Source organism: Mirounga leonina, unplaced genomic scaffold, assembly GCF_011800145.1.
Source record: "Mirounga leonina isolate KUSES-001 unplaced genomic scaffold, KU_Mleo_1.0 Mir_376, whole genome shotgun sequence".
NCBI classification, from domain to species: Eukaryota; Metazoa; Chordata; class Mammalia; order Carnivora; family Phocidae; genus Mirounga; species Mirounga leonina.
In genome coordinates, this window is record NW_023270718.1 from 8,660,193 (window position 1) to 8,731,655 (window position 71,463).

A 71,463-nucleotide genomic window follows, 5' to 3' on the forward strand; every position below is an offset into this window, starting at 1 on the left:
TGTAAGAGAAGTGTTTTCCCTCCTGTGTAGGAATCCACTGTGTGACTATGTCACAATTATGTATCTAGTTGTGTTGAGTCTCCCAAATTCTGATGTCTTAATTTCTTGCATTCTTTCATCCTTCTAGAATCATCCAGAGAGATCTACCCATTCCTACTGGAATCTGGGAAGCCTTGCTGGGGCAGGTCCAGACATCCTCAAGTGAGACACCTGGAAGTTCTGGTTGGTTGCCAGAGAGCACCTGGCTGGTGTCCCCAGCATGGGACTGACTCTCTCCCACCACCTTTGCAGCTACCACTTCAGGGCACATTAGGGGGCCCCAGCCACACCATGTCTCAGCTCAGTACAGATGATTGCCCTCAAGGCTCCATCAAGGAGATCCCATAGGAGCAGGTGGATCTATCTGAATGATTCTGGAAAAACAAAACAGTGTAAGAAATTAAGACATCTGAGTTTGGGAGACTCATCAGAACTATAGGTCTAGCAATCTTTTGGATGCAAAATTAGCATCAAAGTTAGTGAACATTATTGTTAGTGAACAACAGTGAAAATGATAGGTGTCTGTGTGGCAATGACAGGAATTCACACCTTTGACCATTTGTTTAACAAAATGTGTTTTACAAATGTTTCCTTGATGAGTCCTTATGTAAAATTTATCAGAACTCATCGTTATCTCCACTTTACAAAGTAGGGAAATTCAAAGAGATTGTCTTGTCAAAGGCCACACAACATGGCATGGTTATTGACCATCATGGGGTCCCAAAGAGAAGACCCTTGAGCCCATCCACTATCTGTTGAACCACCCCCTGTAAACAAATGTCACACCTTGCTTTAGGGGATTGTTCCAGATTTGGACTTTAAGACACACTTGGGTTTGGGAACCAGGTGAGGCCTTGGGCTTGGCTCAAAAAATTTCCAAGAAGTCAGATATTTTTGTTCAGCACACATTGTGGGAAAACCAGAGCTATGATTAAGAATGGAAGTTTTCAGTTTCTTCTCTTGTCATCAGTTTGTAGAGAGACCTGAACAGTGATGACAGGGACTGACAGACTGCACCCAGTGCATGGATCAGTTCTGTGGGGCTCCCGGTTTCTGCACAACAGAGGTATACAATAACCAGGGAAGGTAAACAAGCATATTAGATCTTACTGAGATCTGCAAAAGGAAGCATGGTGGAGTTACCTGGAATTCCCCAGACATCAGGGCGTGGACCCATAGCTATCACATGGACAAATGAGGTTTTCTGCAACCCCAGCCTAGATGTGGCTTTTTGAACACAGGATTTCAGCATGGATGCTAGGGTTAAGGCAACAGTTTGGAAGAGAGGTTAAGTTTCCATGTGGCTTCTCTTAGAGTGTTATGAATGAATATGAGAAGGTGAGTTGTTCCCCCAGACTACAATATCTTCCTTCTTGGTAGACAAGCAAGAGGTTCCTCCAAAGTAGCTGGGAGGAAAAAATAGGGTGTTTAGGATAGAGTTGATTCTGGGAGGAATTTGTTGAGACTTCAGGGAACAGCAGATTAAAAGAACACTTTGAGGATTTGTGCCTGGAAATGTGCTCTAGAGACCTTCCCACTGGACTGATCTATGTCCTGTGACCCTAAGTGGGACCTACATCCTGTAGAACCTAAATGCCTCAAGGAAGGGACATGAGATGCTGTGGGATGCATGAAGCTCAGTCATGTCTCAGAACAAGGTCTAGTTCCTCAGCCTGTATGTGCCAGCAGACAGCACAGGACGCTGGTTCCCAGCTGGGGCAACGTTGCCCACCAGGAGTCATTATGGCAACGTCTGGAGGCATTTTTAGTTGTCATGACTGTGGAGGGGGCTTCTACTGGCATCTACTACGCAGAGGCCAGGAATGTTGCTCAACATCCTTCAGTGTCCAGGATGGACTCCTCCACACACACAGGCAGCAGAGAATCATTATCCAGCCCTAAATGTCAATAGTGCTAAAGTTGAAAAAACCCTTGTCTAGGATACAATGCTGGTCACCATTTCAAAACACTAGCGGCTGGAAAATACGACGTATCCTAAGGTAAGCTCATTTTTTACAATAACAAAGGCATATTTTATTAGTGATATATATTATAGCTATATTAACACTACATATATGTATATCTATCTATATATATATACATGTATATATACATGTATATATATATATTCTCTGACATACAATATAAAATATTCACATATCAGAATATACTAAGAAAAGCAACTTTCACCATTTCTCAAAATAGATCCCTCAGGTCTTTTCAAGTCAACCCTTCCCTCAAGGGTAAGTCACTATGTTACTACAAGCAAATAGACAAATCCACCACCTATCTATCATTGGAATGTAACATATTTGTCATGATCATCTTGTCCCAGGGTGAAGCGATCAAGTAACCATAGCATCTCCCCTGGAGAGTCCAAGTCATGCTTCAGAGGTGGATATTTTTTGGATGTTTAACAATTAGATTTTGTTTTGCTCCTTCTTAGCTGCAGGATCGTTGGCAAAGTCACTTCTCTTGAAGACTCCTTTTCACTATTTTTAAAATCTAGCTGTTGGTGGTGCCTTCCAAAAGATGGGAGAAGCTCAGGACTTTAGGCATTTGGTGTATTGGAAGGCAAGAGTATATGTATTATGGTGGTAAGTATTAGAGAATTTGATTTGGAATATTTGACTTCCCATCCCATCCTACAGCTAAATATCTATCATCTATCCAGTATCTGTATCTAGATATATAGATAGGTATAGGTATAGGTATAGGACTTTCTTACCCTACAGATGATGAGCAGCTCCTGGGAAAATTCCTTGGCATGCTGGCATAAAGAAAATCCCCAGTGTAAGAGTATGTGATCTTCCTGATCAAGACCAAGTGGATATACTTAGTCCCTGAATTCCAGAGAGGATACATGGGTCCATAACAAGCAAGGACACATGGCTTTTGACTAAACGGTCCAGTGAAGACAAATCTCTGCCTGTATGGCACCCTCTTATACTCTGTCCCAGGCCCTTCCACTTGGATGTGGGTTCTGGTTTAAAGAAGGATTTGAACCCCATTAGACATCAGTTGAGGAAAACACTCACTTCTCATAGGAAACATAAGCAGGAAGATTGGTCTCCTCTCAGGCCCAACCCAAAAGCTATCCAGAACTAAGTTCTTGGGAAGGAACCATTACCTGTGGGGCAATAGATGGAGAAATTCTCTGACTAGAGACTCTGACCTCATACTTCCTGCTGATCTAACTGTCTTATGAGGATCTGTCATTCTGCAAATGTGCACCAACAAGAGACTAACTGGGCTGAGGCCATATCAGAATCATGGACCCCAGAGACACCATCCTTCTCTGTCTGGGTGAGTTCTTAAATGCAAGTGGGTAAGGGGGGGAAGGTGGCGGAGCCCCAAAACAGTCAGTGTCCCTCTTACTATGAGGAATCAGGAGATTCTGACCTCCATATTGGAGAGTTGGCCTTTGCCCAGATATCTATAACTGTGTCTTCCCAAATCCAAGTAGCCTGTGGGACATGTTCAACCCATGTCATGCTGTGTAGAGATCCATGATGGGTCCAGAGTTCCTATAGATGAGAGCCTTAGGGCCTGAAATCTAGAAGATAAAACTAAAAGATGAGCCTCAAAGCTATGCTTGCTGTGGAAGAAAAAAGGACACCCTTCATGTCATTAGGCAGGGTGACTTGAAACAAACACTGGAAACTGGAAGACTCATCTCTCATGAATCTCTCTCTTCCAGTGTTCTGTCTGAGCCAGAAGATTCAGGCACAGGAAGGTAAGTGTTCCACTAACTCTCTCCCAGCCACCTTATACCTTGGTACAGAAGGGTTGGAAGAACAGTCAAAAGCCCAAGCAAATTCCAATTTTATTCCCCATTCCAGCCATCTCTGCTGTGTTCTTCTCTCCAAAACCCTCAAACACATTGTACTCAGACCTGGATTTAGTGTTTTCTTCCATTAGGCTGTCTGCCCCTGATATCAAAGACACATATTTTACTGAATGTTCACAACTGCAGGGCTGAGGAAGTTGGGAGCCATTGGTGATTACCCAATATCTGTCCCTATGTCAGACCTATTTGTTTTCACAACCTAATTCTCTCCACACTATCCACTTTGCTACATCTAATGGGATGTTGCCTTAGCCCCACCCTCTCAAGCAGTCTCTGTAATGGAGACCAAGTAGCTCTCAAGTATGAGTGTATATTGTCACCTCCACTCCTGCCTTGTCCGTGTCTTCTCTCCTCCAGCTTCTTCTAAAGACTGTAGCCTGGATTACTTGTGCGTTTAAAACACAGGTATCTTTATCTCCCTCAAACCCCTCAGGGGTCAAACTTCAGATAAACATACTGATGTAACCGGTTCTCCCAAGTGCTGCCTGCCCAGGTTGCATCCGCTCCCCCAACCCATCTTCCACTCTCCCACTGAACCTCTGCTCTTTACCCATGCTGAACTTACTTTAGTTTGTCCCTCACTTCTTTGTACTTCATTAACCCTTCTCCCATCATCCCTTCTATCCACAATGCTCCCAACCTGCCAGTCCACACTGCCTAGGCAATTGCTACTCATCCTCATGTGTCAGCTGAACCCTTACATCTATTATCAGACCTCCAAGATCTACATCTCTATACTGCAGACCATGTGTCATGAACTGCGATTATATACTTGTGTATTTTTAAAAATTAGTATCTGACATTTCCCACATCATCATTCCCTTAAAGGTCTTACCCAGGTTGTGTAGGTCAGGGTTTCTCAACCTTGGACCTATCAACATTTGGGAGCAGATAATCCTTTGTTGGGAGGGAAGTCCTGTGCATTGTAAGATCCCTGGCCTTTACCCAGTAGATGCCAACAGTGCCTCCCGTCCCAACCAAAACTGTCCCCAGGCATTGACAAATTGTCCCCTGGGAGGCAAAATTGCCCCCTGTTGAGAACCACTAGTTTAGGTCATGATATTAAATGAACACTGTGTCTGCATTAATGGAGGCATCTCTCATAGACTTTGGAAGAACAAAAGCATGGATGTATTGGTGAATGAATAATACTGAATAACAGGAAGTCCTGCAATTTTTGGTAAATACGGTCAACATCTTCCATGGCCACAGATAGTAGGTTGGTCTTCCTTGATGGCATTCCTCCTGAGCATGGCAGAGTCCCTTCCATTCTCCCCTCACGGAGCAGCAGTTGAGTACATCACTATCAGATCTAAAATAGATGATACATCTCGATAAAGGAACCAGCAGATTGTTGAGTTGTTGATGAGGATTGCCATGGCAACAAAATACCACGCAGCCTTTATGGCAGACTCTTGGTTGCTAGGGTAGGGGCTGTGGGAAGAAAGAGTGGGAAGTGACCTCTTAGTGTGTACAAAGTCTCCTCTGGGGTGATAAAAATACAACAAGATAGAGGTGATGGAAAATCTTTAAAAAAAAAGGAGCGGGGGGAGGCGCCTGGGTGGCTCAGTCATTAAGCATCTGCCTTCACCTCAGGTCATGATCCCAGGGTCCTGGGATCGAGCCCCACATCGGGCTCCCTGCTCAGCGGGGAGTCTACTTCTCCCTCTCCCACTCCCCCTGCTTGTGTTCCCTCTCTCGCTGTGTCTCTCTCTGTATAATAAATAAATAAAATCTTAAAAAAAAAAAAAAAAGAGGGGAAGGTTACACAACATTGTGAATGCATTAAATACCACCCAATCATACACTTTAAAAATGGTTCATTGTATGCTATGTGAATTTCACCTCAAAAAGAAAATAAACATGGAAAGGAAGGAGTTTGGTTCCTCAAAAGGCTAAACGTAGAATTATCATATGATCCAGCATTTCCATTCCGACGTATATAACCAAAGGAATTGAAAGCAGGGACTTACACAGATACCTGTACACCAATGCTTAGGGCAGCATTATTTACCATAGCCAAAGACGGAAACAGCCCAAATATCCATTGGCCGGAGTGGATAATCAAAATGTGGTTTACACAGACAATGGAATGTTATTTGGCCATTCAAACAAAGGGTGTTCTGACACATGCCACAACATGCGTGAACCTTACTCAGGGTATTATGCTCAGTGAAATACACCAGACACAGAAGGACAAATATTGTATTATTCCACTCATATGGAGTACCTTGAATAGGCAAATTCATAGACAGAAAGTAGATCAGATATTACTGGTGGCTGAGGAAAGAGGGAGTGGGGAGTTATTGCTTAATGATTATAGAGTTTCTGTCTGGAGTCATAAAAAAATTCTGAAAATAGAGGTCATGTTTGCACAATGTAGTGAATGTAATTATTGCCATTGAACTGTTCACTTAAAAAAAATGGTTAAAGGGGCGCCTGGGTGGCTCAGTCGTTAAGCGGCTGCCTTCGGCTCAGGTCACGATCCCAGGGTCCTGGGATCGAGCTCCCTGCTCGGCGGAGAGCCTGCTTCTCCCTCTCACTCTGTCTGCTGCTCTGCCTACTTGTGCTCTCTCTCTCTCTGTGTTAAACAAATAAATAAAAATCTTTAAAAAAAAATGGTTAAAAAGGGGGGAGGGTGCCTGGCTGCCTCAGTCGGTAGAGCATGTGACTATCAATATCAGGGTCATGAGTTCAAGCCCCATGTTGGGTGTGGAGCCTACCTAAAAAAAGAAAGAAAGAAAGAAAGAAAAGAAAAGAAAGTTGAAATGCTAAATTTCACATTTTATATATTTTACTACATTTAGAAAATACCAAAAAAAGATTTTAAAAAGGAAAGAATTGCAGGTCCTTCACACCTTAATTTATTTGTATTCTGTCCAGAGAGAAGGAAAGGACTGTGGTTTCTCCATAGCAGACCACCTGAGTCTGGGCTTTATTTTCTTCTAGGGGATTTTCCTGTTCCTATCATATCTGCCACACCTGGTTCTGTGATTCCCTGGAATGACTCTGTGAAGATCCTGTGTTGGGGGACTCCCGAGTCTTACTTGTACCAACTGGAAATCCTGGGAAACTCCACATTCGAGGTGGTGGAGAAGAAATTGGGATTTCAGAAGAAGGCTGAATTCCTCATTAAACACATGAATCCAAACACTGCAGGACGTTATCAGTGCCAGTATAGGAAACAGGACCACTGGTCAGAGCACAGTAAAGCCTTGGAGCTGGTCGTGACAGGTGAGGACACATCCAAGGTCTCCAGCCCTCTGTGTTCTTTCTTTCTTATTTTTTCATAGACTTTACTTTTTTTTAATTTAATTTTATTTTATTGTGTTATGTTAGTCACCATATAATAAATCATTAGTTTTTGATGTAGTGATCCATGCTTCATTGTTTGCGTATAACACCCAGTGCTCTATGCAGTATGTGCCCTGCTTAATACCCATCACTGGGCTCACCCATCCCCCCACCCCTCTCCCCTCTAAAACCCTCAGTTCATTTCTCAGAGTCCATAGTCTCTCATGGTTCATCTCTCCCTCTGATTTCCCCCCATTTTTCCCTTCCTTCCCCTAATGTCTTCCATGCTATTCCTTTTGTTCCACAAATAAGTGAAACCATATGATAATTGACTTTCTCTGCTTGACTTATTTCACTTAGCATAATCTCCTCCAGTCCCATCCATGCTGATGTAAAAGTTGGGTATTCATTCTTTCTAATGGCTGAGTAATATTCCATTGTATATATGGACCACATCTTCATTATCCATTCATCTGTTGAAGGGCATCTCAGCTCTTTCCACAGTTTGGCTATTGCAGACATTGCTGCTATGAACATTGGGGTGCATATGGCCCTTCTTTTCACTACATCTGTGTCTTTGGGGTAAATACCCAAGAGTGCAATTGTTGGGTCATAGGGCAGCTCTATTTTTCATTTTCTGAGGCACCTCCACACTGTTCTCCAAAGTGGCTGTACCAACTTGCATTCCCACCAACAATGTAAGAGGGTTCCCCTTTCTCCACAACCTCTCCAACATTTATTATTTCTTGCCCTGTCCATTTTTGCCATTCTAACTGGTGTAAGTTGGTATCTCAATGTGGTTTTGATTTGAATTTCCCTGATGGCTAATGATGATGAACATTTTTTCATGTGTCTGTTAGCCATTTGTATGTCTTCTTTAGAGAAGTGTCTGTTCATGTCTTCTGCCTATTTCTTGACTTATTTGTTTTTTGGGTGTTGAGTTTGAGAAGTTCTTTATAGATCTTGGATACCAGCCCTTTATCTGTAGTGCCATTTGCAAATATCTTCTCCCATTCTGTGGGTTGCCTCTTTGTTTTGTGGACTCTTTCCTTTGCTGTGCAGAAGCTTTTTATCTTGACGAAGTCCCAAAAGTTCATTTTTGTTTTTGTTTCACTACCTTTTGGAGATGAATCTTGAAAGAAGTTGCTGTGGCCAATGTCAAAGAGGTTACTGCCTGTGTTTTCCTCTAGGATTTTGATGGATTCCTGTCTCACATTGAGGTCTTTCATCCATTTTGAGTTTATCTTTGTGTGTGGCGTTAGAGAATGGTCAAGTTTCATTCTTCTGCATGTGGCTGTCCAATTTTCCTAGCACCATTTATTGAAGAGACTGTCTTTTCTCCATTGCATATTTTCTCCTGCTTTGTCAAAGATTATTTGACCATAGAGTTGAGGGTCCATATGTGGGCTCTCTATTCTGTTCCATTGGTCTATATGTCTGTTTTTGTGCCAGTACCATGCTGTCTTGGTGTTCACGGCTTTGTAATATAGCTTGAAATCGGGCAATGTGATGCCCCCAGCTTTGTTTTTCTTTTTCAACATTTCCTTGGTGATTCGGGATCTTTTCTGATTCCATACAAATTTTAGGATTGTTTGTTCCAGCACTTTGAAAAATGTCATTGGAATTTTGATCAGGATGGCATTGAAGGTATAGATTGCTCTGAGTAGCATAGACATTTTAACAATGTTTATTCTTCCAATCCATGAGCATGGAATATTTTTCCTTCTTTTTGTGTCTTCTTCAATTTCTTTCATGAGTGTTCTATAGTTCCTAGAGTATAGATCCTTTACCTCTTTGGTTAGGTTTATTCTGAGGTATCTTATGGTTTTGGGATTATTGTAAATGGGATCCATTTACCATAGCATCATTAGTTTTTGATGTAGACTTTACTTCTAGAACAGTTTCATGTTTCCAGAAAAATTGAGAAGAGAGGACAGAACATCCCCATATACCTATCACCCACTCTCCCTTGTTGTTAACATATTCTGTTGGTATGGCACTTTTCTTACCATTAATGAACCAATATGGATAACTTAGCATTTGCCAAAGTGCATAGTTTATTTAGGTCTCCTTAGCTTTTACAACTGTTGATGGGCATGCAGGAGGGCACCTGATGTGATGAGCACTGGGTGTTATAGGCAACTGATGAATTATTGATCACTACATCTGAAACTAATGATGTACTATATGTTGGCTAATTGAATTTAAATAAAAATTTTAAAAAGATTTCCTTAGCTTTTACGCAGCAGTCATTCATCTGCTCTAGGATCCCATCCCACACTGCATGCAGTTGTCACATCTCCTTAGGCTGCTCTTGGCTGTGGCAGTTTTGAGGAGGGCTGGTCAGGTACTTTGTAGGATGCCCCACTATTGGAAGTTGTCTGATGTTTCTCTCATGATAAGACAGGGTTCCTGGGGTAACTGTGAGGAAGACCACAGAAGCACAGTGCCATTTTCACCACATCACATTAAGGGTACACACCATACAAATGAATATGGCTGTTGATGCTAAGCTTGAGCACCCGGCTGAGATAGCATGTGCAGGTTTCTCCTCCTGACCCTTTCTGTATGGATAGAAATCAGTAAATGCAGCCTGTACCTAAGGAGGGGGAAGTTATGCTCCCTGCACAAGCCTGGCCCTAGATTTTAAGCCCTCTGTCCTCAGGGTGGCTTGACCCTGTGTTTCTAGAAGGGTTTGTTTCTGGAAGGGTCCATCCTGAATTTCCAAGTCTTTTCACTTGCTAACATTCTTTTTACATAATGTCGCCTCTCTCAACCTCTGACTTAGCTCCTCAAACTCTGGATACTATTCCCCCTTTTCCCCAAATATGGCTTGTGATACTGTGATTTATAATAAGAACTATATATTTGGTTTTTGTTCCTGTTCCTGGCACAGAGCTCTTAAATCCCTTGGAATTTCCTGAATGACTAAGAATGGTAAAGTGTTTTGATATTCTAACAAACCCCTTCTTCCTACCTTGCCTGAGGTTATGTCAATGAGGTGACTTTTGGACCCCACTTAAGGACCCGGGTTGGTTGCCAGGAGAACCGACCATGTGACTAAAATGTTTGAACTTTCAGTCGCTCCCCATCCCCACCTCCAGGGATGGGTGAGGGGATGGAGGTTGAATCAATGGCTAATGGCCAAAGATTTAATCAACCATGCCTAGGTAATGAAGCCTCCATAAGAACCCAAAAGGACAGGGTTCAGAGCTTCCAGGTTGGTGAACACGTGGAGGTAGTGGTAGAGAGGCGCACCTGGAGAGGGCACCTGGCCTTACACATCCCTACCATCTGGCTGTCCCTGATTGTATCCTTTATAATAAACCAGTGATCTAGTAAGTAAACTGATCTCCTGAGCCTGTAAATTGCTCTGGCAAATTAAATGAACCAAGGAAGGGGTTGTGGGAACTTCTGATTTACAGCCATTCTGTCAGAAGCACCGGTGACATGAGAGGCTTGTGATTGGCATCTGAAGTGGGAGCGTTCTCAAGACTGAGCCCTTAATCTTTGGGATCTGATGTTATCTCCAGGTAGATAGTGTCAGAATTAAGTTGAATTGTGGGATGCCCAGTGGGTGTCTCAGGACTGCTTGGTGGTGTGGGGGGGAACCCCACATGTTGTAATTGGGAACAGAATCATTTGGGTCTTATGGCTCTAGAAACAAGATCTCCAGCTCTTGAAGATGGCATCTCATCCAAGCCCCACAGGCTGCTTGCTTGCTCAGACTTGTCTGAATAGTTTGGGACAGAGTATGGGTCTTGGAGTAGGGAAATGAGAAGTTCCCAGCTCCCATTCCTTTGGATCCGGGTCTTACCATGGACCCAATAGGAGTGGTGGGGATAACAGGGAAAGGAAGAAAAATCTTGCTATTAGCTTACTCTCTTCTCTTTTAGGCTTCTACAACAAACCCTTCTTCTCTGCTGACCAGGGCATTGTGGTGATGCTAGGGAAGAATATCTCCCTGCAGTGCAGTTCAGCACACATCCCATTTGATAGATTTTCACTGATCAAGGAAGGAGGAGCCACCCTGTCACAGAACCAAAATGGCAGACACCAAGGCAACTTCATTCTAGGTCCTGTGAACCAAAGCTTCTCAGGGAACTACAGGTGCTATGGTTGGTACAGCAGCAGCCCTTATGTGTGGTCAGCCCCCAGTGATGCCCTGGGGCTTGTGGTCACAGGTAGGTGCACCCCAGCCCAGCCCTGTGTCCTCCCCTTGGGGCCTTGGCCTCCGGCAGGAATACAAAGAGGGGCACTGAGAAAGAACAGTGGGGCAGTAGAGGCTGTGAAGAAAGACTTTCATCCACACCCCATTTGATTTTCACATCCTCTCCTAGAGTTCTCCAGACAGTGCCCTTTAAAAACATGTGGTCTGTTGAGAATGGAGCAGCCAAAGTTCAGAGTCACGTCAAGGGGCAGTGTTGAGACAATAGATCCCAGACACCACCTCAGACTAACCCACCTCTCTTCTTCACATCCTTGGTTGCATCTGGAAACCCTTAAACTAACCTTCAGTACTATAGTCTGCTCTGAGTGATTGGCTGGAAATTTATGGCTCGTGGAAAGAACTCTAAAAACTCTAACATGAGCCCCATTATCACAGTGTTTGCATCTCTCTACTCGGCAGAAGAAGACAAGTTACAGCAAAGGAAAGCAACTGCTGACTCTGCTGCACAGGGCAACCACATTCATCTCTCGTGCCCACCTTGTCCAATCACTCTACAAGCTGAGCACTTAGAGTAGTCATGGCACTGTAAGATCAGAGAGGCTAGAGTGCTTTTTCATTTAACAGTGCATAGATAATTGGGCACGGATGGAGGAGGAGTGAATTTATTAGTCTTTTTCTTTAAAGCAGATAGCCACAGTATCTTGTCTTAGAAATCATCTATCCCAGTGTTGGGATAATACTATCCTGTATTATCCTCTCAAACTCAAAATATTGTGCATTTTGTAATTAGGAACTAATTTGAAATTCCAAATCCATTTGAAATTATTTCTGTATTTTAACAAGAGAGTTACTATGATTTCTGAGCATTGTCATTTCACACTATTTTATTACATCCTTGAAATGAACATGGGCCCAGAAAGTCCATATAACAAATGAAGAATTTTTTTTTTTAAAGATTCAGAGAACAGCAATGTCCAGTGAACAGTCACACAATAGTGGAGATACAATTTACCTAAGATTATCTGAAACTTTTCTCTGGCTACTTCCCATATACCAACACTGCTGTATCCTTTGTCACGTATGAAAAAGGAACACAAGTTGTTACGTGGGGTGAAGAAAGTGTAGAGGAGAAAATTTAGGATTTCAAACATATGAAGGTGTTGCAAGGAAGGATATGACTAGACTTTGAGGGAAATGAAGAGGGAATGAAAAGCAAACACAACATCCCCATAGTCACCTCCTTTCCTGTTCACAAGACTCCCCTTTGACCCAGGCTCAAGGATTAAGTATGGCGCTTGTGAGTGCATGAGTTCATTGAGGAGGGGTTCTGACACAAATAGGGAAATGAGCTCCTTTTCAGGGCTCTGGGGTTGGGATGAAATGGAACATGACCAATGATTGCTCATCTCCTTTTAATTATGTCTGCAGATATAATGAAACAAGATTACACAGTGGGGAATTTGATCCGAATGGGTGTGGCAGGGCTGGTCCTTGTGGCTCTCTTGGCCATACTGGTTAAAAATTGGCACAATCATCAGGCTCCAAACAAGGAAGACTGTCCAGATTTTCCTGAGCTGAGCTGGAGTAAACAGAAATGTCAGACATAATGGACCTTTGGACAAACTCCTAACAGCCAGAAGGTAGACACCTGTTGCTGAAGTAGTAATGAGTCAGCACTTGCCGAGTTCTGCAGAGCTACTGGGAGAACAAAAGAGAGAAAGAGGCACTAACAATTTTGGATACATTTTCAAACCAATGGTATTTTCTTATACATATCTGATACAGTTGTATACCACCTTTCTATATGTTGGTGACAAAATTCTTGGTATAGTCTTGGTTTAGCCCATTCCTGTGATAAAAATCACGCAAAGCATTCTCAGTTCTCGTTGCTGACTGTTTTTCTCCCAGCCTCTACAGAAGGTCTGGCTCAAAATTTCAATCTGTCTTGAATTTATCAGCAAAACCAGATAAGCTCACATCCTTCTAGGTAAGCTCTTAACACTTAGAATTCCATAAATTATTAATACTACTAATTATTAATGTTGTCCATTCAACATACCATATACTCCATGACATGTATCCTTCTAGTTTTCCCTACACTGACATTTGTGTATTAACACAGGCTTTCCCCACTGCTAAGAAGACTCTCCTGTTCTTATGAAACTAACATTTCTTTTTTTCTTTTTATTTATTTGTTTAAAATCAATTAATTAACATATAGTGTATTATTAGTTTCAGAGGTAGAGTTTAGTGATTCATCAGTTGCATATAACACCCAGTGCTGATTATATCAAGTGCCCTCTTTAATGCCCATCACCCAGTTACCCCATCCCCCTATCTCCCCTCCAGCAACCTTCAGTTTGTTTCCTATAGTTAAAAGTCTCTATGGTTTGTCTCCCTCTCTGATTTTGTCTTATTTTATTTTTCCTTCCCTTCCCCTATGTTCATCTGTTTTGTTTCTTAAATTCCACATATGAGTGAAATCATATGATACTTGTCTTTCTCTGACTAACTTATTTTGTTTAGTATAATACCCTCTAGTTCCATCCACGTCATTTCAAATGGCAAGATTTCATTCTTTTTAATGGCTGAGTAATATTCCATTGTATATTTGTAACATTTCAAAATATCTCATGCCTCCAATGCAAATTCAATAGACTTGTGAAAACAACCCCAACAAGCATTTCCTCTGGGAATTTTCGATAGATTGCTTAGTCTATTGATCCATCTCTTTGTAGTATTTGGCATAAAATACTATAAATATTTATTGAGATTATGAATAAATAAGTTGATGAAGGAAATGTTAGTGATTGGACCAGATAAAACTACAAGGAAGTGCCATAGTTTCGGACGAGGGCTAATCAGAGACTTTACATCAAAGCCAGGATTTGGACCCAAGAATGCAATGGGGTTTGATCCTGACAGAGGGATAAGATTAGTTTCACACACTTGGTTTTGTCCACACCAGGGTCTTGTTTGGAAAAGCAGACTGTAACCCTGGGAATAAAAAGATCTTCCCCTCCTAGGAAAAGACTATATTGTCCTGTAGCCATGATGACAAGGTGCCACCAGAACCGCTTTTTCACCCATCATCAGTGACCACTCACCTTAGTGAAAATGCTTTGGCGATTCAACCAGCCAGCTCCTTGTTTCTAAATGTCAGCCAATCAGAAACAGGTTTACTCCAGTAAGCACATCTGTGAGTGATAGCCAATCAAAAGTCCCCCTCAAATAAACATCTTTTACAAATAATGCCAAACCACAAGAGGCCCTGAGAATCCCAAAAATCCTGTCTAGGATCATCTGTAGGCTTTGCTCGGAGACTCAGAGATATCCCATCTGACCAGCACACCAGCATAACTCTCCCTTAATATAGTAAAAATAAATTCCACTCTGCCTTTTTTATTTCAGGCACTGAATGGTGAGTGCATTGGCCTCGACAGTTCATATATTGGGTTGATTTAGGTTAAGTGTAAGGCTCGGCTTAGGGGCAGAGTATGGGGACTTATATTCCATGACCTTCACTTTTATGTTAGGCTTTATTCTAGTCACTTCATTTGCAGGACCATGCTGCAACCCTGTGAATTTTATTCTATTCAGTCCATCTATCACGTGGGCAAAGAGATGCTCACAAATGATATGATTTGATGGGCACCCGCTGGCTCAGTCCATAGAGCGTGCGACTCTTGATCTCGGCGTTGTGAGTTTAAGCCCCACACTGAGTGTAGAGATTACTTAAAAAAAAAAAAAACTTTAAAAAATATTATGATTTGAATAATGATACAAATATATGGATACAGAGTTTCAGTTTGGGATGATGAGAAAATTCTGGAGACATGGTGGTGATGGTCCCACAACAATGTAAATACGCTTAATGTCACTGAACCATACACTCAAAAATGGTTAAAATGAAACCCTATGTCTGTCAAAGAACAATTCCCTTTGGGGATATAGAGGTTTAGTTTTGAAAGATGAAAAAGGGGTGCCTGGGTGGCTCAGATGGTTAAGCGCCTGCCTTCGGCTCAGGTCATGATCTCAGGGTCCTGGGATCGAGTCCCGCATCGGGCTCCCTGCTCCTTGGGAGCCTGCTTCTCCCTCTGCCTCTCTCTGTCTGTCATGAATAAATAAAATCTTTAAAAAAAAAAGAAAGAAAGAAAGATGAAAAAGTTCTGGAGCAACAATGTGAACGCACTGCACACTACTGTATAATGGGTGAAGATGGTAAATTTCATGTTATGCGTTTTTTGCTACAATAAAAAGCTTTTTAAATAGTTAAAATGGTAAAAAAAAAAATTTATGTTACGTATTTTTTACCACAATCTGTGAAAAGTTCGTTGTGGCCTGTAGAGACTGAAAGTAGATTACTTGTTGCCTGGAGCTGGTATAGTTGGCGGTGGGGGGGTGGGGGGGCGGCAGGGGGGCGGTAATTGACATTAATGGCCAGGGAGCGCTGGGTTTCTTTTTGTGGTGGTGGAAAAATTCTAAAATTACATTGTGGTAATGGTTGAGCAATTCTGTGAATGTACTAAAAACCATTGAATTATATACTTTAAATAGGTAAATTGTATGGTATAGTTCAATAAAGTCTTTTTTTTTTCAAGTACCAAAAAAAATGAATATATTGTTAATGACATCCTCGGGGTTGCTCACTCTTTAAGTGATTGAGTGATGGCTTGAAATCCATCATTTCCAACATGGCTTACAAACTCTAAACAGAGATAGTCCCAGGAGTATGGGAGTGAGCTTAAGACGACAAATGGGCTCAAGTAAAAACACTTTGATAAAGTCAAGTCCTTGGAAGGATTTCCCTCTTAGAAAAAGTGGCTCTAGAACTGCTCCAATCACCATCTCAGAAAACGACAAGCAAACCTGCCTGTCTGCAAGTCTGGACGCAGACTTACGAAAAATCAGAAACATTGACATCTTCCACAAGAGTGTGAAGTTGAATTCCACTTCTGAGCCATGTAGGACCAAAACCACAAATGAATGTAAGATTACTTACAGCCTGCTGAGACACCTGGGCCCTCCAGAAGAATCAAATGGAAGGCAACACTTTCGCTACAAGTACACACAACAATATACGTTGGAATCCCATAGGTAGGAAAACTCACTGTGAATAACCAGCAATAAAAAATTGCAAACTTGGGCGCCTGGGTGGCTCAGTCGTTAAGCGTCTGCCTTCGGCTCAGGTCATGATCCCAGGGTCCTGGGATCAAGTCCCACATCGGGCTCCCTGCTCGGCGGGAAGCCTGCTTCTCCCTCTCCCACTCCCCCTGCTTGTGTTCCTGCTCTCGCTATCTCTCTCTCTGTCAAATAAATAAATAAAAATCTTAAAAAAAAAATTGCAAACTTCATAAAGAAACAAAGAAACCCCAAATATTATGGAAGAATTAGCAATACCAAGGGACTTGAGATACAGAACTGTCATATGCCTATGTAAATTATTAAAGTAGTTAGCAGAGAAGAAAGCCACAAGGAAACCGAGGCTAGACCCATTCTCTAAAGTCCAGACCCAACCCCAATTAGGGCCAGGCCATGGAGATACTAACCTGATCCTCTGTGGTGCCAGGAAGCTGACTTAAATTCCAGGGAGCTCCCCCCAACTTTTAAAACAATTTCACAGGAACATGTTATCAGGCAACCAGCCTCTTGAATAGACTCTCAAACTCTCTAAGTGAGAGGTAGCAGAACTTTCTCACTATACCAAGAGAACTACTTCTCTGCCCCTGGTCACTTTATCCCCAAAGGACAACTAGCTCTTTCCTGATACAGGGACCCACTCATTACGAACCTTACCTTCATGCTATGAATGGACTTTAGGCTGACAATGATGAGTAAATTAAGATGTTTTATGGGAGAGAAGTGAGACAAGATCCCTTCTGGCCCAGAGACATCTTTGTCATCTACAGGCAAGCCTGCCTCATTGTCTCCTTTGAACTAGCAACCACTTCCTCTCTCCCCCATGGTTTGGTATCTAAATGTTTCCATAGGTCAAGTGTGGTTTTAAAAACAAAAAACAAAACCCCATAGCACATAGCCAGGTTTCTCACAGGCATTGGCTGTGCCCACTCTCTATGTGGTCAACGTAAAAAACTCCAGTGGGTGGCCCTGGGTCCTCACCCACTACTTCTTCTGCACCCATCTTTCCTGTAAGTTTAAGTTTCCTAAATGATGCACACAGGAAGTCAGCTGGAAGAACCCCCCTGCTATATCCTTAGCGAGTCCTAATGGGGAGGACAAGATAGTAGCAATCCAGGGTATGACCCTTTTTACAGGGAGAGCAGAGCTTCTGATTTTAGGTCTAAATCTGCCCGGGAGTAGATGCACAAGCTATCATCTCAATCAAGAGTGACCATCTCACTTGAGCTTTTCTTCTCCAGGATGGCTTCTGAGAAAGACTTTACAGGTACATGAGAATGATGCCCTCCCCCAAAATGTTGTAAGGACATTTTGGTGGAGACCATCTAGACAGGCGGCATGGGTGGGTGTTGGCTGGCTGGAGAAGACGGGTGCTGGAATTTGGAACCAAGGATTGGAGGCAACAGAAAAGAATGGAATAGAAATCCTATCATTTGCATCCACAGGAATGAACCCACAGGGCATTATGCTAAGTGAGATAAGTCAGACACACAAGGACAAGCACTAACAATACCACTTATACTAGGACAAAATTGTCCTATGTTTTGACTTAGGTGTTGGTTACATGACTATATACATTTATCAAAACTCATATAGAACTGAACAAGAAATGAGTGGGTTTTACTATATGTAAATAAGGAAGTGAATGGAATATATTCAACCACAAAATCAAGAAATAAGAACAATGGTAATAGATTGGAGGAGATTTCCTCATAGAATGTAAGGCAGAATATAAATCAGCATTACATTTCATTTTCCAAAATTATTTAGACCCTTTGATGAAAAAAACACATTTTGAGTTTTAAAATATATTAAAATATTTAAGATTTTAATATTTAATTTCTGCTTTATAACAGACTAAAGGAATATACTTATGTAAGAAACAGAACATTTTGTTTCAAAAATTGCATTTTGTTGAAATGTTGTAACAAACCTTTGGAGAAGATAGCATTATCATTTCATTCTGATGAAACCAATTAACTGACCCAAGCATATGCATACCAAACAAAGGGGAGCCAAGATTAAACACATATTTTTTTAATGATTCTAAGGTTTCTGCTCTGCACATTACCCTATGCCTTTCCTGGGCATAATGTCCACATTTCAAAATTTAGAAGAAGACCCTGAAATGAGTTTCAGGTGGGGCAGACAATTGTCAGAGGATCTGGTTAGACCACAGAGATGACCAGATGTGTCATGGGGACAATGACCAGTCCTTATGCCTCATGGTCAGAGGTAGAAGGAAGACTGTGAAGCTTCTTGTAAAAAGTCAGTGTGAAAGCCTCATGGCGATTAGTGCTGGGCTTCACCCACCACATCCTGTGCATCTTCCTGGCCTGCTGGACTCAGTCTCCACCCAGCTGCTCGACATTCTCCTGGTACAATCAGTACTATGACCTCTACACTCACTGCCCTGCTCTACCTCGGTGAGTTCTTGCACGTGAGGGAGACAGAATCCAGGGGTCTGGGTGTGGGGGGGCAGCATGTCTCACTGTTCTTGTCTTCCAGGGCTATACCTGAGCCGGACCATCAGCACCCAGAAGCGTGAGTCCCTCCTTCAGAGCCCCAGAGTCTCTCTACTGGGCTCAGACAAAGTATCCACCTAGGAGCCACCAGAGGAGAGAGCAGGGCCTCTGGTTTGCTAGGAGTGCTTGGGACCAGCAACCGGGTGGAAATATGGGTGGGAAGGGGCTTTATCTGGAACTCCAGCCTCTGATTCCCTTCCAGAGATTCTTTCGAAACCCATCATCTGGGCCAAGCCAGATTTCATGATTCCGAAGGGAATGCGAGTGTTGATCTTATGCCAGGGGACTCCTGAGGCCATTGAATACCAGCTGTATTTTGAGGGACACCTCTCTGCCCAGCAGAGCCCAAAACAACTTGGGAGGAGGAACATAGCCATGTTCCGCATCCCAGCCATGACCCCGCTCACTGCAGGGCAATACAAGTGCATTTACCGAAGCAAGGAGCTCTGGTCAAACCCTAGTGACCCTCTGGATCTGGTGGTAACAGGTAACTGTCCCATCCTCCGCCTGAATCCTGGGGAAGGTCATCATTTATTTATTAATCTCCTTTGGTGTCATTCAACCTCACTCAGCGGTTACCTATGACCTAGAGGCAGATTGGTCTTAGGTCAGGTTCTCCAGGTGAGATGCTCTGAGATGGATGCATGTGTGCAGGGGGGAACACTGGGGAGCATCTTTAAAAGTGACCCCAGCGATGAGGAGTGAGGGAAACAGGCCAGGCAAAAGGCAGAAGCTGGACCATGGTGCAGTTTCAACAGACACCTCAGCCAAGCAAATGTGGAACTCTGGACCTGGGATGGCCCTTCTGAGTGGTCTTGAGATGAGGCTAGGGGTTCTGTACCCACCAGTGTCAACCCCTCCTAGGGAGGAGGTTCCATTCAAACATCCGAACTTTTATGGCACTCGTATTCTATCAGGGGAAGACAGAGCACGAGTCTAAGTCAGGACAAATCAATCAGTCATGAGCACCTAAGGAGTAAATGATGATATGGAAAAAGACAGAGTAGAATGGGGTTGGGAGGGAAGGCAGTCTCAGGAAGGCAGTCCCAGGCTCCTTTAGCTGAGGGATGTGGTTCTCAAACTTAAGCAGGCATCAGAATCACCTGGAGGGCTCGTGAAAACACAGTACACCCATGTTCACGGAAGCGCGATTCACAATAGCCAAAAGGTAGCAACAGGCTCAGTGTCTACTGACAAAGGAATGGATGAACAAAATGTGGTCTATACACATGATGGAATATTATTCGGCCTTGAAAAGGAAGGAGATTCGGACACCTGCTACGTCATGGATGGACCTTGAGGGCGTTATTCTGAGTGAGATAAACCAGTCACGGAAGCACAAATACTGTAGGAGTCACTTCTGTGTGGGAGCTAGGATGGTCAAAGTCATAGAGACAGAAAGCAGAATGGTGGGTGCCAGGGGCTGGGGGGCAGGGATGGGGTGAGGGTGCTTAATAATGGGTACAGTTTCAGTTCTGCAAGATGAAAAGGGTTCTGGAGATGGATGGTGGTGATGGTTGCATGACAATGTGAAGGTACTCAACGCCACTGAATTGTACCCATAAAATTGGTTAAGATGGTAATTTATGTGTCATGTATTTCAAAACAATGTAAAACAATAATAATTTTTAAAACACAGATGGCTGCCTTACTCCTGAGTTTCTGATGCAGTGGGTCTGGGGTGGAGCCTGGAAATCTGCATTTCTGATAAGCTTCCTGCTGATGCTGATGTCGCTGGTCCCAAGGATCTCTAACTCTGAGAACCGCTGATGTTGGGCAATCCCCAGAGAGAGAGTCATGCTAATGCCCCTGAAAGTTAGAGGAGTGAGTGTCTCAGTCTTGAAGGGAGAGATCAGGGAGGGCATGTCCATGACCAAAGCAGAGGAGGCAGAGATTCTTGGGTGTGACATCCCAGTCTTAAGGCCAAGGAGGAAGGGAGACATAGGAGGCAGGATAAAGACTCTCTTAACCTACCTGTCTCCTTCTCCCACAGAAATGTATGACACGCCCACCCTCTCCGTTCATCCTGGGCCTGAGGTGACCTCAGGAAAGAACGTGACCTTCTATTGCCGACTAGGCACTGCAACCAACAAGTTCTTTCTGCTCAAGGAGGGAAGATCTGGCCGCCCTCAGCACAGATATGGGAACACCCAGGTGGAGTTCCCCATGGGTCCTGTGACCACAGCCCACAGAGGGACGTACAGATGTTTTGGCTCTTATAACAGCCATGCATGGTCTTTCCCCAGTGAGCCTGTGAAGCTCCTGGTCACAGGTGAGGATAACCCTCAGATTTCCCCCATGTCCTCTCTGGAACCCCAAGTGAACCCCAACCAGTGATGAGGAAGGCAGCAAAGGGACAGGTGGGAAGATGCAGAGGGCACCTCCCTGCAGTGCCCTCATCCACATGCATTTTTGCAGAGGCCCAGTTGATTTTTCCCGAGGAAGAAGGCCAGAGGGACAGGGAGAGGGAGGACACAGAGACTAGGTGGGAAGACCAGAGGAAACCCAAAACCTTTATGGTTTTCTTTGTTTCCACTGCCAGAAGATGTTGGGGACACCAGCCTTGCACCCACAGAACACACCTCTTTTTCTGGTGAGTAACAGTTACTTCTAAACTTGGGTGGGGGGGTGATCAGAGCCTCCCAGTGACACTAAAAACATGTCGTTCATTCGAAATATCCATTGACTGTATAGCAATTGTCATGACCTGCAGTTCCCTCAGTGGAGCAAATATCCTTGCTTTCATGGCACCTGTAACCCAGCGGGAGGTAGACCGAGAGTCAAAGTCAGAGAAATAAGCCAAGCATATAGCACAGGGAGAGCAAACAGTGGTGTGGAAGAAAGAGTAGAACAAACAGGGTGAGGGTGACCGGGAGGGCAGGTGGCAATATTAGAGCTGTCTGAATCGGCCTCACAGTGGAGCAAATACCTAAAGAACTAAGGGCGTTCCTTCTGTGGCTACATGGGAAAGAAGGTTCCAGAGAGAGGGAGTGGCCATTGAGTATGGCAGGGGGGAGGGCCAAGGCAGGGGGAGGGCCAGTGCGGGGAGTAACTCCCTCCACTGGGAGTGACATTGCACAGTGCCGGTGGGGACGGGGTGTGGGCTCAGAGCCTGGAAGAAAATGGGGAGACTGTGAGTCATCCAACATGTGAGGAAGAAGCCATGTTGATCCACGTAATGAGGAAGCTGAGGGCCAGAGGGAAGACATGCCCGGTGGGGCGTCCTGGAGCTGAAATCCCCCCCGGGTTTGCCTGTCCTTTGGCTCTTCCTCTCTACCTGCCAGATGAAGCCAGCAGGACCTGGAGGGTGGGGTGGGGACCTGGAAAAGCTGCACAAGGCCATGGGGCTCAACTGAGGGGAGGAGAGGCAGCCTGGGCAGAGGCCGACACTCTTTTTCTCACTGCTTCACTTCCCTATCATCCGCAGACCTTTGGGACCTCGACTTGTTAACCACAGAAGCAGAATTCCAGCAAGGTAGGCAAGCAGCGGGTGCTGCAGTCTGGGAAGGAGTGTGATCTGGAACGGGGAGAGGCGGGGCGAGGCGTGTCCATCCATTCCTGTCAGCCATCAGTCTGTTCTTCTGACCCCAGACCTTGCCCTCTGGGATCACACTGCCCAGAATCTCCTTCGGATTGGTCTGGCTTTCCTGGTCCTGGTGGCCCTCATGTGCCTCCTGGCTGAAGACCGGCTTTGGAGGAAGAGGGCACAAGAGAAAGCCAACAGGACTTCAAGTCAGGAACGCAGGAGAAGGTTCAGAACACAGAGACGCCTGGACAAATGACCGAGAGACGTGCTGGCCACAGGTAGAGCTGAACGCTGGCCTCGACCCCGAGCTGAGTGAGCTCTGTGTTGTACCCATGGAGGGGGGTTCCCTGCAGGAAACTGAAGGACAGCTGCGTGGAGTCTGGCAAAGCTTCCAGGAGGAGTTGGGCAGGGGGGATGAAAGAGCTAAATTTCTCCTGCAGACAGACCCTCTCGTCTCTTGTGGGGTGTAAGCATTTTTGTGCCTGCCTGATGCAAACCAAAGTTTTAACCACCCTGGATTTCACCAAATATATCTCCTTTGTAAACAGCATGGCCACAGAATATTTCCTTCCTACTTCGGTCTTTATCCCTAGTTCTTCTTTCCTTTGCTGCAATATGTCATTCACGATATTTAATAGCCAGTACAGAAAAAAATAATAATAACCAGTACACAATAGGCATTTGTCAAAAGGAACAGCACAGAGAGGCACCACCGGGTTAACGGAGGTGCAGGCTGTGAGCACACGTACAGCTCAGTGTGTCCTGGCTGGGTCTCAGCCTTGCCCCAATTCCTCTGTCCTAGGCCACCTCAAGCTTCTGTCTGCCTCGCTTCTTTATCCAGAATTGGCCTTCTTCCTTGGGTTTCCCCCCCAAAACGTTCCCCAAACCCTCCAGCTTGACTCCAGATATCACTTCCATGTTCCCAAAGCACCTGTTGTTCGTCTACAACATCACTGGGGCTCTAACACCGCATACACACCCATTTTCCTGTCTCTACAGTGAACTTGTGTGAATTAAGTCTGTGTTGGGTCTGATGGCTGTGCTCACAGCTCCTGCCACTAAGAGAGTTCTCCGGAAATATACATCAGGTCGATGGATGTATAAATGAGGCTATAGCGCAGCTTAGCTCTTGAGACTCCCGATTATTGTCCTTGAAATGCTATCTGGACCCTTTGTTCCTTGAGAACTTCTTCTTGATCAGCCCATTAATATAACCATTATATGGGTCCCTGCCCCCCTCAAGATTCTCACACCTCACACGGTGTCAAGTCCATTCTCTAAATCGAGTCCCTGTTATGTATCAGAGAACGTTAATTCCAACCTCCAAGGGGTTGGACGTGCATTTTTAATGAGATAAAGAATACCCAGAAACCAGCTTAGGCTCTGACACGTGTAAGTTAACTCAGTGCATGGTAGCTGTTATTATTCCCAGTACTACGGGGAACTGACACTCACACGAATTGTTACGTCAGTACCAGTGGACCCATACTGAATGTCCTTCTTTCTGTTCTTCATCGGCTAGGTCTTCACAGACCAAGAACTTCTGTTGATACTGAGTCATAATGTTCTTTATCCCAAGAGGTGATGGACTTCTTCAGAGTGTGTTTATGACATCCCAGGTTTTCCATATCCTAAGCTATGGCAGGAAACCTACAGTCTCAAGGGGGAAAAAGTGTGTAAGGTAGAAGAATTTTGGAGGGGCGCCTGGGTGGCTCAGTTGGTTAAGCGACTGCCTTCAGCTCAGGTCATGATCTCAGGGTCCTGGGATCAGGCCCCGCATCGGGCTCCCGGCTCGGCGGGGAGTCTGCTTCTCCCTCTGACCCTCCCCCGTCTCATGCTCTCTCTATCTCATTCTCTCTCAAATAAATAAATAAAAAGAATGTTGCAACCAGGGCGCCTGGGTGGCTCAGTTGGTTAAGCGACTGCCTTCGGCTCAGGTCATGATCCTGGAGTCCCGGGATCAAGTCCCGCATCGGGCTCCCTGCTCGGCAGGGAGTCTGCTTCTCCCTCTGACCCTCCTCCGTCTCATGCTCTCTGTCTCTCATTCTCTCTGTCTCAAATAAAAAATAAATAAATAAATAAATAAATAATTAAAAATTTAAAAAAAGAAGAATTTTGGATCTCCAGATATAAGTGCAGGGGCTTGAGAGCCTCCTCAGAGGGATGGAGGGGTCTTTTCCACACAAGGCTGTTCCGCTCACTGCTCCAAGTCAAAATCTTCCAAAATTGGTCAACAAGACTAGACCAGATGGTTAAGTGGAGCATTACTCTTTTTGAAATGTTGAACCCAGTTTGTATTCCAGACAGTGAAATGAAGCACGGGGAGGAGGAAGGGAGGGAAAGGGAGAGAAAGTACCGGCCAGTTGTTTGTTATGGAGGTTTATTGGAAACGCTTAAAAACACTTCCATTATAGCAGGGAGGACATTAGAAGGAAGGGAAAAATGAAGGGGGCGGGTAATCGGAGGGGGAGATGAACCATAAGAGACTATGGACTCTGAGAAACAAACTGAGGGTTTTAGAGGGAAGGGGGGAGGAGGGATTGGTTAGCCCGGTGATGGGTATTAAGGAGGGCACGTATTGCATGGAGCACTGGGTGTTATACGCAAACAATGAGTCGTGGATCACCACATCAAAAACTAATGATGTATTTTATGGTGACTAACATAACATAATAAAATAAAATTTAAAAAATTTTTCTTTAACCATTAAAGTGCTAACATGATAAAAAACAAAACAAAACAAAAAACCACTTCCATTTATTTCTCAGTGGTTAGAACCTAATAGTTTGCCCTACTTGGATGCAAGGGAGGTTGAGAAAGATAGGCTTTATTCCAGGCATCTCTGCAACAAGATAAATATTGGCATTTCTGTGACCAATGGAGTGAGGAGGGATGTGACAGAGTTGTGATAGGCAGCTGCAGTCTCTGCAACCAGAGCCTACCATGTGCCAGGCACTGGTAAAAGGACCACAGCCCTGCCAGAACAGGGATGATTGTCCAGGAGAGCAGATCTTCAAGAAAGTGAGTAAATGCACCTCCCGGAGGGAGGTCCAGCAATGGATGATAGGTCCTGGTCCTGAGATTGGTAATATTTGCCGGGTTTGTTACTTCTGAGGATTACCTAGATTATTCTGAGCCCTTTAGATTTCAATATTAACTTTAGGATGTTGGTTGTCACAAAAGACCAGCCTGGGTTGTGCATGAAATTGTACTAAAGCTACAGATCAATTTAGGGGGAATTATCATCTCTTCAATCTTTCAATCCATGCAAGCTTGCACCCTAAATGTGTTATATTTTGTCATGTATTTATATGTTCCCTGATTTCTCTGAATAATATCGTGTAGTTCCCTATGTACAGAATGTGCACATCTTTTGTTAGATTTCCACAAGATATATCCTCTAGTTATATCATCCCCAGACAGATCCCTAGGTATGTGACTTTTATTTTGTAAGTGGTATCATTCTTTAAATAATTTTATCACCATTGTTTGTTGCTGGTATTATAAAAATAAAATTGGCTCTTGTATATCAAATATGTACTCAGTGGTCTTGCAAATTTCACATCTTAATTTTAACAGTTCTAGATTATTTCTAGGTTTAACATTTTTTAGAGTTTTTTGTAAAATTGATTTCTTTTTTACTGTCTTAACTACCTGGCTAGAACCTCCAACACATTAATGGATAGCAAGGATCCTTTTCTTAGTACCAATCTTATGGGGAATAGTTTTAATATCTTACCACTGAGTAAGCAAATTGCTATCATTTTTTTGTAGATATTCATTGTCCCAGTTAGAAAATTCCTTTGCATTCTTGTTCTGCTAAGTTTGTTTCCATTTGCAAATGAGAAAGAACATATCCAGTGAGACCAGTTGGGAGGCTCCTACATTATTCTAGATGACAGTTGATAATGGCTCAGAGAAAATGGAGTCCTTTCACATATTTTAGGTACATAAGTCATACTTCATTTTATTGTTTAGAAATAATGGCTGAAAATTATGGAAGCAGCCCAAATGTCCATCAACTGATGAATGGATAAAGAAGATGTATATGTACAATGGAATATTACTCAGCCATCAAAGAGAATGAAATCTTGACATTTGCAATGATGTGGATGGTGCTAAAGTGTATTATGCTAAGTGAAATAAGTCAGTCAGAGAAAGACAAACACTATATGATTTTACTCATATGTGGAATTTAAAAAACAAAACAAATGAGCAAGGGAAAAAAAAGGGTGGGGACAAACCAAGAAACAGATTCTTAACTATAGAGAACACACTGATGGTCACCAAAGGGGAAGTGGGTGAGGGGATGGTGATTAAGGAGTGCACTTGTCATGATGAACACTAGGTGATGTATGGAAGTGTTGAATCACTGAACTATGCGCCTGAAACTAATATTTCACTGTATGTTAGCTAACTGGGATTTAAATAAAAACTTAAAAAAAGAAACAATGATGAAGCAGGTAGCAGGATCAGCAAGAACTCTGGACAACTTGGATGGAAGAAGGGACATTTCCCTCTCACTCTTACCCATAGGTGAACCATGAACTGCACGGTAAGAAGGGGATACATTTGGGGCAAAGTCAGAGATACAAATTAATGGCCATTCTTCCCAAACTGAAAAGGTTTCATTTTTTATTGAAATATAATTGACATATAACATTGTGTCCATCTAAGATGGACCACAAGCTAGTTTGATACACAATATACACTTATATATTGCAATACGATCGTCACTGTAGTGTTTGTGAACACCTCTGTTGTATCACATAACACTTCTTTGTTCTGGTGGGAATGAGTAAGATGTAGTCTCTTAACAATGATGCAATATCATTGTCTGGAATCACTGTACTCTATATTAGACCTCCAGGACCCTCTTATCTACTAGTTGCTAGTTCATACCCTCAAACAATGTCTCCCCATTTCCCCCACCCCCATCCCCTGGCCACCACCACTCACCTCTCCGTTTCTGTGAATTCAGCTTTTTCAGATTCCACCTATAAGTGACAACATACGGTACTTGCCCTTCTCTGTCTGATTTATCTCACCTCTAATAATGCCCTCAAGGTCCACCCATGTTGTCACAAATGGCAGGATTTCCTTCTTTCTCATGCTGAATAATACATGAGAGCATTTTCGAGAAGCAGGCACACCCATCACTCTACAGCACAGCACTGGGGCTCTGGTGCTGGACCGTCTCTGGTGCTGGACAGATTGATGTTACAGTAGCCTGGTCTCACAGACATTAGGTAAGGTGATGTTTGAGGGCTGAGTGACACCTCCTTTCCCTACTCAGTCCAACCTCCCTTCTTTCTGCATTTACCCCAGATTCTTCCATATTCCTAATTACAATAAGACTGGCTCTCCAGGCTGTGTGCCCTGTTTTCTTCATCTCGTTTCATACAACAAATCTAGTGCAGAATCAGGAGGTAGCGGGGAAATGACCAAATTCAGTCTCTGTTAAAAACCTGTGATCCTGAGGCAAGATAGGTCCCCTCTATCTCCACCTTCCATTTGCCAAAAGGAGGAACAGTAGCTCCTTCTCAGCAATGTTATGAGGATGTGATGTCACCCTAGAGATAAGTCAATGTTCCACCACCACCACCACCACCGGGACCCAACTTTTCCAACTTTGAGTTATCAATGGGAGCTCAAGCTTCAGAACACGGACAATTATGTGGGGAAAGCTCCATCCCTCTACTCTTACTGGTCCACGGCTCTGAAGACCAGTTTTCTGCTTGGCCCCTCACGCTCAGGCATCAACCCACTGGGAGCTGGCTCCTTCCCCCACACACACTTCTGCTGAAGCTGTTTTTGTGATAAACATTAATGGCTTCCTGGAACTCGCAGTGGATGCTTCTCAGCCCGTGTCTCACCTTTGTTCCTCTGTTGGTTGTATGACCACTTCCTCCTTGAAACAGTTAGCTTCACTGGCCTCCTCCACTCGTTTTCTGACCATCCTGTACCTTCAGTTTGCAGGCTCTCCACCACCAGAGCTTGTGGGTTCCATGGTAGACCCGCCTTTCTCTGGACACAAGTCTGGGTGGATCTCATTTAATGCCATGGTTTCAATTTCTCTAAGACAGATGCCCAAATCAAATCTGTCTCTCTGAACCCTAGGTTTTTGGGTTTTTTTCTGGAACTTTGGGTTATTCTATCAGGTTCTTCCAGCCAGCCTGGACTCATCATCTTCCTACCACCAAAGTTGTTCTTCCTGTTTGGAAAACTCCCTGCTCTGTTCACAGTTGCTTTGCTCTCTTTTCTATTCCTATGCTTGTGCTCTGATCACTGCCGGGAGGAAGTGCCGCACAAATTAGCATTTACATTTGTCATTTATGTGTTTGTGGGTAGAGATTGATATTTTTATTATTTCTCCTAACAACTGTCCTTTTGTCAATTTGCCTTTTGGAAGTCGAATCAGGTAAAGATCTTATATATAAATACTTTTGGGAGCACCTGGGTGGCTCAGTCAGTTAAGCATCTGACTTTTTTTTAATTCAAGTTAGTTAACATATAGTGCAGTACTGATTTCAGGAGTAGAATTTAGTGACTCATCAGTTACATATAACCCCAAGTACTCATCCCAACATGTACCCTCCTTAATGCCCATCACCATATCAGCTCAGGTCTTGATCTGGGGGCCGTGAGTTCAAGCCCCACATTGGGCTCCATGCTGGGCGTGGAACCTACATAAATAAATAAATAAATAAACAAACAAACAAATAAATATTTTTAAAAGATTGTGTTATAAATTTTAAGTGTTTAATATATAGAGTATATATTATATATTATATGTATAATTTCCTCAGTTCCATTCATGTCACAGTGTTTTTCTGATATATGGTATCAACTGCAACTCACACTTTAATTTATGCGTCATTATTTGGTAAATACCTTTGATCTCTGTATTCCTCTATTCCATTTAAAAGGCCTCAAAAACCCCAACGCAAAGGTCCTCAATCTTTCCGCCAAATGCCTTTGTCTTTAGATTAGCTGTTTCCTTACGTACACGCATACATCATACGTCCGCACTGTAATAGTTAACTTTACAGTCAACTTAATGTAACTGTTATGTACATCATGGTTAGTGTGAAGCACCAGGAAAGTCACCTGCCTGCAAACCAGACACCCACTGGGACATCTCTGCTTGTACATGTACATCTGACACCCTCAAATGCAGCATGTTAGGGGAGCCTCGGCACTCCTCTCATCTGGGGCCAGCTGATCCTGTACTGTGGGGGGATTGCCTCCGTCAGCTCAGCTGCCATAACAAAATACCAAAAGACTGGGTGGCTTAAGCAACAGAAATTTATTTTCTCGTAGTCCTGAGACTGGGAAGTCCAAGACAGAGGTGCTGGCCAATTCGGCCCCTTGGTAATGACTTCTTCCTGCCAGGGAGATGGCCCTTCCTCAGTGCCAGCACAGGTTCTGATAAGACCACCAATCCTGTCAGAGCAGGAGCCCACCAGTATGACCTCATTTAAGCCTCATGATCCCCTAAAAGCCCCAGTAGGGATTAGGGCTTCAACCTATGCATCTGGGGGGAGAGGGGGCACAATTCAGTCTCTATCCACTAGATGCTAGATGCACCCCCTTAACCTTGACTCTGGATATTGCCAAATGTCCCTTTGGAGACAAAATCACCCCTGGTTAAGAACCTTAGGCCTAGAAGGACATAAACAGGGCAGTGGCATGAGGTCTGGCCTGGGGCCAGCTGGTGACCACGTGAGCCCCCACCCCCAGGCAAAGGGAACAGGAGGGGAGGCTGAAGGGGGCGTGCTTGTGAAAATAGCTGGCACCCAGCATGGCTAGAGTGAGTGACCTCCGGGAAGTTGAGTGACAAGGTCAGAAGGTCAGATAGACACAAAACCTAATGCCAGTTTTCTGAGAAATAGAGATGTCTTACTCTAAGCTGAGTCAGGAGAATTGCCCTAGAATTGTAACCCTGCATCTACTCCAAATTGAGTGGTCGAAGGTGGTTCTTATTTTCTGGCAGAGAATCATCTAAGACAGCATTTCTCAACCTCAGTGCTACTGACATTTAGGGCCAGATAATTGTTTGTGATTGGAGCAGGGGATGCTCTCCTGTGCACTGCAGGATGTGTAACAGCATCATGTCTCTACTCGCTGGACGCCAGCGGCTCCCCTCCCCCAGGGGTGACAGCGAAAAATGTCTCTGGACATTGAGGGGGTGGGAGAAGGATCACCCCAAGTTGAGAACCACTGGGTCTGGAGAGAGATCCAGGAGGCTAGCCTGGGCATCAGAGCCAGACCTCAGCAAGCTCTGAGGGACAGTCTGAGTGGGACCCCAACAGACAGAGATGTCGAATGGGATGTTGGGCAATGGATGTGAGGCAGAGAGCCCAGCCCAGCCCTGTCTCTGTGAGTTCCGTTCACCCGTCACACATCATCGTCTGCTCCCAGGGACCTGAACTCTGTCCAGGGTCCTCTGCCTCTGCAGGCAGAAGGGTATTTCCCTCGTCTATCTGGATCCATCTCTGAGCTGTGCATTGTTGTGCCTGTGCTCTGGACACTGCAGATTTTTCTCTACCCAAGTGTCAGGGTTCCCCCCTGGATCTATGATGGAATGTTCCACTTCCGACTCCCCCCTTGGTCTATGGTGGATTGTTCCACTTCCGACTCCCCCCTTGGTCTATGATGGAATGTTCCACATCCGACTCCCCCCTTGGTCTATGATGGATTGTTCCACTTCTGGCTCCCCTCTTAACCTATGGTGGATTGTTCCACTTCTGACTCCCCCCTTGGTCTATGGTGGATTGTTCCACTTCTGACTCCCCCTGGGTCTGTGATGGACTGGTCCACTTCTGGCTCCCCTCTTAACCTATGGTGGATTGTTCCACTTCCGACTCCCCCCTTGGTCTATGGTGGATTGTTCCACTTCTGACTCCCCCCTTGGTCTATAATGGATTGGTCCACTTCTGGCTCCCCTCTTAACCTTTTGTGGATTGTTCCACTTCCGACTCGCCCCTTGGTCTATGGTGGATTGTTCCACTTCCGACTCCCCCCTGGATCTATGATGGATTGTTCCACTTCCGACTCCCCCCTTGGTCTATGGTGGATTGTTCCACTTCTGACTCCCCCCTTGGTCTATGATGGATTGGTCCACTTCTGGCTCCCCTCTTAACCTTTTGTGGATTGTTCCACTTCCGACTCCCCCCTTGGTCTATGGTGGATTGTCCCACTTCCGACTCCCCCTGGGTCTGTGATGGATTGGTCCACTTGTGACTCCCCCTGGGTCTTTGATGGATTGTTTCACTTCTTGACTCCCCCCTCAGTCTATGGCGGATTGTTCCACTTCTGACTCCCCCTTGGTCTGTTGTGGATTATTCCACTTCTGACGCCCCCTTGGCCTATGGTGGAATGTTCCACTTCTGATTTCCCCTGGGTCTATGGTGGATTGTACCACTTCTGACTCCCACCTTGGTCTATGATCGATTGTTCCACTTTTTTTTTTTTAAGATTTTATTTATTCATTTGAGACACAGAGATACAGAGAGAGAAAGAGAGAGAGAGCATGGGGGTGGGGGGGAGGCAGAGGGAGAGGGAGAAGCAGGCTCCCAGCTGAGCAAGGAGTCCGATGCGGGGCTCGATCCCAGGACCCTGGAATCACAACCTGAGCGGAAGGCAGACGCTTAACCATCTGAGCCACCCAGGCATCCCAAGGATTGTTCCACTTCTGACTCCCCCTCAGTCTATGATGGAATGTTCCACTTCTGGCTCCCTTCTTAACCTATGATGGATTGTTTCACTTCTGGTTCCCCCTTGCTCTATCATGGATCCTTCCACTTCTGGCTTTCCACCCCCCTTGATCCATGATGGAATATTCCACTTCTTCCCCCCCACCTTGGCCCATGGTAGAATGTTCTTTTTCTGGCTCCCCCTCCTTATCCATGATGGAATGTTCCACTTCTGGCTCCCCCAGAGTCTGTCATGGATTGACCCAGACCACCTGTTTGCAATTACAGACCACCCATTTGCAATCACGGAATTGGGAAGACCTGAAAGAGAAGGGCTAGGAAGTGTGTCTGGCAAGTAGGATCAAACCCTGAATCTTCCTGGATTCAGCTCTCCAGGCCAACTTCTATCCTGAGGCTTTTTATAGGAGAAGGAAGCTTATAACCCCACATCTGTCTTCCCCAGCCACCCTGTACTAACCAAGAAGGTCAAGTAAGCATGTGGTGGGGGGTAGGACTGACTCTCGGACCAGGGGATCCTGGGCCTGGACACAGCGCTGGAAGAGAAGCCCAGGTGAGAGCACCCCACATCTGCAGGGTTTCTGTCCCATCCTGGGCACAGGTTGGCCCAGCACCTTCTTTCTGGGCTCTCCAGGCTCAGCAGGATGGGAGAGGAGAAGGCACGATGGTCAGTCCCCAGCTGGCATGCACCTGCAGAGCTGAATTAGTAAGGGGCTGATTTGGGGGGTCTTGTGGAGGCACAGGCGTAGAGAGTGGGGCCCACCTGACACCAGGAGGCTGAGGTCTCCAATACCTGCCCTGTGGAAAGTAGAGAGGAGGAAGAGTAGACTCCTCCTCCTAGGTGTTTATTTACCCAGCATGGTGCAGTGTCCTGAAGACATAGAATCAGGCAGGAAGCCTCACAGCTGTCCACTGCTGTGGGGTTTTCAACCCCAGAATGATAGGATTTTTTAATCATCATTATTGAAGTATAGTTCACAATGTTTTATTAGTTTCAGGTGTACAACATAGTGATTCAATTCTATACACAATGCTCACCATAAGCGTAGTCACCATATGTTATCATATTATTAGTTATATTCCCTATGCTGTATTTTTCATCCCTGTGACTTATTTATTTTATAACTGGAAGTTTGTACCTCTTAACCCCCTTTACCTATTTTGATTATTCCCCACCCCCCCTCCTCCCCTCTGGCAACCACCAGTTTGTTTTCTGTATTTATGAGTCTGCTTCCGTTCTTTTGTTTTTTGGGGGGGCTGTGGTGTGCTGTAGGATGGTCAGCACCCTGGGTCTCTGCCCACTAGAAGCTAGTTGCACAACCAGTTGCAGCCAAAAAAAAATCTGGAACAGTCAAACACAGAGGGATGGATTAGTGGGTATGTAGCTTCCCTTTGGGGTGACGAAAACATTCTGAAACTAGATACTGGGGATGATGAATAGTGGCGAATATACTAAGTGCTGCTAAACTCCACACTTTAACATGACAACAGTAAATTTGATGTTATGTGTGTTTTATCACAGTAAAAAAAAGTCTCTAAGCATTGCCAAGTGTCCCTTTGTTGAGGACACTTATTCTATATTAATGAATGCACAGACTGTAGAGTTTCTCAATTTTAGCACTACTGAAATTTTGAGCGAGACCATTCTTTGCTCTGGGGGCTGTCCTGTGCATTGTAGGATGTTTAGTGGCATTACTGGTCTCTGCCCATTAGATGCCAGGAGCACCCCCTAGTTGTGACAAAGAAATATCTCCAACATTACCCAATGTCCCATGGGTGGCAAGTCACTCCTGCCGAGAACCACTAAGACTCTCTGCTGTTTTGCCCCCAAATCCATAAGACCTTTAAATTTCTGCACAAAGGGAGCTAGAGTTCACCATCTGATGAACACTAGTTTCAAGTCCATCTGCTTCTTAGATGCTATGTCTTTTTTTTTTTTAAGGTTTTATTTATTTATTTAACAGAGAGAGACACAGCAAGAGAGGGAACACAAGCAGGGGGAGTGGGAGAGGGAGAAGCAGGCCTCCCGCTGAGCAGGGAGCCCGGATGCGGGGCCCGATCCCAGGACCCTGGGATCATGACCTGAGCCGAAGGCAGACGCTCAACGACTGAGCCACCCAGGCGCCCCCTTAGATGCTATGTCTTATCAAACCGTTGAACCCTCTCACTGTGTCCCCTTATTTTTTTTTAAGATTTTATTTATTTATTTGACAGAGAGAGACAGCGAGAGAGGGAACACAAGCAGGGGGAGTGGGAGAGGGAGAAGCAGACTTCCCGCGGAGCAGGGAGCCCAATGCAGGGCTCGATCCCAGGATCCTGGGATCATGACCTGAGCTGAAGGCAGACGCTTAATGACTGAGCCACCCAGGCACCCCTGTGTCCCCTTATTTATTAATAGGTAAAATAATAGGACCTTTAGGGGCTAGGGGGACTGCTGCAAAGTTTCAACAAACATGTATTTTTTTTTTTATTATGTTCAGGTAGCATATAGTACATCATGAGTTTTTGATGTAGTGTTCAACGATTCATTAGTTGCGTATAACACCCAGTGCCCTCCTTAATACAAACATGTATTTTAAATACTCAGTATCCAATATAGGGTCTGACCCAGACATTCTCAATCACAACCCACCACCACTATGTATATTTTTTTATTTTATTTTATTATGTTATGTTAGTCACCATACATTACACCATTAGTTTTTGATGTAGTGTTCCATGATTCATTGTTTGCATATAACACCCAGTGCTCCATGCAATACATGCCCTCTTTAAATGCTTTGTATCTACATGAAGACCTCAGCCCCATCTCCAATTACTTGATCCCTTCCCCTGAGCCATACTCCGTTTCCCCACTGCACACCTCCCTCAAATCCTCGCCTCTCCACATCCTGGTAAACATGGTTATCCAAAAGCCTGGTAAGCCAATATCCCCTGAGTGGAACACCAAATACTACACAGCCATGAGCGCTTGAGGACATTTATCCTGATTAAGTCTGCAATGCCAAACAGTAGAAGAAACTGGGTCCTTCCATGTGCCACCCAGTGGCTAAGTAAGCCACACCACTTCCATCCTTGAGATAGAAGAATCCTGTGTTAATTTGTGGCCTTGAACTTCCTGCTGACTACTTCTCTTTCAACTAATTAATGTGATGTGCAGCCCACAAAATAGCACAGAGAAAAATGCGCAAGAGAGATTAAGAGACAAGGAAGATGAAATGAGACCGTACAGAACATGGAAGAGGGACAGTACAGAAAGAGATAGAGGTTGAATTTTTTTCCAAAATTCTGAGTCCCTTTGCTGTGCAGAAGCTTTTTACCTTGATGAAGTCCCAAAAGTTCATTTTTGCTTTTGTTTCACTTGCCTTTGGAGATGTGTCTTGAAAGAGTTGCTGTGGCCAGTGTTGAAGAGGATACTGCCTATGTTCTCCTCTAGGATTTTGATGGATTCCTGTCTCACATTGAGGTCTTTCATCCATTTAGAGTTTATCTTTGTGTATGGTGTAAGAGAATGGTCCAGTTTCATTCTTCTGTGTATAGCTGTCCAATTTTCCCAGCACCATTTGTTGAAGAGCTTGTCTTTTTTCCATTGAATCACTAGCAGCATAAAATAAATAAAAAATAGGAAAGGCAAGGAAGGAACTCCATGCCAGAAAACATCAGTGCACAGAGAGGAGATCATCTTGACAACAGCCAGAATGAAAGGAGCCATTGCCCATAGAGTGGCACCAATTAGACCCGAGCAGACATCCCAGCAGCAACAATGAAGGACAGAACGTGGAATGGAAACTCCCAAACACCTGTCAGCTTTCAATTGTAATGCAGGCAATTATTCTTCAAGAATGAGGTTTTCACAAGATACCTAGGAATAAATCTAACCGAAGATACAAAGGATCTGTACTCAGAAAACTATAAAATACTCATGAAAGAAATTGAGGAAGACACAAAGAAATGGAAAAACGTTCCATGCTCATGGACTGGAAGAACAAATATTGTGAAGATGTCAATGCTACCTAGAGTAATCTACACATTCAATGCAATCCCCATCAAAATACCATCCACTTTTTTCAAAGAAATGGAACAAATAATCCTAAAATTTGTATGGAAAAGACCCCACATAGCCAGAGGAATGTTGAAAAAGAAAAGCAAAGCTGGCAGCATCAAAATTCCAGACTTCCAGCTCTATTACAAAGCTGTCATCATCAAGACAGTATGGTACTGGCACAAAAACAGACACATAGATCAATGGAACCGAATAGAGAGCCCAGAAATGGACTCTCAACTCCATGGTCAACTCATCTTCGACAAAGCAGGAAAGAATGTCCAATGGAAAAAAGACAGTCTCTTCAACAAATGGTGTTGGGAAAATTGGACAGCCACATGCAGAAGAATGAAACTGGACCATTTCCTTACACCACACACAAAAATAGACTCCAAATGGTTGAAAGACCTCAATGTGAGACAGGAGTCCATCAAAATCCTAAAGGAGAACACAGGCAGCAACCTCTTTGACCTCAGCCGAAGCAACTTCTTCCTAGAAACATCGCCAAAGGCAAGGGAAGCAAGGGCAAAAATGAACTATTGGGATTTCATCAAGATAAAAAGCTTTTGCAAAGCAAAGGAAACAGTCAACAAAACCAAAAGACAACCGACAGAATGGGAGAAGATATTTGCAAATGACATATCAGATAAAGGGCTAGTATCCAAAATCTATAAAGAACTCATCAAACTCAACACCCAAAGAACAAAGAATCCAATCAAGAAATGGGCAGAAGACATGAACAGACATTTTTCCAAAGAAGACATCCAGATGGCCAACAGACACATGAAAAAGTGCTCAATATTGCTCGGCATCAGGGAAATCCAAATCAAAACCTCAATGAGATACCACCTCACACCAGTCAGAATGGCTAAAATTAACAAGTTAGGAAACGACAGATGTTGGCGGGGATGTGGAGAAAGGGGAACCCTCCTACACCGTTGGTGGGAATGCAAGCTGGTGCAGCCACTCTGGAAAACAGTATGGAGGTTCCTCAAAAAGTTGAAAATAGAGCTACCATATGATCCAGCAATTGCACTACTGGGTATTTACCCCAAAGATACAAAAGTAGGGATCCAAAAGGGTACGTGCACCCCGATGTTTATAGCAGCAATGTCCACAATAGCCAAACTGTGGAAAGAGCCAAGATGTCCATCGACAGATGAATGGATAAAGAAGAGGTGGTATATATATACAATGGAATATTATGCAGCCATCAAAAGGAATGAGATCTTGCCATTTGCAACGACGTGGATGGAACTGGAGGGTATTATGTTGAGCGAAATAAGTCAAACAGAGAAAGACATGTATCATATGACCTCACTGATGTGAGGAATTCTTAATCGCAGGAAACAAACTGAGGGTTGCTGGAGTGGGGGGTGGGGTGGGAGGGGTGGGGTGACTGGGTGATAGACACTGGGGAGGGTATGTGCTCTGGTAAGCGCTGTGAATTGTGCAAAACTGTTGAATCTCAGATCTGTACCTCTGTAACAATGCAATATATATTAAGAAAAAAAAAAGAAGGTAGCAGGAGGGGAAGAATGAAGGAGGGGGGAAATCGGAGGGGTAGACGAACCATGAGAGACGATGGACTCTGATAAACAAACGGGGTTCTAGAGGGGAGGGGGGTGGGAGGATGGGTTAGCCTGGTGGTGGGTATTGAGGAGGGCACATTCTGCATGGAGCACTGGGTGTTATGCACAGACAATGAATCATGGAACACTTCATCTAAAACTAATGATGTAATGTATGGGGATTAACATAAGAATAAAAAAATAAAAAAGAATGAGGTTTTAAAAAGACCTTTTCATCTCCCCTAAAAAATTGCAATTGGGGGTTTTTATAGTTCCATCATGTGAAAATGTTGGGGAAGAAAACTTCACTGAAATAAATATTCTCCTAAATCCAAAGGGAACAGTTCTGTGTTATTTAAGCTGTCAACCTGGATCACTAACTACAGGTCATTGTTTTTGGAACATTTCCGTGTCAGTGTTCTCAGTCCTTAGAGAAGCACGATAGGGCTACTTTAAGTTTGGTAGAAAAATTAAGTAAGGATATAGATCACTCACTTTTGTCAGTGTCTGGGAATCAGTGCTAAATAGTGATTTTGCATTTTTTTAAGAAAATTCTAGAGCGGTTTTCCCAACTTTTCTGTGAGTTATCAGCAATAGGATGTGGATAACTTAGGGAAAGCTGTGTTTTCCAATGTAGTGGATTACACACACATACACACACACGCACAAGCACTCATATGTGGAACATAAGGAATAGTGCAGAGGACCATAGGGGAAGGGAAGGAAAACTGAATGGGAAGAAATCAGAGAGGGATACAAACCATGAGAGACTCTTGACTCCAGGAAATAAACAGGGTTGCAGAAAGGGAGGTGAGTGGGTGGATGGGGTAACTGGGTGATGGGCATTAAGGAGGGCACGTGATGTGATGAGCAATGAGTGTTATATGCAACTAATGAATCAATGAACATTTTTAAAAAGTTTAAAAATAATGATTTGGTCAGATTTGTACCTCATAAATAACAGGATAGATTAGAATGGGGGTTGGCAAACTATGGCCCATGGGCCAAAGCTGGCCTGTTGCCTATTTTTATAAATAAAGTTTTATTGGAACATAGCCACACCCATTCATTTAAATATTGTCTGTGGCTGTTAGCACACTACAACAGCAAAATGGAATCATTGTGACAGTGACCATATGGCTTACAAACCTAAAATATTAGCTATCTGGCTCTTTACGGAAGAAGTTTACTGACTTCTGGGTTAAAATATCCTAAAACTGGAGCACCTGGTTGGCTCAGTTGGTTAAGCGTCTGCCTCTGGCTCAGGTCGTGATCTCAGGGTCCTGGGATCAAGCCCCGCATCGGGCTCTCTGCTCAGCGGGAAGCCTGCTTCTCCCTCTCATTCTCCCTCTGTGCTCTCTCTCTCTCAAATAAATTAAATCTTTAAAAAAAATTTTTTTAAAGAATATCCTAAAACTGATTAAGGAAGCCACAGACCACACTGATCATGTAGACTCATCAAGCATCTATTAAATTTGACCAAGAAATACCTGAGCTAGGGCAGAAAAAAAAATGAAAGAAACCAACATAGCCATCAATGAAGTAGTGATATTTTTTCCTAGACCAGTATGCCTAGTGTAAAGATAACTAAAATTAGGTCTTGGGCGCATTATTAAGTACAGCTTCAAACAAAGTTCTTTGCCTTTTATTATGCTTGTGTCCTTGTGAAATAACACACATTTTGACATAAAGTTGGTATGTGACTTGTGCAGAATTTCCCGTAAACCAGAGAGGAAAAGCCAGTGCTAAATTCTGTATTTTGATCCAGTAATTCACATGTGACCCTCTAGTTCATGGTGTGTCTTAGAGATATCAGATCACCCCCTTCAAGACAAATAATCACTAAAGACGGTCTCCGGGTGTTCAAGACAGGAAGTCACAACGTGGGGACAGGCTTGCTCTGGCATCACTGCATTCAATGGTCAGATTTGGATTGTGATCTTTCACGTCCTTCAACAGCTTCTGGATTTCCACGCTAGATTCATCTATCTCCAACCTGAGTGTCTTTAAGGGGCTGCTATTCTGTTTTAAAGCCTCAAAGAGCACCATTATTCCACTTTGCCCCAAGATATTCTGGCCCAGGTCCAGAGTTTCCAGCCGCTGAGTGCTGATGAGAACAGATGCAAGACCCTGACAACAGGAAGAAGTGATGGAGCAGCCACAGAGCCTGTGGGGAAAGAGCACAGAAACCCAGTCAGTTCTTTCTTAGAACCTACTGTGTTACCAGGCACACTCTTGGCTTGCTGCGGAACTAGTAGTAAAAAAAATTTTTTTTAAATAATAGTTTTCTTCATGACGCTTATGTTAGTGACTCCCATCAGAACATTGAAGACCGTGGACGATGGTACTGGAACAGGATTAGGGTAAATTGGCCGAGAAGGATTAGGTAGCTTTATGGTGGTTGGTGAATTCTTCATTGGGAAAGTGATAGGAAAAAGTGAAAGAAGGAGAGTGAGCCATTATGGTAAGTGTGGGATGTAAGCCAGCGTAGCTGAAATGCCCAGCTGGGAAGGAAGTCTTGTAGACTCCTGGAAAAACCTTCAGATTTTATCTGCAGTGGCCTGGGGAGCTTTTGAGTCTTTTGAAATGGACGTGTCCTGGTCCAGCTTGCAGACTGAAACAAACCTGGAAATCAAGGACCAACTCTGAGACTGCACAACACTCCATGTGAGAGTTGGCAGCCCAAATGAGAGCGTTAGCACTAGGAGTGTAGATGGTCATCTGCTTGGTATCTGGAAGGAGGTGCCTCAAAGTGATGTGAATGTGAGGTGTGATATGAAGGCAGGAAGAAAAAAACAGAAGCCTTCGCGTTGGTGAATAGACAAACACTGTTTCCTCCTAGAACTTACAGTGAATTAATTATACTCAGTAATGTGAAATATATTAGCATCACCTCCATCCCTCATCTCCTTGTCCCAGAGCTTTTCCAGACTAAAAGATGCATTTGCCAGTGGAGGACAGAGGGCAGGACCATTTAGGGTAGATATGCCTCATGCTGGCTTATATAGAGTCCAGTGGGCTGACCCATGCCCCCTCAGCCATGGGCCCTTGAGCACTCCACCACCTGCACATCTATATGCTGCATCTCTAACCATCCTTCTGCTGCCCCAGGCACTATAATAGGCATTGAAGACACAGGAAATGCATCCCATTCCCTCAGAAATAAAACAATCGATAAAGGGATTAACGAGTTGTAGTATATCCCTACAATGGGATATTGGTGCACCATATAAAGGAATGAGGTATTTATGCTTGCTACAGCGTAGATCAATCTTGAAAATACTATACTCACTGAAAGAAGCCCAACACAAAAAGCCACTTATTATATGTGACTCTCTTTATATGAAATATACAGAATTAGTATGGATAGCAGGATAGGTATAGAATGGAGACAGAAAGCAGAGGGGTCTGGAGGCCCCATATGGGGTGATCAAACAGACTAAGTATTCCAAAGCTATCGAGTTGTATACTTTAAAATGGCTAATTTTAGGTGAATTTCACTTCAATAAAAAAAAAACTAAACAAAAAATTATAGTTCTACTAATTGTGCCATTTTCCTACCCAATCAATAGAGAACAGAGCACTTCAATAGGATAGTCAGGAGATCTGGAACTATCAAAACTAGTTTGTTGTCCCCCACAATAGCCAAGGTGAGAAGTGAAATATTAGCAGATAGCCCTGCAAACTGCAGGGTGTGAGTGCTCTAGTCAGAAAAAAGGAAACCAAACAGTAAGAACAAAGACCTTGTGGTGGGAAGGAATGGGGTGTGTTCTGGGAACTGAAAAGAAGCTGGTTGAAGATGTGCCCCAAGGTGGGGAGAAAAAGCCTAGATGAAGTTACAGAGAAAGGGGCTCGGTCATAGGGAACACCCTGAGATTTGGTAACAAATATTGATTCATGTGCTTGCTGCATAAAACTTTATCATGAGATTGACAAGCCCACAATGTAACTCCATAAATGCATGAAGTGCACCACTGTGAGAAGTCGTCCTATAGACAAGTCATGCATACCATGAGGGGAAAATGGAATGTCAGAAGTCACGGCTAATAAATATCAGATGGGATCTGAACCACATTTTGAAGTCAGAGACCCTATTCAATATGTCTGCTATGATGCTGAGTCCTTGAACCCCAATGAAAAAGATAGACCCCAAACTGTGGACACTGTGGATTTGCTTGTTCAGCATCTTCCAACCTCTAATTCAAGGGAGCTCAAACTTAGAGAATATTGGAATCTTCTGGAATATCTCTAAAGATTTTGATGCCAGGCTCTACTTCTCCTAAATTTAATCAATTTTGTGAGAAGCCTGACCATTAAGAATTTTAAGAGTTCTCCAGGGACGACCAAGACATAAAACAAAAATCGCCATGTGTTCTGGTGGTCTTTCTCATCTCTACAAGACTAGGGAAGCATTTACATGACCCAGATTCAGTTTACATTAGGGTTTTAGTTGTAAAATACATTGCATCAATGAGATGCATTTGATGGAGACTTGTGAGGGAGCAGTGACGCACAGCCCACCATCCTGTTGGTGAAGCCACTGTGTTTCCTGGGGGCAGTATCCATCCACGGTGCCCTGGGCACTGAGCTGGGACAGGCCCACTGTGCCCTGCTCACTGGATCCCAGCAGAAGCAGTATGCCCCTGAAGCCCACTCCTCTGGAGGCCGTCCCCACCTGTACCCCACTCCTCCAGGCCCTCTGAATGACTCTGAATACAGGTAACTGGGTGCTTACAATTTCTGCAGGGATTTACCTCCTAAAGCGGAGCAGGAGAGACACTACTGCAGTCTACATTCTAAAATATCTAAAATAGCTCAGATAAAATAGCTCCAAAACACCTTAAAAACGAGCAAAAGCACCTACCCTAGACATCTTAGGTTACAATTTGGCTTCTTCAAGGCCTCACAGAGAAACCACGATCCAGTAGCTATGGGATTGAGACTCAGATCCAAGTTTGTTAAGCTCGAATCTTCTTGGAGGAGCTTTGAGATGTACCTGCAGCCGCGTCTGGTTATGTTGCAATGGGATAACCTGCAAAGACAATCCCATTCGTCTGTGACTTACACCCTGTGAGGTGGTTAGTTACTTCCAAGAGCACACACCTTCTCCTGTGATATATATACGTTCAGGTAGGCCTGTATGTGAAAACATACAAGTGAAATGATGATGATTACATCATTCCCACCCTGCCTAGGTGGCAGAAGGGTAAACTGGCCTTTGTCCGCCACCTTTTATAAATTATGGAGAAGCAGATGCACATCTCCAAAGACACAGATTTTCCTAAAGCAGCAGCGTAGCCTATAGGTCAAGAACTTAGGCTCTGGGGTCAGACAGACCCAAGACTGAATCTGAGGCCCCTATTATGCTCTGCATGGTTAGGTTCTACTTCTTTCCCTTTAGAGAGGTATTTCATGTCTTGTATTTAATCGTCTGAGCAGAACGGTGGCACACTGAAAGCTCAACATTCCTGATATCTTAGTGACTGGGTTTCTCATTTAAACTCTGGAGACTCTCCTACAAGCTTAGGCTTCTAGGAGTCCTCCAGCTAGGAGGCCAGACCACACAGGAGGATGGTCACATGGTAACTTTAGGCAGCTGGGTCTGCAGTGGACCCTCCCAGCCCTATGCCCCAAGCATGACACAATTGCAACAGAGGCTGTGGATCCTGAAGTGCCACTGCTAAGAGCGATGGAGGAGGACCAGACCAAAAGACACCATGCTTCGTAGTGTGTGAGATCCTAAAGTCATCAGTGAACCTGAGGAGTTTGGGGAGGAGGATGGTATAAAAGTATAAGATTAAGTTTTGTATGTTGTCTAAGTGGAGGCTTGATCCACTGTTGACTCTATGTATTTAAAGCAATGATTGCTGGCAACTCAGTTGATAGAGGGGGCTTCATACCTACCACACAGATGTGACCACATGCAAGCTAAGTGGCTAAGCATTGGTTTTCCAGTTAGTAAATCTGAAATAAAAGTAACTATATCATGAGGTTGTAAAATTTGGTAGAGTCCCTCATACACAGTGCTTGATGAGGACTGGACACTTTTTTATTGTCTGTTTAGATGCCTAAGCTAACTCTCAAGATAGGATGTCTCTATGTAGACAGCCCTGTGAAGTTTTATGTTCTTCGTATGTCTACCTAAACAATATTCATTAGATGTTTTCATTTTCTCTGTCCACCACCAAAAGCTGAATACTTGTTTTCTCTTTTTAGTCTTAAATGACTGGTGCATGTCTGGATTAAGGGATATCCTAGATTAATACAGAGTTTCCAGGACCAGCTGGAAGCCATAAAGCTAAGGGGCAGACAGAAGTTTCCCAGTACAACAAGAGCCTCAGAGAAATCAAAGCCAAGAAAAGATTTCTGAGCAGAAATAAGCCTCATACTCTACACAATCTCTTGAATGTTACCCTAACTATGTATGCTTCTAATGGAAACAGGTACTCCATGCTGGGCTTGTTCCCATATAACAAGGGCAAATGACAGCCCATGGGTCAAATCCAGCCCACCACCTGTTTTTGGTGAATAAAGTTTTATTGTAACACAACCACACTGATTTCCTTACATGTTCACTCAGCAATGGCACAGTGGAATAATTGCAAAAGAGACCATATAGCCCACAAAGTCTAAAATATTTACTATTTGGCCCTCTGCAGGAAAAAATGTATTGAGCCCTACCACAGAACTCAATCCATTCCCAATTATGGGAAGAAAGAGATCATGTGTACTTTAAAAACATACACAAAACATCAGAACTGAGAACCAATTGGTTATCCCATATTCCCAGCATAGGAAGAGGCGAGAAGGTAATCCCTGCCCTGAAAGACATGCAAATATTAAAATCTGTTTCTGCCTGTCCTTTCCCTAATTTGTAGCAGGATCTTGCCAGTTTCATTCAAGTAGAATCATTAAGTGCTCTTCTATCTGTCCTACCTGAATCCAGGTGTGTGCACACACAGACTTACACCAGATTCTGTAGTTGACAGTCAGGGTAACTCAGACCCTCACACAAAAGCTTTACCCCACCATCCCCAAGGTTGTTGTTGGCCAAGCACAGGTGCGTCAACCTCTGGTTGACAATCAAAGCAGAGGAGAGCTCCTTGCAACAGGCTTCTGCAAGGTGACAGTTTTCCAACCTGCAAAAAGCACCACACAATTGGCAAGATGGTTAGAACATTTCCAAAGCCCAGCCTCCTCAGCTGACAGCCCTTCTTGTTAATTCTACACCTTCTATATATTGTGCTCATGACCAAAGCCTGAAGGACCATGAATGAGAAAAGGGCCAGCAAAATGCATGAGTCATCCACCTCTGGGAACCAAAACTGGGAACTGGGTGTCTACATCAGTCGGAGGTCCCATATGGGTTTCCCTGTACGTCCCGTACTACCATTGCTCCTCCCCGTGTGGCCCCAGACCTAAAACGGAGATGCTCCATGGGAAGAAAGGCAGGACTTACAACAGCCTCTGCAGGAAGCACTTTGGGTGTCTCAGAGTCATGCACAGCAACTTGGTGCACTCGTCCGGGAGCTCATTGGCTGTGAGATCCAGGCATTTCAGGGACTGGTTGACTTCAAGGGCCGAGGAGAAATCAGCCCACTGCTGAGTGGTGTCAGAACAAGACCCCAGCCTATGGGATAAATGGGGGGAAAGTCATTCTTCTGAGAGGACACAGAGACCACATCAGCTTATTATGTTTCCCTGAAGATTATACCCTTGAATTCTATTTCATCCTACTCCAATAGGTGCTCAACCCTGGCCTGAATTGATCTCCTTTGCTTCTTCAATATCCCCGCTGCCATTTGATCAACATCCAACATCATCTAAGAGAAAAAAAAATCTGTAATATAAGTATGCATGAAGTTTCACTAATGTGGCTGTTATTTCTCAAACCCTACATTTTATACAATCACTTTCCCTGCCTGAGTCTGTCCTAATCCCACTTAGATTTAAATATGCAATTCTATAGGGAAAAAATTGACGCCTGATACTCAGAAGCATCAACCTCATGAATTATTAGGGAATATGCAAATTAAAACAAGGAGATACCATTCGACACCTAGGCAGCCAGGTCCAAAATTTGTTGAGTTTAAGTGTTGCAAGAATAAAAACTGGGAACTCCTTCTGTTGATGAGCATATGAATATAGTACAGCTGTTTTGGAGATCATTGAGGAAATCCATTAATCCCTTATACTGGGCTTTAAAACCCAGCTACTCTTGCACAAAAGATCAGACTACAGGACTCTTGTACACGTCTGTTGTTTGCATCATACTCTTATATGTTCAAAATCTTTGCAAATTACTTAACCTTTGTAATATCTTTCCCCATCTGTGCTTTGCAGGGAGACAATACCTTCATATCCAACAATTAGAGAATATAATCCATCCATATTCTGTGCCCAGTAGAATGTATGTCATAGGTAAAATTGGGAGTTCTTAAAATGAGTACATTTCTTCCCTCAGATTAGCCTATATAATAAGGATGTCCTACGTTTACTTAAGTAATTGGAATACAGGGTGGAATGTGAAGGGTCTCAAATCGTGTGAGCATAAATGGGAGATTCTGAGTCAGCTATTTGTCATTTTGGAGCTTCAGTGTATCCACTTAAAACATCCATTACCAAAGCTTCAGAGTAACAGATGTTTTTCTAAGTAAATGAGACACAGCTCAGAAATCATCAATATGGTAAGAGCTGCCCTTTGCGCCTGGCCCCTATGTGGAGCACGTCACATCAATTCTTAAAACCCTACTTTATGGATGAGGAAGCAGCTCAAAATCCTAGTGGTCATAAATGTTAGAGCAAGGATTGAGCTCATTTCCAAATCCAAAAAACAATCTGTGCTGTTAGCCAGTAAGGCAGGCTGCCACTCAACTAAATAGAGGGAAGGAAAAAGGGTCCCCTAGAGACAGGTAATGACAATCGGAGCCCTCACTAGGAGGGCTCACTGAGGAATGGCTCAGACCAGACATACCAGGACCCAGGACACTGGATTCTTCTGCAATGTTACTGAGTGGTCATGATGGATGCTCTGAACCACAACGGGTAGACAACACGGGGCCTAAAATACCAAGTCCCCAAGCTAGAGGGGGTTGCAGAATTCTGGGTGTTCCTTTGCCCTCGGGGCTCACTCTTCAATGCACGAGACAAGCTGACTGGAGAAAGAGAATGTGCACGGGCTTTCTGCCTCTGTTCGAGACTATGTCCACTGTTTGGCATGGTGTCCTGACATGTGGCTCTGCCTTCCTTCCAGTTCGGCCAGAAGTGCAGGGGGACAGGGGAATGCGGCATCCCCCGATGGAGAAGAGCAAGGACTGTGAGATCTACCTCAGATACTGCAGATTGCACCTCGGGTGCCTCAGAGTCTCACACAGCAGAAGCAGCAGCTTGTCACTGTGGACGCCACCTTCCAGGACCAGGTGTGTCAGAGTCTTCTTACCAACAAGAGCTAGACACAAGTCCCGGTAAGCATCAGCAGGGGAAACATTTTTAATCCTAGGAAAAAATGAAAAGGGATTCCGTCTTGAGTGCTGTGAACGCAGGGAGAGGAATGGTCTCCAGACAAGGCGGACAATGGGAAGATGGTCAAGAAAACCACTGATGTGAAGGGCAGCTGGAACGAAGAGAAGCAGGGACTGCAAAGGAGGTAGTCTGTGGTGGTGGGAGGAAGATGGGTCGGATGCTGGAGGGCTTGGTCACCCTTGTGACCTGGTTCGTGCTGTTCTTCAGAGGAGCTATCTATCCTCTCCTTGAGTTTTGTGTCCTACCCTGTATCTCCTTCAGCATTCAGCTCCCATCCTCCTCCTCCTCGATGCCTGACTTCTCCTAGCAAGAATAAGCTATTTCTTACTATCACCCCACACGGCCATTTGCATTCCCACAGATAAGTTTCCATTTAGGTTACACTACGTTATCGTTTATGAGTTAGCAAATAAATTAGACTCTTCGAAGGTGTGGACCATGAAGAGTTGGGGGTTTTGTTTGTTTGTTTGTTTGATTTCCCTCTCTGCTAGCATGGATGTGGAATGTCAAATAGGATTAAAATAAATCCTAGGTGGAAAAGAACCTAGATTTTCTCTAATCCAACTGTGGACTCCAAGAAATAATTCAGCATTAAAAAAAAAATAGATTTTTTTCCGGCACCTGGACTGTGCCACCTTCTGTAGAGTAAGAGTCAATCAAGCTCGTGTTATACATAATGAATCTAGCTCATAAGTGATCCTGTGTGCATAGTAGGAATAAGTGGGAAAGCACTTTCTCAGGACCTCTTTTTGAAGCATGCTTAATGCATCCTAATTTGGGATGGACTCTGCACCCACCATTATTGCCCACTACCCTCCTGTTTCAGATGTTCATTTTCACTGGAGTTCTAGAGGCTCTTCGCCTGTTTCTAGGTTGTACCTCCAAACCTGGCAATCCATCCCCCTGTTGGGGAGGGGGGAATGGATACGCTCTTCTCCCTAAAGCCACACTTCTTCCCAAACCCACAGTTGGTCTTAGAACCCTTGACCCTTCATTGTCAGATAATGAATGTCCCCTGCAGCTTAGCCAAAAGAGGCTTCAGAGTGAAATTTCCAGCACAGAGAGAACCAGATTAAGGGGGATGCCAGCCTTTCAGAACCCCTGCTTCCATGGTCCTAAACTCTTAGCAGAACAAATTACGGTGCCTTCTAATTCTTGTTTCTCATGTAAGGCCTTGAGCATTACAGAGCAATGTAAACTTTCAAGGCCATACAGAAGAAATTGCTGTCTTTGCTGACACCAACCCATGTCAGATTTCGTTGCTTTGAACAGGCAAGTCCCATGGCATTCTGAGATAAGCAAGTCAACTGATGTTTGGCAGAGGTATTTATCCCAAGTAAATAGCACATTTTCGGCGGCTTAATTAAACTTTCTAAGGCATGTTGTTCTGGGGAAGTGGGGGGTAGTTTCAGTAATGTATCCATCTGTAATTTTGAACAGAACTTATGAAGTTTATCATTTGGACATGTGTTGGTTGAACCTTTTAAACCCTAACAGTCACCTGCCCAGGCGGCTCCATCATGATTTGCTTCTGCCCTAACCTACCTTACTCAGACTCCTCTCTGAATCCTGTTCCACACACTGGTTATAAATTCACCATTGCCTCGCCGACACGTTCTTATTCATGTATTTAAAACTGTGCTTTCTGGAATATTTCCCCAGTTCCCACCAGGTGCCCTTCTGATATGCATGTACCTATATTTCCCACAGGCTGAGTTTCAAATATGCCCATAGCAGATGTATGGAAACACCCAAACGCTTGGCCAAATTTCAGGACAATAACTCAATGCAACATACGATTCTCCCACTAGCCACCATTTCAATTCTTTGTATTCTGAGCACCTGGTTGGTCAGAGCCTGGTCAAATAGCATTCAAATAGTGCTGCCACATTAAAAACGCCTGGGGATCATCGTTACAGGATTGGCGTCTACTTACACCACTTTCTGGAGATGACAGGTGACATGGGTGATTTGCTCACAAAGAATCCTCACTGAGGAGTGACTTAGGAAGCTTTGGCTCACATCCAAGAAGCACAGATTCTCGTTTGAACTGAACAACGAGCAGAGATCGATCCAGAGATGGAGAAAGACGTGGTCGTGCTGTGACCTGGAAGGAAGGGATGGACCAGAGCACCTATTGAAAAGCTTGTATGGGAGAAGTAACAAGAATTGGTAGACAGTCCCCCAAAGGGAACCACCAACAAAATGAAAAGGCAGCCTGCAGAATGGGAGGAAATATTTGCAAATCATGTATCTGACAAGGGGTTAATATCCAAAACATATAAAGAATTCATACAATTCATTTAAAAAAACTGATTTAAAAATGGGCACGGGGTGTTATACACAACTAATGAATCATTGAACACTACATCAAAAACTAATGATGTATTAGAAGTTGACTAATTGATCGTAATAAAATTTTTTTAATTAAAAAAATGGACAGAGGAACTGAATAGATGGTTTTCCAAAGAAGACATCCAGATGGCCAAGAAAAGATGCTCCACATCACTCATCATCAGGGAACTACAAATCAAAACCATGATGAGCTATCACCTCACACCAGTCAGAATGGCTGTCATCAAAAAGACAGGGAGTAAGTGTTGGGGGGATGTGGGGAAACGGGAATCCTCGTGCCCTGTTGGTGGGATTGTAAATTGGCACAGTTATTAGGGAAAACAGTATGGAGTTTCCTCAAAAAATTAGAATTACACTATGATCCAGCAATCCCATTTCTGGGTATTTGGAGAAAATGAAATCACACTCTTGATAAAGTATCTATACTCCCACATTCACTGCACCATTATTTACAATACCCAAACATGGAAGCAACCTAAGTGTCCACTGACAGATGAATGGATAAAGAAAATATGGTAGGTGTATCTGACAGAATATTATTCAGCCACAAAAAAGGAAAATTTGCCATTTGTGACAACATGGATGGATCTGAGGAGCATTAGGCTACGTGAAATAAAGTCAGGCAGAAAGACAAATACTGTCTGATCTTACTTCTATGTGGACTCTAAAACAAAACAAAACAAAACACCAAACAAACAAACAAACAAAAAAACATGAATTCCTAGAACAGATGGGTGGTTGCCAGAGGCAGGGTGTGGATAAAATGGGTCAGAGTGGTCAGTAGGTACAAAGTTTCAGATCGAAGTCCTGGGGATGGTAGTATGGGTACAGTATGGTGGCTCTAGTTTAAGAAAAGCATAAAGAATTGTTAAGGAAAATATGTGAGGTGTCCAGAATGTCTAGGGATGCCCTGGACTTGTGCCCCACATGTAAGCGATAACACTGAACAAAGTAAAGTTCCATCCCTAAGCTGAGCATTGTGCTCCCCACCTTGAACGGCAAGCCGGCAGAAGAAATTCTGGCAAGAAGAAAATTCTGACCCTAAGCCACAGGGAGCAGGACACTCTGCCCTGTTCCTAATGCAGCAGGGGATGAGGCTGAAGACGGGGCACTAACAGTGAACAGGGCAGGTCCTTACCGGTCAGCCTGAGCCTCTGATTCCCATGCAGCATCGTTCTCCAGGAACATCCCCTTTTCTACCCGCAGCCACATTTTCTGCAAGTTTTCACAGTGCTTGAGGCAGAATGCCGCGTGCACCATGTCCGAGGTATCTTGCAAATGCAGGGACACTTCCGTGACCTGGGCCATGGCCTCCTTCACAAGCAGCTCCTCTTGGGATTCGTAGAGACAGTACAAAATCTCCTTCGTGTCGGTCACCGAGGAGAAGGGTCTGTTCTCGGCAGACCTTATTCTGCATTCCAGTAGCTCCTGCTTGACCTCCGTGGACACCGGGCAGCCAAACGTGGTCCCCAGCTCCCTGGCCCTCTTTTCATTGGCGAGGCCGAACAGGAAGCGCCCCACGGGGGCCAGCTGGGGGTTCTGGAGTCCTTCTTCCTTGCACAGCAGCCTCTGCACACCCCCAATATTCCAGCCGGGGCTCCCCGCGTCCTGGTGGTCCTCGCTGCCCAGAACGTAGAGCGCAGCGGCCAGGAACTGCTGGACGCTCAGGTGGACGAAGCAGTAGCAGCCCTCGCAGTCCCTGCCCTTCTGGAGGATGCTCCTGTCCAGGAAAGGGCGCAGGTCCGACTCGTCCATGCCCAGCCTGCGCAGGTCGTGTCCATCAAACACCGAGGTCTGCGCCCACGTGCCCTCGGCGGCCAGCAGGCACAGGGCGCGCAGCGCAGCCCCGAGGTGTGGACCCGGGCAGCCGCCCCGCGCGGGCGCGAACCGACTGCAGAGAAAGCACAGCAGCAGTGACGTGGCGGTCTGGCAGGTGGGGCGGGGGTCCTCGCCCTCGTCCATCCGCAGCCTCAGGCAGGTGCACACCATCCAGCACACGGCGGGCGCCGCGCCCATGCGGAACAGCGCCGCATTGCTCTTCATCAGGTGGAAAGCGCGCAGCGCCTGAGCCTCCCCTCCAAAGTGTCGCAGGAAATACGCCCTCCTGTCGCGTTCTGAGAGCCCTTCCAGCTCCACCAAGAGTGGCCGCTCCACCAGGAACCGCAGCTCCCTCAGGGCCTCGGGCCGCGTGGTGACCAGTAGGGTGGCCGTGGGTAAGAGCTTCCTTGTCAGCAAGCTCCCCAGGAGGACAGGCGCAGGTCTCTGCGACCTCCAGTCGCCACACAGGCCCTGCACCAGCGCCCCCACCCCCGAGGGCACGCGCAGCTCCTCAAAAGCATCAACGACGAGCAGGAGTTTCTGCGCCTGGGCGAGGACCTGCGGAAGGGCATCCTGCAGGTCTGGGGCGCTCGCAGCCAGCAGCTCTGCGAAGGAGCACGTCCCCTTGCGGCTGAGCACCTTGCAGCTGAGATAGAAGGCGCGGGGGCAGGTCTGTGCCAGGTTGTCCTGTGTCCAGTCCAGCATGCACTTCTTGGCCAGAGTGGTCTTCCCCACGCCCGCGGGACCATGCAGCACCACCGTGTGTGACTTTAGCTGTGTGGGTGTTTTGGGATTCAAGAAAGATATGAACCTTTGGCTTCTCTGGGTGAGGTTGTAGTGAAACTCATCACCATTTCCTGGCGAAAAGGTCTTCAGGATAGAAGATTCCTCCATTGCGTTTCTATCTTGCTCCTCTTCACCTGTAGTGATACAGGATGGGACAAAGTTGGGGTGCCAGTGATTATACTCACCTTGAAAATACACTTTGTAAAGGACTGGAAACGAGGAATACCAAGAACAGGCAAGTTATCTTGCATGCTACCAAACACCAAACTTCTAAGACAGTACTGAACCACCTGGCTTTTCTAACCAGCAAATCCCCTTCTGCTTCCCCCAGCTTCCAGTTATCCAGTCTTTTTTGCACTTTTGCACTTTGTAAAATACCCACGGGGGAAAGCTTGACCCACAGGGGTATCTGCACTTTGTAGATCATGTATTATTGTAGATTGAGAGAACTTTAAATATCTTCCATTTCAAAAAAATATTTCATTCTTATTACAGTAAAAATATGCATAAAATGTTTAACCAGTTTAAAGTGTACAATTCAGTGGCATTGAAAACAACCATCATCTTGTGCCAGAACATTTTCATCACCCACATAGATACCGAGACTCATGAAGCAGTCACTGCCCATTTCCCCCTTACCCGGGCTCTGGCTACCACTAATCTGCCTTCTGTTTCTGTAGATTTATCTACTTGTTAAGTTTCAAGTTTATGTGGAAATGCAAAGATGTAAAATAAAGCCACTTGCAGAGAAACAAGAGCTGGAAGTCACTCCAAGATAAACATGAGGGTTTAGACTGGGAGGAGACATGGTGACACACACTTGCTTCACCCTAGTACTGACCCTGGTAAAGACTTACTATAAACCAGAGCAAATGACAGGAAACTGGTGTAAAGGTACAGAAAGGACCCATGAGACAGAATGGGGCCAACTCACTAGAGACTTTTCTCCCTCTTCCTCTGCTGCTCCCTCTGCTTGTGTTCCCTCTCTCTCTTGCTCTCTCTGTCAAATACATAAATAAAAACTTTAAAAAAATTATAATGGTTAATATTAACGTATATAAACAACTAGAGATTTATATGTACATATACACAAATGCACATACAAATGCAAACATATTTTCAAAAATTAAGAGGAAATTAGCATAGCTTTTTTACTCAGAAGTGACAGAATCAGAGAGGGAGACAAACCATGAGAGACTCTTGACTCCAGGAAACAAACGGAGGGTTACAGAAGTGGGGGGGTGGGGGATGGGGTAACTGGGTGATGGGCATTAAGGAGGGCACATGATGTGATGAGCACTGGGTGTTATCTGCAACTAATGAATCATTGAACACTGCATCAAAAACTAATGATATACTATATGTTGGCTAATTGAATTTAAATTAAAATAAAATTATATTCTAATGCAAAAAGAAGTGACAGAATTAAGCAAAGTGCAAAATATGATTGCATTAAATGTTCGCATTATAAATGTAACCCCTCTAACTGGATCATTTCCTTCACACGTTTCTGTAATCCCTGTCTTTTTAAAGAGCTATTATGATAATTAACATCTGAGTATTTTCTATCTGCTGTGGACTATTATAGGCTCTTCCATAGATCCCCTTTAATCCTTGCAAAGTGTGATCGGGTAAATTCTATTATCTGTGCTTCTCGTGGTGCATCGGAGGCCTAGGGCCGTGGTTCCCCAAGTGTGGCCCTCAGACCAGCCGCACCTTCTGGGAACTTGTGGAAAACAAGCCTCGCATGGAGCCGTGCAAACACAGAGGCTCCTTCCCTGGGTGATATGCCCTTTGATCATGGCAGTAGACACACCCTTGGTGTAGCCATTGTGCAAGAGGTTTGCTCCCCCCCACCCACAAGGAATGGCTTCAGAAAAGAAGGGGGTCAGCAGCTGGAAATGTGCAGAGTCAGATAAAAGCAGCCCTTGAGAGGCAGCCTTGGAGAAAGGACAGCAAGTGGGTTGGCAAAGGAGCCGAATCCCCATGGGCTCCGTGTTGGGGGTGCAGGCATTTGTTTTAAATAGGGGTCAGCGACACAGGAGGAAGACCAGGCTTTGTAAAAGCAAGGCCCCTTGGGCAAGGAGCTAGCGATAGGCTGCACCCCAAAACTACAAAATTGTTAGGTGCCACACACATAATTAGCAGCAGCTCATCCTTGATGCCCTGTCACCACAAGGAATGGGGGGAAATACCCGTAAATTGCATGAGCGCACGGCGGTCCTTCAGTCTACATGACCTGCGACACCACGCCTGTCTTTGGGAATCTAGGATAACATCCCACATTACAGACGGAAGACCAAGCTCGGCTCACAGGCAGAGTGCCCTGTCCGTGGTGACCGTGGCAACCCAAGGAGAGTGCACGTGAGCATGAAGGTGCTCTTTGGGGTGAGGAAGAGGTTCTGACTTTGGTTTGGGGGATGGTTGCACGACTCTGTAAGTCTGCTTAAAAAATTGTTCCCTTAAAATGGGCGGATTTTACAGGATGATTACACCTCAGTGGACGCTTTAGAATAATATAAGAAAGAAATTACATCTGGAATCACAATGTGTGCTCTAAATCTGTTTTCTCATACTTAGAGACTTCAGCTGGAGGACCTCAAAAACCCTTCTAAAAGCCTCAGGCCACCCCATTAAGCTTGCAAAGTTCTGTGGTAGAGACTCAACCAAGCGCTGCTGTTTACTTCAATAGGTTCAAGAACTGGAATATATCAACGATACTGTGGCGAGCACAGCGTGGTGCATAACTTGTGGATCACTGTGTCGTACATCTGAAACTAATACAATATTGTGTGTCAACTATACTCAAATAAAGGAAAGAAAAATATCATAAGTAAAACAAAAATTAGAACTGGCACTCACCTCTCTTAGGCTTGGTTTACATGCAGCCTGAGGGTATTCTATGCAAACAAAATCTCCAATAAGAATTACTCTGCTGGCCCAAGCTCCACGACCGGCCAGCGGGACCCTGGGTGGGGGCAGGTCTTCCTGCCCAGGGTGAAATTGCTCCCACTATGATTACCAAGGGGTGGTTTTCAATCTTTAAAAAATGAGACCCACATTGAAATTACCTGGAGCCTCTTTCAGGGATCCTAATTGAATTGGTCTGGGGTGGGCTTCCAGGAAGCAGGGGGCTTTACAATCTCCCCAGGCCGTTCTAATGTGCACTCTCTGTCCCAGACCATCTGGATCAGGGTTTCCAACTTCCGCACCATCAACACTTTGAGATGGATGATTCTTTGCTGAGGGGACCATCCTGCGCCTCTGCCGGATGTTTACCAGCAGCCTTGGCCACCACTCCCTCGATACCAATTACACCCTCCTGTTTTGACCACCAGAAATGTCTCCAAACATTGCCAAATGTCCCCTGGGGGGTGAAATCACCCCCTTTTGAGAATCGCTGATGTAGCTGCAATTAGCTACCTCCTGCCTTCATACCAAGTATATTAAGATCCATCCATACTCTATGTTAACTAAAATTCATCATAATGGTCAAGTTCATTCATTCTATGGTTGATGGTATTGATTTATGTTGACATTTAAATGTGTATTCATTTGACTTATTTTGTATTAATTCTTATGTGTATTTATTTTGAAGGAGGTACAATTAACGTTTCACTTTTACTGATGTTAAAAACTAATGCTCAGGGGCGCCTGGGTGGCTCAGGTATTTAAGCATCTGCCTTCGGCTCAGGTCATGATCCCAGGGTCCTGGGGTCGAGTCCCGCATCAGGCTCCCTGATCAGTGGGGAGTCTGCTTCTCGTTCTTCCTCTACCCCTACCTCTCTCCCCCCATCCCCACTCATGTTCTCTCTCTCTGTGTCTGTCTCAAATAAATAAAACAAAATCTTATTGCTGATGCTAGAACTTCTAGCACTATACTGAATAGTAGTGGTGAGAGTGGGCATCCCTGTTATATTCCTGACCTTATAAGGGAAAAGCTCTCAGCTTTTCCCCGTTGAGGATGATATTCACTGTGGGCTTTTCATAGATGGTTTTTATGATATTGAGGAATGTTCCCCCTATCCCTACACTCTGAAGAGTTTTAATCAGGAAAGGATGTTGTATTTTGTCAAATGCTTTTTCTGCATCACTTGAGAGGATCATATGGTTCTTGTCTTTTATTAATGTGTTCTATCACATTGATTGATTTGCAAATGTTGAACCACCCTTGCATCCTAGGAATATATCCCACTTGGTCCTGGTGAATAATCCTCTTTAATGTACTGTTGGATCCTGTTGGCTAGGATCTTGTTGAGTATTTTGGCATCCATGTTCATCAGGGATATTGGTCTGTAATTCTCCTTTTTGATGGGGTCTTTGCCTGGGTGTTATACACAACTAATGAATCATTGAACACCACATCAAAAACTAATGATATACTATACAGGGGCTAACTGAACATAATAAAAATGAATAAAAAATAAAAAATAAAATCTTAAATAAAAAACTAATGCTCAATTATAGGATTGCAACTGGCTGATCCAGGATTCAAATCAAGATAGTATTGCATGACCACCAGTGCCCTGAACTACAACTAAGCACAATAACTAGCTAGCTAACTAACTAACCAAATGCATAAAGTGTATGCTTGTTTATTCACACACACACACACACTTTAGGGTTCAGAAAATCAACTAGAAAGACCAGTAATCCCATATTTATCCTTGAAATATACACCATGAGCTAGTCATTACATTTTTTCACTTAATCATCCTATAATTCTGTGAGGTACATATGCTTTTAACATCCTCATTTATGAATGAAGAAATTGAGACAGAAATGTTAAGTAACATCCCAAGTCAATGGGCAGCAGGGGAGAAGGATGGGTTTAAGCAGACTTCTGTTGGAGTAAGTGAGTTTTGTGGGTGGCAGACGGTGCCTGGAGAGCTGCTTGAGTTTGTAAAAGAGGAACTATGTGTCCGGAACAGGCCACTGCATGAACTGATAAGAAACCATGATTCAAAAATAATTCAACAGAATGCCCAGTGCCATTAGAACCTGTCTAAGCCAGGCCAGGAGTCTCTCCTGAACAAGGCAGGACTGTCATCCTCAGAGGGAGAAAGAAAACCCACCATTTAAATTGCCTCCACCATCTTCTTTATTATTATTATTATGATGTTCTGTTAGTCATCATTACTTTTTGATGTAATGTTCCATGATTCATTGTTTGCATATAACACCCAGTGCTCCATGCAGTATGTGCCCTCTTTAATACCCATCACTGGGCTAATGCATCTCCCACTGCCCTCCCCTCTAAAACCCTCAGTTTGTTTCCCGGAGTCCATAGTCTTTCATGGTTCCTCTCCCTCTCTGATTTTCCCCCCTTAATTTTTCCCCTCCATCTCCTAATGTCCTCCATGCTATTCCTTATGTTCCACATATAAGTGAAACTATATGATAATTGTCTTTCTCTGTTTGACTTATTTCACTTAACATAATCCCCTCCAGTTCCATCCATGTTGATGCAAATGGTGGGTATTCATCTTTTCTGATGGCTGAGTAATATTCCATTGTAAATTAGGAAATCGATTCCATTTACAATAGCACCAAAAACCACAAGATACTTTGGAATAAACCTAACCAAAGAGGTAAAGGATCTATACTCTAGGAACTACAGAACACTCATGAAAGAAATTGAAGAAGACATGAAAAGATGGAAAAACATTCCATGCTCATGGATCAGAAGAATAAACATTGTTAAAATGTTTATGATGCCCAGAGCAATCTATACTTTCAACGCCATCCCAACCAAAATACCAATGGCAGTTTTCAAAGTGCTGGAACAAACAATCCTAAAATTTGTATGGTATCAGAAAAGACACTGAATCGCCAAGGAAATGTTGAAAAAGAAAAACAAAGCTGGGGCATCACGTTGCCTGATTTCAAGCTATATTACAAAGCAGTGATCACCAAGACAGCATGGTATTGGCACAAAAACAGATATATAGACCAATGGAACAGAATAGAGAGCCCACATATGGACCCTCAATCTATGGTCAAATAATCTTCGACAAAGCAGGAAAAAATATGCAATGGAAAAAAGTCTCTTCAATAAATGGTGCTAGAAAAATTGGACAGCCACATGCAGAAGAATGAAACTCGACCATTCTCGAATGCCATACACAAAGATAAACTCTAAAGGGATGAAAGACTTCAATGTGAGACAGGAATCCATCAAAATCCTAGAGGAGAACACAGGCAGTAACCTCTTTGACATCGGCCACAGCAACTTCTTTCAAGATACATCTCCAAAAGCTAGTGAAACAAAAGCAAAAATGAACTTTTGGGACTTCATCAAGATAAAAAGCTTCTGCACAGCAAAGGAAAGAGTCAACAAAACAAAGAGGCAACCCACAGAATGGGAGAAGATATTTGCAAGTGACACTACTGATAAAGGGCTGGTATCCAAGATCTATAAAGAACTTCTCAAGCTCAACACCCAAAAAACAAATAATCAAGTCAAAAAGTGGGCAGAAGAGATGAACAGACACTTCTCTGAAGAAGACATACAAATGGCTAACAGGCACATGAAAAAATGTTCATCATCATTAGCCATCAGGGAAATTCAAATCAAAACCACATTGAGATACCACCTTACACAAGTTAGAATGGCCAAAATGGACAGGGCAAGAAACAGCAAATGTTGGAGAGGTTGTGGAGAAAGGGGAACCCTCTTACACTGTTGGTGGGAATGCAAGTTGGTACAGCCACTTTGGAAAACAGTGTGGAGGTTCCTCAAAAATTTAAAAATAGAGCTGCCCTATGACCCAGCAATTGCACTCCTGGGTATTTACCCCAAAGACACAGATGTAGTGAAAAGAAGGGTCATATGCACCCCAATGTTCATAGCAGCAATGTCCACAATAGCCAAACTGTGGGAAGAGCTGAGATGCCCTTCAACAGATGAATGGATAAAGAAGATGTGGTCCATATATACAATGGAATATTACTCAGCCATCAGAAAGGATGAATACCCAACTTTTACATCAACATGGATGGGACTGGAGGAGATTATGCTGAGTGAAATAAGTCAAGCAGAGAAAGTCAATTATATGGTTTCACTTATATGTGCAACATAAGGAATAGCATGGAGGACATTAGGAGAAGGAAGAGAAAAATGGGTGGGGGGAATTGGAGGGAGAGATGAACCATGAGAGACTATGGACCTGAGAAACAAACAGGGTTTTAGAGGGGAGAGGGGAGGGGGGATTGGTTAGCCTGGTGATGGGTATTAAGGAGGGCACATACTGCATGGAGCACTGAGTTTTATATGAAAACAATGGATCGTGGATCACTACATCAAAAACTAATGATGTATTGTATGGTGACTAACATAACATAATAAAATTAAAAAAAAAATTTCCCATGGTACAATGTCTTATATCTGACTTAAATAATAATTTAAAAAAAACAGTTAATAAAGAATAGAATAATAAGATACCATGGATCTGAATAATGCTAAAATACTTTTGGAAAAAATAAAACATTTAAGAACATGTATTCTGAATATTTTCAAAAATAAATAAAATTTTTAAAATTAAAAAAAAACTTTGAACTCTAAAATTTTGAGGTCATTTATATATCTACAAAAATTAATATTGTCAATGCAAAACTGATGAACTTGGCTATTGATATACCTTTTGTATTTACATGTCACTTATATTTAACATGAAATGTGGGTGGACTTTTAAATATCTGGTATGACAGAATGGGGCGGCTATTCACAGCTGAAGGCTTTGAGCAGTGCTTTACAAGATCGGCTGCAATTACAATCATCTGGGGGTCTTTATTTTTTATTTAAATTCAATTAGCCAACATATAATATACATCATTAGTCTCAAATGTAGTGTTCAATTTATCAGTTGCATATAACACCCAGTGCTCATCACATCACATGCCCTCCTTAATGCCCATCACCCAGTTACCATCTGGGGATCTTTAAAGAAACCCAATGTCTGGGCAGCCCCAATCTGATTCATGAATCAGAATCTCTGGGAACGGATACTTTGAAATGATGCCTTAGGGAGGTGGGTTCTATGGGCAGACAAGGTTAACCTCTAGTCTAGGAGAAGGTGAGGCTGACCCTCAGGAAATGGTCTCCACCTGCTGGATGCAGGAAGTTCTTTGCAACGGGTCCTAAGAGCCAATCACAGAGCTTGGGGCCAGAGCGACTCCTTTATAGGAGGCTTTATATTCCTGCAGCACTCACAGCCAGAGAAGAGGTCCAGTGCTGGAGAGGTGAGTAACATCCACGCTTTTTTACTTCATTTCTCCGTTTCTTTTTTCAACTGTTCAGTCTCTACAGTAAAAATTCCTCCTCCCTTTCTTTGAATGTTTGGGTGTCATACCTTTGAGGGTTATTGAGATTTCAAGTGAAACTCCTTTTTGTGCAAAGGTTTCTCTCTCCCGAGTTGAGCTTCTAGAAGCAGCGTTCTATGCCCATATACCCAAGAATTTTGTGCATGTTTTTATTCATTTCAATCTAGCTGCTCATCCTACTGTTCTCCTGAAATTGCTCTTCTTAAGATCTTGTCTGCTAAATTCAAAGGATATTTTTTGGTCTTTCTCTGACAAGTCTCCAAAATGTAGCCGAATTGTTTTCCTATTAAATATGTTTTACAAATAAAATGCATGCTAATTAAAGACTAAGGCTGGCAATAAGAATCCTCCGTTGCGGGGGTGGAGCAAGATGGCGGAGGAGTAGGAGACCTGGATTTCGTCTGGTCTCAGGAATTCAGCTGGATAGGGATCAAACCATTCTGAACACCTACAAACCCAACAGGAGATCGAAGAAAAGAATACCAACAACTCTCTGAACAGAAAAGCGACCACTTTCTGGAAGGTAGGACGTGCGGAGAAGTGTAATCCGAGGCGATATTCGGGAGGATAGACGGCGGGGGAGGGGCCTCCGTCGGCCGCTTCTGGCAAGTGGTAGAGCCGCGGGGCACAAAATCGGAACTTTTAAAAGTCTGCTCCGCCGAGGGACGTCACTCTGGTGGCTAAGCGGGGGGTGGAACCCTCCGGGACAGTGTGGTCTCAGGACCCTCGGGGTCACAGAAAGACCGGGGGTGCCTGAGGGTGGCAGAGCTCCCGGGTAACAGAGCAGGGAAGCCGGCTGCAGAGGCGGAGCCCAGGCGCGGGCTCTCAGCTCGGGGTCGCCATAAACCGTGATCCGCGGCCCAGTCGGGCCCCTGCTCCTCCAGCAGGGACCCCACAAGCGGCAGATCCGGGGAGACTCCCCTTCCTCCCCCGGGAGGAGCCGCGCGGGAGGGCACCGCAGGGATCTGCTGGGTTTGGAGACTCCACCCGGGGTCGGTGCCAGAGACAGAAACGCGCGGTCACAGGCCGGGCGAGCACGGAGTGCGGCCGGAGAGCGGGGAGACGGGAGTGACTGGCGGCTTTTCTCTGGGGGCTCACTGAGGAGCGGGGCCCCGAGTCCTCGGCTCCTCCGGGGCGGAGATTGGGAGGCCGCCATTTTCACTCTCTGCCTCCAACGCTGTACGGGAAGCTCGCAGGGAACAAAAGCCCCGAGAGCAAAGCCGAGCCGATGACTTAGCCGGGAGGGGGCAAGGGCGGGGCAATTCGGCCTCCGGCAGAGACATTTGGAAACCACGGCAACAGGCCCCTCCCCAGAAGATCAGCGAGAACAGCCAGCCAAGACCAAGTTTACTGATCAATGAGAATGGCGGAACTCCAGCGCTGGGGGAATACTGCACATAGAATTCATGGCTTTTTCCCCATGATTCTTTAGTCTTTCAAAGTTAATTTTTTTTTAACTGTCTTTTTTTTTTTTTTGAGTTTTTCTTTTTCCCTTTTTCAATCAACATCTTATCAATCCCTTTTTTTAAAAAAACATTTTTATTTTTCATTTTTAGAGTCATTCTATCCCTTCATAGTAGTTACCCATATTTTTGGTATATATATATATATATATATATATATAAGTTCTCTCTTTAAAATTTTGAGATAGTTTCTTCTAACAGATTAAAATATACCCTAAATCTCTAGTATATGGTTTTTTCTACTCCCCTGCCTGATCACATTCTCTCCTTTTTTTTTCTTTTTTCTTAAATCCTCTTCTTTTTTCAAACAACTTCTTATCAATTCCTTTTATTAAATTTTTTATAATTTCCATCTTTACAGTCATATTGCATCCCTTCATCATATCAACCCTTATTTTCGTACATATATAAGTTTTTCTTTCTTTAAAATTTTGGGAGGCACTTTCTTCTAAAAGACCAAAATACACCCCAAATCTAGTGTGTGGCACTGATCTATATACCAGCCTGATCATAGTTGATCACATTCTGGGTTTTTTTGTTGTTGTTTTGTTTTGTTTTGTTTGTTTTTATCTTTATCTTTTTCTTTTTTCTCTCTTTCCATTTCTTTTTCCACTGCTTCAGGTCTTTTCTGATTTGTTTAGAGTATATTTTCTGGGCACGTTGTTACTCTGCTAGCATTTTGTTCTCTCATTAATCTATTCTCCTCTGCACAAAATGACAAGACGGAAAAAATCACCTCAACAAAAAGAGCAAGAGGTAGTATCGACTGCCAGGGACCTACTCAATACGGACATTAGTACGATGTCAGATCTAGAGTTCAGAATCATCACTTTAAAGATACTAGCTGGGCTTGAAAAAAATATGGAAGTTATTAGAGAAACCCTTTCTGGAGAAGTAAAAGAACTAAAATCTAACCAAGTAGAAATCAAAAAGGCTATTAATGAGGTGCAATTAAATATGGGGGCGCTAACTGCTAGGATAAATGAGGCAGAAGAGAGAATCAGTAATCTAGAAGACCAAATGATGGAAAATAAAGAAGCTGAGAAAAAGAGAGATAAACAACTACTGGATCACGAGGGCAGAATTCGAGAGATAAGCGATACCATAAGACAAAACAACATTAGAATAATTGGGATCCTAGAAGAAGAAGAAAGAGAGAAGGGGGCAGAAGGTATAATGGAGCAAATTATAGCAGAGAACTTCCCTAATTTGGGGAAGGAAACAGGCATCAAAATCCAGGAAGCACAGAGAACCCCTCTCAAAATCAATAAAAATAGGTCAACACCCTGACATCTAATAGTAAAACTTATGAGTCTCATAGACAAAGAGAAAATCCTGAAAGCAGCTCGGGAGAAGAGATATGTAACCTACAATGGTAGAAACATTAGATTGGCAACAGACCTATCCACAGAGACCTGGCAGGCCAGAAAGGACTGGCAGGATATATTCAGAGCACTAAATGAGAAAAATATGCAGCCAAGAATACTATATCCAGTAGGCTGTCATTGAAAATTGAAGGAGAGATAAAAAGCTTCCAGGACAAACAAAAACTAAAGGAATTTGCAAACACAAAACCAGCCCTACAAGAAATCTTGAAAGGGGTCCTCTAAGCAAAGAGAGACCCTAAAAGCAACATAGAGCAGAAAGGAACTCAGACAATATACGGTAACAGTCACCTTACAGGCAATACAATGGCACTAAATTCCTATCTTTCAATAGTTACCCTGAATGTAAATGGGCTAAATGCCCCAATCAAAAGACACAGGCTATCAGACTGGATTAAAAAACAAGACCCATAGATATGCTGTCTGCAAGAGACTCATTTTAGAACCAAAGACACCCCCAGATTGAAAGTGAGGGGGTGGAAAACCATTTACCATGCTAATAGACACCAAAAGAAAGCTGGGGTGGCAATCCTTATATCAGACAAATTAGATTTTAAACCAAAGACTGTAATAAGAGATGAGGAAGGACATTATATCCTACTTAAAGGATCTATCCAACAAGAAGATCTAACAAGTGTAAATATCTATGCCCCTAACATGGGAGCAACCAATTATATAAGGCAATTAATAACAAAAGCAAAGAAACACATCGACAACAATACAATAATAGTGGGGGACTTTAACACCCCCCTCACTGAAATGGACATATCGTCTAAGCAAAAGATCAACAAGGAAATAAAGACTTTAAATGACACACTGGACCAAATGGACTTCACAGACATATTCAGAACATTCCATCCCAAAGCAACAGAATACACATTCTTCTCTAGTGCCCATGGAACATTCTCCAGAATCAATCACATCCTAGGTCATAAATCAGGTCTCAACCAGTACCAAAAGATTGGGATCATTCCCTGCCTATTTTCAGACCACAATGCTTTGAAACTAGAACTCAATCACAAGAGGAAAGTCGGAAAGAACTCAAATACATGGAGGCTAAAGAGCATCCTACTGAAGAATGAATGGGTCAACCAGGAAATTAAAGAAGAATTTAAAAAATACATGGAAACCAGGGAAAATGAAAACACAACTATTCAAAATCTCTGGGGTGCAGCAAAGGCAGTCCTAAGAGGAAAGTATATAGCAATACAAGCCTTTCTCAAGAAACAAGAAAGGTCTCAAGTACATAACCTAACCCTACACCTAAAGGAGCTGGAGAAAGAACAGCAAATAAAGCCTAAACCCAGCAGGAGAAGAGAAATAATAAAGATCAGAGCAGAAATCAATGAAATAGAAACTAAAAGAACAGTAGAACAGATCAACGAAACTAGGAGCTCGTTCTTTGAAAGAATTAACAAGATTGATAAACCCCTGGCCAGACTTATCAAAAAGAAAAGAGAAATGACCCAAATCAACAAAATCATGAATGAGAGAGGAGAGATCACAACCAACACCAAAGAAATACAAACAATTATAAGAACATATTATGAGCAACTCTATGCCAGCAAATTAGATAACCTGGAAGAAATGGATGCATTCCTAGAGATGTATCAACTACCAAAACTGAACCAGGAAGAACTAGAAAACCTGAACAGACCTATAACCACTAAGGAAATTGAAGCAGTCATCAAAAATCTCCCAAAAAACAAAAGCCCAGGGCCAGATGGCTTCCCAGGGGAATTCTACCAAACATTTCAAGAAGAATTAATACCTATTCTTCTGAAACTCTTCCAAAGAATAGAAATGGAAGGAAAACTTCCAAACTCATTTTATGAGGCCACCATTACCTTGATCCCAAAACCAGACAAAGACCCCATCAAAAAGGAGAATTACAGACCAATATCCCTGGTGAACATGGATGCAAAAATTCTCACCAAAATACTAGCCAATAGGATCCAACAGTACATTAAAAGGATTATTCACCACGACCAAGTGGGATTTATCCCTGAGCTGCAAGGTTGGTTCAACATCCGCAAATCAATCAATGTGATACAATACATTAACAAAAGAAAGAACAAGAATCATATGATCCTCTCAATAGATGCAGAAAAAGCTTTTGACAAAGTACAGCATCCTTTCTTGATCAAAACTCTTCAGAGTATAGGCATAGAGGGTACATACCTCAATATCATAAAAGCCATCTATGAAAAACCTACAGCGAATATCATTCTCAATGGGGAAAAACTGAGAGCTTTCCCCCTAAGGTCAGGAATGCAGCAGGGATATCCACTATCACCACTGCTATTCAACACAGTATTAGAAGTCCTAGCCACAGCAATCAGACAACAAAAAGAAATAAAATGCATCCAAATCAGCAAAGAAGTCAAACTCTCACTCTTTGCAGATGATATGATACGTTATGTGGAAAACCCCAAAGACCCTACCCCAAAACTGCTAGAACTCATACAGGAATTCAGTAAAGTGGCAGGATATAAAATCAATGCACAGAAATCAGTGGCATTCCTATACACCAACAACAAGACAGAAGAAAGAGAAATTAAGGAGTCGATCCCATTTACAATTGCACCCAAAACCATAAGATACCTAGGAATAAATCTAACCAAAGAGACAAAGGATCTGTACTCAGAAAACTATAAAATACTCATGAAAGAAATTGAGGAAGACACAAAGAAATGGAAAAACGTTCCATGCTCATGGATTGGAAGAACAAATATTGTGAAGATGTCAATGCTACCTAGAGCAATCTACACATTCAATGCAATCCCCATCAAAATACCATCCACTTTTTTCAAAGAAATGGAACAAATAATCCTAAAATTTGTATGGAACCAGAAAAGACCCCGCATAGCCAGAGGAATGTTGAAAAAGAAAAGCAAAGCTGGCGGCATCACAATTCTGGACTTCCAGCTCTATTACAAAGCTGTCATCATCAAGACAGTATGGTACTGGCACAAAAACAGACACATAGATCAATGGAACCGAATAGAGAGCCCAGAAATAGACCCTCAACTCCATGGTCAACTCATCTTCGACAAAGCAGGAAAGAATGTCCAATGGAAAAAAGACAGTCTCTTCAACAAATGGTGTTGGGAAAATTGGACAGCCACATGCAGAAGAATGAAACTGGACCATTTCCTTACACCACACACAAAAATAGACTCCAAATGGTTGAAAGACCTCAATGTGAGACAGGAGTCCATCAAAATCCTAAAGGAGAACACAGGCAGCAACCTCTTTGACCTCAGCCGAAGCAACTTCTTCCTAGAAACATCGCCAAAGGCAAGGGAAGCAAGGGCAAAAATGAACTATTGGGACTTCATCAAGATAAAAAGCTTTTGCAAAGCAAAGGAAACAGTCAACAAAACCAAAAGACAACCGACAGAATGGGAGAAGAAAGGGCTAGTATCCAAAATCTATAAAGAACTCATCAAACTCAACACCCAAAGAACAAAGAATCCAATCAAGAAATGGGCAGAAGACATGAACAGACATTTTTCCAAAGAAGACATCCAAATGGCCAACAGACACATGAAAAAGTGCTCAATATTGCTCGGCATCAGGGAAATCCAAATCAAAACCTCAATGAGATACCACCTCACACCAGTCAGAATGGCTAAAATTAACAAGTCAAGAAACGACAGATGTTGGCGGGGATGTGGAGAAAGGGGAGCCCTCCTACACCGTTGGTGGGAATGCAAGCTGGTGCAGCCACTCTGCAAAACAGTATGGAGGTTCCTCAAAAAGTTGAAAATAGAGCTACCATATGATCCAGCAATTGCACTACTGGGTATTTACCCCAAAGATACAAAAGTAGAGATCCGAAAGGGTATGTGCACCCCAATGTTTATAGCAGCAATGTCCACAATAGCCAAACTGTGGAAAGAGCCAAGATGTCCATCGACAGATGAATGGATAAAGAAGAGGTGGTATATATATACAATGGAATATTATGCAGCCATCAAAAGGAATGAGATCTTGCCATTTGCAACGACGTGGATGGAACTGGAGGGTATTATGTTGAGCGAAATAAGTCAAACAGAGAAAGACATGTATCATATGACCTCACTGATATGAGGAATTCTTAATCACAGGAAACAAACTGAGGGTTGCTGGAGTGGGGGGTGGGGTGGGAGGGATGGGGTGACTGGGTGATAGACACTGGGGAGGGTATGTGCTCTGGTAAGCGCTGTGAATTGTGCAAGACTGCTGAATCTCAGATCTGTACCTCTGAAACAAATAATGCAATATATGTTAGCCTGGTGGTGGGTATTGAGGAGGGCACATTCTGCATGGAGCACTGGGTGTTATGCACAAACAATGAATCATGGAACACTACATCTAAAACTGATGTAATGTATGGGGATTAACATAAGAATAAAAAAAAATCCTCCATTGCATTGCATTGTTAATACGACAGCAGAATGTTTGGGTATATATATACTATTTCCATATAAGATTCTCTTCGTTGCTGCAGTTCTAAACAACATTGCAAGTATAACTTTTCTCTTTCCACTGTAATTATGCAGTGAGTATTGTATAATGATCACCAGCCTTGAAAATCCATCAGGTTTTGACACACTTTGCTGAATCTGTCTGCTGGCTTAACAGAATACTTTATTCTGTGTTTAACTAGTTGATTTTACTCTTCTGAATTGTCCTTATTTTTTCTGTATAATTATTGGAGCCTTTAGAGTGGCATCTATTTGAATCAATTAGAGGAATCAAGATCATGGGTTCTGGGATAAGACTGCTTTGAGTAGAATACCGGCTTCAACACTTAACAGCTGGGTGAGAATTGGCACGCAACCTCTGTAAATTCCTCTTCTGCATTTTAAAGGATCATTTTTACCCAATGACCGCATCCAATTCTTTCAACAGGGCTAAATTATGTGCTGAACACCTGGCTTGATTGGCCTATAAATGGCACTTGGGCGGGGGACATTGCCATAATCCCTTTTAAAAAAGGAAGACCTATGAAATCTGTTGGTAAATGTGACCTGAAGTCAAATTTGAGGAGACCATAGGGCCAGGAAGGACTCTGCAGACTGGGGTGGGGGGCGGGAATCAAGGTGTTGAGGATCTCAAGCAGTGGCTCTCTGCCTTCAGAGGGAGGAAGGGAGCTGGGCAGGGAGGATCATAGTTGCCTATTAATATGAAAAGAAACACTAGAAAAATGTCCTTCCTCTTAAACTGGCATAAGACTTCAGGCAGCTCATAAATACCTTAAAATGTTAGGTGGTTTTTCCCCTTATATTTAGGTCTTTAGTCTGTTTTGAGTTAGTTTTTGTACATAATGTGTGACTATTTATGGGAACCTTCCAGGACAGGCAAATCCATGGAGACGAGAAACAGACTGGTGGTGGCCAGGGTCTGCGGGGAGGGGAGAATGCGGAGCAAGTGTTTAATGGGTATGGGATTTCCTTTTGGGGGGATGAAAGTGTCTGGAACTAATCCAAGGTGGTGGTTACACAACATTGTGAATGTACTAAATGCCACTGAACTGTTCACTTAAAATGGTTAATGGTTAATTTTATGTGAATTTTACCTTAAGAAAAGAGCAATCTATGCTTACATGGAAAAAAAAAGTTGAGTGGTCAACAGGATTTGTTTCAAACCCAATACAAACAGAATTATTAGCTGTGTATTCCAGCAGGCTTGGTGCCTGTGGAAGGTGGGACAGGTCTCTTTATAGAGTAGGATGTGGACACCTGGGATGCTTCAGTTGAATTCATCCCTCACACCAAGGTCTGGAGCAGATGCAGGTTCTGCAGGCTAATCCCCCAGGGTCCAGCTTACCTCTTGCAGCGCTCTGGCAACTTCCCAATTGCAGGTACCTTCTCCACGTGCCTGGCAGGGTGGAGGGACAAAGGTCAAAGGCCACTCAGCTGTTTCTGCCCTCTTTTTATCGGGACAGAGATAATATTCTAGAAAGCCCCACCAAAAAGACTTAAGCAGATTTCGCTGGCCAGCAATGCTCCTTGAGCACTCTTGGCTGAAACATGGTTTTGTGAATGGAGTTGGTGACAAAAAAGCAGGTAGAGTGGGCTTGCACCTCAGGAACACAGTGGAGGTCTGCCCTGGTCGGCCTCAGCACGAATCTTGGTGACCGCCCACCCATTGACCCCACCTCCTTAGATCTGCCCCACTTGTCCTTGCTGTGCTAGGAGCTGAGTTCCACATCTCTCCCCTACCTCCAAACCCTAGCTGCAGCTCCCTCTCTCCAGTAAAGCCTTCCTTACCATCTTCAAGGGTCATGAAAAAGTTTCCTTTACCAGCTTCTTGGTGTGGCTCTCCATCTTCCACATGCAGCAAGAGAAAGTGCTTCTGAGTATAAGTCAAATTATGTGGCATCCCTGCCAGAAACTTCAGACCTGCTTCCTGTTATACCTGGAATCAAATTTTTAAAATCCAAATATAACTAGCCACTGCCTTAATGATCAGAGATCTGACCCTAGGGTATGAGTCCCATCCCGTGTTCATCTGTTTCAATGAGTGCCCATGCTGAAATCCACTCAGTCCCGAGCTTTAACACTCATTCACTTTGCTTAGACTTTACCCCCCACAAAACTTTCATAGCTAATAGCTCCTTGTCTTCATGTTCTCAATGACCTATTTCCTCTGAGAAAATGTCCATGCTCATGTGATGTAAAATCTGCCTCATTCTGCTTCTGTATCATCCTGTCTTCATATTTATATGTCACTTGTTTCTGTTTGAATTGATCTGTGAAATGTCTGCTTCTCCCACCCTATACGTGTACCCAAATTGAGTATAAACCCCAAGCGGGCAGGGTTCTTACCCATCTTTGTAACTGTCCCTTCAGTTCTAAAATTGTTCCTGGCACCCAATGGGAAATTTTTTTGAATAAACTCGTGCCCATGGCCACTTAATGAGGTGGGTGATGACATGCTTGTTTTACAACTGGAAATCTGAGCATAGGACCCTTGACTCAAATGCTCATCTGTTCAGTGAATAGAATTTCAAACCCATGTCAGTTGAGGTCGAGAAATAACTCTTTGTAAGCAATGGCAAATTGAAAAAGTGTACCACTCAACTGCTTGGTGAGTCTCTGTTGAGATATTTTCAATATTTGTACAAATATTTTCAATATTTGTAGTCAAGGTCCATAAACATCCTAAGACAACAACATGTCAGGTTGTTCTAGAGAGCTGAAGTGAGTAGTTCTCATTAGCTCATTTGTACACCAAATTTACTAAAAACTAACATGATCTGCTAGGTCCAGGAGATGCCTCCGCATGGACTTCCTACCTATCCTCAGGGATTTGCACACTCTCAAAAGAGTCCCAGACTCTCAAAATGGGAACCACTGTGTCAAGGCAAAAACTAAGGGAGTTCTGTGTGAATTTTTCCTACTTTGGAGAGTTGGTTCCTAAAGCAGCAGGTCAGGAGTGAGAATTGCCCAGTTTCTGGCACAGAAGCAACCAGTATTTAAGACAGGAATACCAATTTGCTGTCTCTTTCGTTTCTCTCCTTAATTCTTTAATGCCCAAAGCTTGGATCTCTCATGCAGGGTGAGATGGAACCTTCTGCACAGCTGGGTTTCAGCCTGCAGCCCCTCCTGGAGCAGCTCAGCCAGAATGAGCCGAGCCAGTTCAAGTCTCTGTTGAGGCCCCTTTCCCTGCAAGATGAGTTACAGCACATCCCTGAGACAGAGGTAGAGGAGGCTGATGGGAAGCAACTGGCAGAAATTCTCACCAACCACTGCCCCAGCCACTGGGTAGAGATGGTGACCATCCAGGTCTTTGACAAGATGAACCAAACAGATCTGTCTGAGAAAGCAAAGGATGAGCTCAGGGGTAAGTAGAAATGAGCCCACGCAGTGTCATAGGAGGAAGGAGGAGTAGCCTCCAGGGTTTTACATGTATAGGAATAACACTGAGCCTTGGAGAGGCCCCCTGT

At 43.8% G+C, this 71,463-nt stretch overlaps 4 protein-coding genes across 6 annotated transcripts in view; 3 read left to right on the top strand and 1 right to left on the bottom strand.

Annotated features, from left to right (window-relative positions):
• Window positions 1-3,145: 3,145 nt before the first annotated feature.
• FCAR (Fc fragment of IgA receptor) lies at window positions 3,146-13,059 on the top strand. The gene is made up of 5 exons (XM_034986390.1): window positions 3,146-3,345; window positions 3,740-3,775; window positions 6,839-7,123; window positions 11,080-11,367; window positions 12,783-13,059. The coding sequence occupies exons 1-5, from the start codon at window positions 3,312-3,314 to the stop codon at window positions 12,959-12,961; spliced, it is 822 nt and encodes a 273-aa protein (XP_034842281.1). The 5' UTR covers window positions 3,146-3,311; the 3' UTR covers window positions 12,962-13,059.
• Window positions 13,060-18,875: 5,816 nt separating this feature from the next.
• Window positions 18,876-24,225, top strand: NCR1 (natural cytotoxicity triggering receptor 1). 3 transcript variants are annotated; one of them, XM_034986379.1, is made up of 8 exons: window positions 18,876-18,919; window positions 19,002-19,037; window positions 19,221-19,505; window positions 21,012-21,290; window positions 21,561-21,611; window positions 22,446-22,493; window positions 22,610-22,822; window positions 24,067-24,092. In XM_034986379.1, exons 1-7 carry the CDS (start codon window positions 18,886-18,888, stop codon window positions 22,798-22,800), a joined length of 924 nt encoding a protein of 307 aa, XP_034842270.1. In that variant the 5' UTR covers window positions 18,876-18,885; the 3' UTR covers window positions 22,801-22,822; window positions 24,067-24,092. The 3 variants fall into 3 exon arrangements, with proteins under 3 accessions (XP_034842270.1, XP_034842269.1, XP_034842271.1); XM_034986378.1 differs by having other exon boundaries at window positions 22,610-24,225; XM_034986380.1 differs by having other exon boundaries at window positions 21,564-21,611; window positions 22,610-24,225.
• A 15,511-nt stretch (window positions 24,226-39,736) lies between these two features.
• On the bottom strand, window positions 39,737-52,982 carry LOC117997999 (NACHT, LRR and PYD domains-containing protein 2-like). Its single transcript, XM_034986519.1, has 8 exons — window positions 52,955-52,982; window positions 50,889-52,488; window positions 49,332-49,502; window positions 47,201-47,368; window positions 45,333-45,503; window positions 44,842-45,012; window positions 42,738-42,905; window positions 39,737-40,040 (listed from the first exon to the last, which is right to left on the bottom strand). The coding sequence occupies exons 1-8, from the start codon at window positions 52,980-52,982 to the stop codon at window positions 39,737-39,739; spliced, it is 2,781 nt and encodes a 926-aa protein (XP_034842410.1).
• An 18,098-nt stretch (window positions 52,983-71,080) lies between these two features.
• Window positions 71,081-71,463, top strand: part of NLRP2 (NLR family pyrin domain containing 2) — a 36,758-nt gene continuing 36,375 nt past the window's right edge. Inside the window, 1 exon segment of the mRNA XM_034986520.1 lies at window positions 71,081-71,360. Within this exon segment, the coding sequence (XP_034842411.1) occupies window positions 71,081-71,360 (280 nt within the window).

Excerpts from the sequence above, each read along its gene's own strand:
- NCR1 (XM_034986378.1), top strand. The coding sequence starts at position 18,886 with ATGACCTCTACACTCACTGCCCTGCTCTACCTCG. Across the intron at positions 19,038-19,220 it reads GACCATCAGCACCCAGAAGC|AGATTCTTTCGAAACCCATC; the intron begins GTGAGTCCCTCC and ends ATTCCCTTCCAG. Across the intron at positions 21,612-22,445 it reads AGAACACACCTCTTTTTCTG|ACCTTTGGGACCTCGACTTG; the intron begins GTGAGTAACAGT and ends TATCATCCGCAG.
- LOC117997999 (XM_034986519.1), bottom strand. The coding sequence starts at position 52,982 with ATGGGCAGTGACTGCTTCATGAGTCTCG. Across the intron at positions 45,504-47,200 it reads TGCAATCTGCAGTATCTGAG|GCTGGGGTCTTGTTCTGACA; the intron begins GTAGATCTCACA and ends TTTATCCCATAG. Across the intron at positions 40,041-42,737 it reads TGTAACCTAAGATGTCTAGG|GCTCTGTGGCTGCTCCATCA; the intron begins GTAGGTGCTTTT and ends CTTTCCCCACAG.
- FCAR (XM_034986390.1), top strand. The coding sequence starts at position 3,312 with ATGGACCCCAGAGACACCATCCTTCTCTGTCTGG. Across the intron at positions 7,124-11,079 it reads CTTGGAGCTGGTCGTGACAG|GCTTCTACAACAAACCCTTC; the intron begins GTGAGGACACAT and ends CTTCTCTTTTAG. Across the intron at positions 11,368-12,782 it reads CCTGGGGCTTGTGGTCACAG|ATATAATGAAACAAGATTAC; the intron begins GTAGGTGCACCC and ends TTATGTCTGCAG.